The 71,589-nt window shown below is 44.2% G+C and overlaps 1 protein-coding gene and 1 long non-coding RNA gene across 4 annotated transcripts; one reads left to right on the top strand and one right to left on the bottom strand.

Moving 5' to 3' along the window:
* Positions 1 to 18,678: 18,678 nt before the first annotated feature.
* On the top strand, positions 18,679 to 23,319 carry LOC139075553 (uncharacterized). Its single transcript, XR_011526049.1, has 2 exons — positions 18,679 to 18,897; positions 22,656 to 23,319. It is a non-coding gene; the product is annotated as an uncharacterized lncRNA (long non-coding RNA).
* Positions 23,320 to 25,774: 2,455 nt separating this feature from the next.
* Positions 25,775 to 61,873, bottom strand: LOC139075552 (OTU domain-containing protein 6A-like). 3 transcript variants are annotated; one of them, XM_070572591.1, is made up of 4 exons: positions 59,525 to 61,873; positions 38,950 to 39,133; positions 37,045 to 37,138; positions 25,775 to 28,277 (listed from the first exon to the last, which is right to left on the bottom strand). In XM_070572591.1, exons 1-2 carry the CDS (start codon positions 60,348 to 60,350, stop codon positions 39,066 to 39,068), a joined length of 894 nt encoding a protein of 297 aa, XP_070428692.1. In that variant the 5' UTR covers positions 60,351 to 61,873; the 3' UTR covers positions 25,775 to 28,277; positions 37,045 to 37,138; positions 38,950 to 39,065. The 3 variants fall into 3 exon arrangements, with proteins under 3 accessions (XP_070428692.1, XP_070428691.1, XP_070428693.1); XM_070572590.1 differs by lacking the exon at positions 25,775 to 28,277 and having other exon boundaries at positions 36,010 to 37,138; XM_070572592.1 differs by lacking the exons at positions 25,775 to 28,277; positions 37,045 to 37,138; positions 38,950 to 39,133 and adding an exon at positions 57,880 to 59,177.
* Between the last annotated feature and the right edge of the window lie 9,716 nt (positions 61,874 to 71,589).

Genomic DNA, 71,589 nt, shown 5'->3' with positions numbered 1-71,589 from the left:
TGATGTTGAGCATCTTTTCATGTGCTTATTTATCTCAGTATAGTTTTAAATTGCGTATCACTTTTTATGAGTAAGGTTAGGCATAGTTACATATGTTTAAGAACCCTTCCTATGTTATTTTCTACGAATTATGTCATTTGTTTGCTTTTCTGTGGGGATGTTGTTTTTCTTGTTTTCTTTCTTTCTTCCTTTCTTGGCTTTTTCAAAGAACCAGCTAAAAGATTTATTTGTTAGTGCTACAATTTTTATGTTTTCTAATTCATTCATTTCTCCTTTATTAATTCCTTCCTCTTGCTTTCCTTAGGAACAATTTTCTTTTTTCCCCTTGACTTTCTTGAGTTTTATGTTTAATTAATTAATTTTTTTCTTTTTACTAAAGTATTTTGGAATATAATTTTTTTCTTCTGAGAACTGTTTTAGCTATATCTTATGGGTTTTGATGTATATACAGTTTTTAACATTATTGTCTAGATATTCTATTGTTCCTCCTTCTTTTTCCTTTTTGAACTTAGCATTAATTAACAGAGGGTTATAAATATCCAAGCAGTAAGGTCTTTTTATTTCCTGGTTCTATAATTAATTTCTAGTTTTATTACATTATGATTAGAGAATGGTGTCTATATTCTTTTTGGAAGTTACTGAAGTCTTCAATAAATTCTTATTGAAGAATTATGGAGGGTACCAGCATACGCCACCCCAAAATATGCCACTTTGGCACATAAGGATTATTTTGAGCTAAAGGCAATTGAGAACCAGGAGACTCAGGAAGAGCTCTTTACCTCCCTCACTTGCCTAAAAATAAAGTATAAATTTCCCCTTTTGTAAAGGAAATTTTCGTTCATAAAGATGTCTCCATCCCAAGAGGAGAGCTACCTTTGGGACAACTTTTATCACCTAAAAGACTCTTAAGCACATAACAAGACAACCTTATTTACCAAACCCCTCACCTTCCCATAACTTGCCTCCCCCAGTCCCAAACCCCAAAAGCCCTTTCCTTTGTTTAGCCTAAGATGGCATGTAAGCCTCAGTCATCTGGCCTCCTCTTTGAGTCTCACATCTTTGTGAAAACCCCGTGCATCGAACCTAGGAGGGTGAAAGGAAAGATTTTTTTCTCCCATACAACTGTATTACTTTTGGAATTTGCTGAAGCTTCTTTGTGAACTAATTACTGTAAAGTCAATTAATTTTGAAAATGTTCCATAGATACATGAAGATAAAATAAACTTTTAGTTTTCAGATTATAAATTTAATATATATCAAGCAGCTCTATTTTAAAAATTATGTTATTTAGGTTTTACCTTATGACCATGGCCTAAAAGAGAGGCAAATTATCTCCCTTATGATGTATTTCTATTTCTCCTTGTATTTTCTCTAGCTTTTGCTTTATTAGTGTAAGTTATTTGTTACATAGATGTTATTAAGAGTTATATCTTTTTTGTATGTGACTTTCACAATCTTATTATTAAATAACTCTTGTCTCATTTCATGATTTTTGCCCAGAATTCACCCAAGTCTGGTATTAAGATTATGAGCTCTGCTAAACTTTTACACTTGATTGGTAAAAGCACATTTTTTCATCCTGTCACTGCTGAAGGAGGATTGTCTGCTCGCCTCAAGACATGCCAATAGTCAGGAGGCAAGGTGGTAGGAGAGAAAGGGTTTCTTTATTACAGCTTACTAGCAAGAGGGAAGATAGCCGACTAATGTCCAAAAGAGTCATCTTACAGAACAAAGACTACAGGCTAGTTATATACAGGGCTGGTTTCCAGGTGGGGGAGGTGGCTGGTCTCTGGATGAGGCAGATATCTGGTCCCAGTTCCTGATAGTCCTTTGTGTTACTGGATATGCATCAGAGAATGGAGCCATCCCCTATCCCCTGATCTTTCAGTTGTCATTGATGATGGCTATCAGCATAGGCTCTCTGCTCAGGGGCCGTCACATTCCTAGAGAACTCAAAAGATCAAAGTTATCATCTTATCGCAGCTGGGAGGGGCCACAAAATCTACAGAGCATGTCTGGGCTAGTCAATCAGAGGTCATTCAAAGTTACAATATGGTTTCTTTTCTACAATATGGCTTCCCTTATGTCAACCTTGTATTGAGCAGGTATCAGTCCTTTTGTTTTCAATCTTTTTTAATCATTTTGTTTTATCATTAGGTTTCACTTTGTGATCTAATATGAGAATCTCTTTTAACAAGTGAGTTTGACCCAGTTACCCCTGACTCTTGCTCAAACAGATACAAGAATAAAGACATGTTAAAGATTTTATTTTACTCTTGAATTAGTGAGGGTACTTAGACAGATGTTATACTTGGTACAGAAGAAAAGTCCAAGGAACAGAAATTTAAATGGAAAAAAGAGATTATATTACAAATGGAGGCAAAATTGTTTGTCCACAGCTGGAAGTCAAAGGAAACTCTACCACACAATACAGATTTGCATATCTAATCATTTACCTATAGGTTACAAAGAGGTGTAAAATAGCCAGTGACAGGGCTAAAAAGACAATGAACAGGGCTAGAACTGGACAGCCTGGAGGGGTGTGCTATAGACAATGCACAGTTTTTTGTTTTTTGTTTTCTTGAGGAAGATCAGCCCTGAGCTAACTACTGCCAATCCTCCTCTTTTTGCTGAGGAAGGCTGGCCCTGAGCTAACATCCATGCCCATCTTCCTCTACTTTATATGTGGGACACCTATCACAGCATGTCTTGCCGCACAGTGCCATGTCCGCACCTGGGATCCGAACCCGAGAACCCCCGGCCGACAAAGCGGAACACGCAAACTTAACTGCTGCGCCACCAGGCCGGCCCCATGGGTTTTTTTTGTTATTTATTAATTTTTTTTAGGAAGATTAGCCCTGAGCTAACATCTGCTGCCAATCCTCCTCTTTTTGCTGAGGAAGCCTGGCCCTGAGCTAACATCCGTGCCCATCTTCCTCTGCTTTATATATGGGACGCCTGCCACAGCATGGCTTGCCAAGCGGTGTTTACGTTCGCATCCGGGATCCAACCGGCGAACCCTAGGCTGCCAAAGTGGAAGGTGTGAACTTAACTGCGCCACCAGGCGGGCCCAGTAATCACGTTTTTATCTGAAGGTAAGGCTTTTGCTCCACTGGAAGGAGTCAGCTTTGCCTTGCTGATGTGGGGGCTTTTGCTTTTCTTACTCTCTTCCTGTGCCATGTGGGATACCTTCTTCTTGCTCAAGAGGAAGCCCAACTGCTGAGGCGTCAAAATCAGCCCAGGTGCCTCACGGCAATGGCTGGGGCAGGGGCATGGCTGGGGCTGGGCAGCTGCTAGTGGACGCCCCCGCAAACTTAACTGATTGCTTCCCACACAATGGATGCTGTGCTAGGCCGCTTATGGGACAAAAGATCAGCAGTCAAGACTCTGCCAAAAAGGCCCTCCCTATCTGAGGTGGCGGCTAGGAAACGTGCACAGAAGCAGGCCTGTCTTAATATGTATGCGGCCAGGACAAAAGTATCAGTAGAGGCCTACATATTATATGTCTAAATATTTAAAAACTGTAACTCAAGCTAACATACTGTTGACTAAAATATTGTCCTCCTCCCTTAACACATATAACTTCAAATAACCTGAGAAGGCCAGGTTTGAGTGTAGAACTCCCTCTGATTCCTTGCAGTTCTGTGCTTGGATATTGCTGTGGCAGGCAGCTTCTAAGATGGCCCCCAGGGATCCCCACCTCTTGATATTTACACCCTGGTGCAGTCTCCTCCTCTTGAGTATAGATGAGACCTATGACTTGCTTCTAACCAATAGAATGTGTTAAATGGGATGGGATGTTACTACCATGGTTAGGTTACGTAAGATAATGACTTCTCTCTTGCTAGCAGACTCTCCCTTCCTAGCTTTGATGAAGCGAGTTGCCATGTTGGAGAGGCCAACATTACAAGTAAATGAGGGTCGCCTCTGGACAACAGCCGGCAAGGAGCTGAGGCCTGTAGTCCAACGATGCATGAGGAACTGAAATTCTGCCAACAGCTACATGAGCTTAGAAGCAGATTCTTCCCCATCAAGTCTTCAGATGAGACCCGAGCACTGGATAACACTTTGAGAGAGACCTTGAAACAGAGGACCCAGCTAAGCCCTGCCCAGATTCCTAGCTCACAGAAACCGTGAGATAATAAATATGTGCGTGCTTAAGTCACTAAGTTTGTGATAATTTGTTACATAACAATATAAAACTATGTAATAGCACTGCTGGAAGAGTTGGCCTTCGGCCATGGCCCCCAGTTAGTGGCCTACTCATCTTTTCTTTTCTTTTCTTTTTTTTTGAGGAAGATTAGCCCTGAGCTAACTGCTGCCAATCCTCCTCTTTTTGCTGAGGAAGCCTGGCCCTGAGCTAACACCCGTCCCCATCTTCCTCCACTTTATATGTGGGACGCCTACCACAGCATGGCGTGCCAAGCGGTGCCATGTCCCCACCTGGGATCCAAACCAGCAAACCCTGGGCCACCAAAGCGGAACATGTGCATTTACCCTCATCTTTTCTTCCTACCTCCTCTTCATCTTGAACCTTGAGGAGCCTCATGTTCATCTCTATAGACACTCCAGCTTTTGTGTCAGTCCTACCACCCCCACTCCCTACTCCTAGACATCCTTCAGGCCTAGGGGGTGCATGTACTCAGCTGGTGCTGCCCACGGAAGCAGTGCTGCCCTTGGGAGGACAGGCCAGGGGATGACTCCAAACAAGTGCTGGGAATGGCTCAGGGCCATTTATGTAGGGAATTCCAGGGTCCCAGGTACTCAGAACATTCCAGAAGAGGGGCTTCAGGTCCTTGCCCTGCCCCACCCACTGACTTTCCACCTCACTGGAAAGGACACGGCTAGAGCTGGGGCAGAGCAAGGTCCTCTAACACACAAGGCCAAGGCCAGAGGTCCCTTTTGCCCAGTCTAAGGCCAGCACTGCACTCATGAGAAGCACTGGTTGAGGGCTAGGCAGATTGGAACAGACCCAGAGAGCTGCCTGAGGAGCGTAAATAAGCAGATCTGCTGTATATCTGAGGGGAATCTTCAGAGGGAGCTGTGGGTTGAGCTGGGCCATAAAAGAGGGAGGGTTAGGGAGCAGGGCAATGGAAAGGCCTCCAGCAAGGCAGCCAGAATGGAGTTGTTACTTCCCAACAATGTCGTTTCTTTAGGGCAGACTAGTAAAGAGTTTGGGCTATGGAGTTAGAATGCATCTGTTAAAATCCTGCCTCTGTACACTGGTTGTGTGACTTTAGTCCAACTTCCTAAACTCTGAGCATGGTTTCCTCATATGTAAAATGGGGATAATAATACTACCTATTCCATAGGTTGGTGGAGAGGATCAATGCATGCAAAATGCCTGGTAAGTGTTTCATGAATATTGCTGATTACTAAGGAAACTGAGGCTCAAAGCAGATGAAGGGTGATCTTTCTGCTCCCTAGTGCTACTTGCCTTGCTCTATAAATCAGAGGGAGAAGTGAGGAGGGGTTCACTGAGCTGCTAGATTACGCATTTGCTCAACAAGCCCTTATGGAAACTTTCAGAGCATGGTCCTTCCTCATGCCCTCCTTCCTCAAACGCTGTGAGAGCCACAATGAAGCAAAGGGAAGGTGCTGAGTGTGGAGATCTGGGTTCTGTGATGCCTGTCCTTAATGAGTGTGTTCCATTGGGCAAGGCCCCTAGTATCTGCTGCCTCATCTGTGAAGTGAAGGGGTTATCAGTGTCCCTCAAAGAGTGAACCACAGTCCTGCAGCCTCAGCATCACCTGGAGCATGTTCAAAGCACAAGATCTCAGGCTCCACCCCAGACCTACTGAGTTGGAATCTCTAGGGCTGTGGCCTGAGGATCTGCACTTCTAACACACTCTCTCGATGATTCTTTGCTCACTAAAGTTTGAGGATCACTGGGGTGGACTGTCAGAGGTCTTCACAGACCTGGCTCCACTGATGCCCTCAGGCTGCTGTGGGAAGCCTAAGGGCTGGGTTTCCTGGGCCTCCACCCTGGCCCAGTGTGGGCCTCCACCAGAGCAGCTCCACTTTCATAGGCACCTGTGGGGTTTTGGGGAAACAGACACTCTGCTTCTACCCGTTAGAGTTTAGAAACTGCTTGCTATGGTCTGAGTGTTTGTGTCTCCCCAAATTCCTACGTTGAAATCCTAACCCCCAAAGGTGATGGTCTTAGGAGGTGGGGCTTTTGAGAGGGGCTTAAATCCGGAAGGTGGAGCCCTTGTAAATGGGATTAGTGATCTTATAAAACAGGCTCCAAAGAGCTCCCTACCCTCTTTGCCACAAGAGGATACAAGGAGAAGTCTGTAACTTGGAAGGGGGCCCTTACCCAACCATGTTAGCACCCTAATCTCGGACTTTTAGCCTCCAGAACTGTGAGATAAAAATTTCTGTTGTTCTCATGCCACTCAGTGTGTGCTATTTTGTCATAGCAGCCGGAGCAGACTAAGATACTGCTGAGCTGGGGTGTAGGACTGGCTATATATGAAAATATATAAAATGTTCAAAAAGCAGGAAAAGAAGCTTTTTGCTTTTTTCTGTGGTCTCCCTCTTGACTCGTCATGTGTTTTAATGTCATGACCTCTCAGGCATGGGGATACCTGCAGGGTGAGTACAGACCCTCACAGGCTTCTGGCACTCCACCCCAACCCCCACCCTCCCTGTGTTCGCACCCAGTCCCTGCCTAGGGTGCTGCAGCTTACAGGGAGACCTCTGAGCTCCGGCTGGAACAAAAGCAATTGCAGCTGGAAGCAAGCAGTGTAGCCAGCAGCAATCTGGTACTCAGAGTGATTAATGAATGCATTTGGAAATATCCTCCTGAGTTGGCCTCAGCCTGTACCTGAACTGTGGTTGACGCAGCAGTATATTTCTGTATAATCTCTTTTGACAGCTGGGAGGAGGGCAAACCCACAAGACTAACCCAATTACAATAAAAGAGAGATCTGACTGCTCCCTGTTGACAAGGTGAACACAAGGGCATCCCAATTCAGGGATATAGTGCTTCGGGAGCAGTGAGCTGCTGGCACAGAAAGTACTTTCCTGTCCAGCTCCCTGGCATATTTTTACTTCATGACAAGTGGTGGCTGTCACTCCTCGCCTGTGTCAGGTTGGGTGATACGAAGGGAGCCAAGTAGATTGGGCTCCCTGTGCACCCATAGCCGGGCCTCTGGTACATCAGCCCAGGAGGAGATGTGCAGACGTAAGAGCCCTGATCAGGGACTCGGAAATGCTGAGGTCTCCTCCGATTCTCCATCACACGGGGTGGCTTTGGGGAGACGTTCAGCTTCCCTGCGCCTCAGTATTCTCATCGTAACAGAAAGGTATTAAATTAGATTATCCTTTACCACCACCTGTCCCTTCCTGAACATTTCATATGGTTAAGGATTTATTTATTTATTTATTTTTTTTAAAAGATTTTTTTTTTTCCTTTTTCTCCCCAAAGCCCCCCAGTACATAGTTGTATATTCTTTGTTGTGGGCCCTTCTAGTTGTGGCATGTGGGATGCCGCCTCAGCGTGGTTTGATGAGCAGTGCCATGTCCATGCCCAGGATTCGAACCAATGAAACACTGGGTTGCCTGCAGCTGAACACGCGAACTTAACCACTCGGCCACAAGGCCAGCCCCTGGTTAAGGATTTAAAAGAGACATTTCAGCATGTGCAGTTAATTTTACTAGAGGAGCATTAAGAACATAGGGCAGAGTAGGACACAAATGGAGAGGTGGGTTGATTACATGACAAGGGCCTAAAATGTTCTTAAAGCATTTGAGGCTTCTTTCCCAGAGGAAAGGGATATGTTCAGAGCTGGACCTTAGAAAGATGAAGTAGGATGCCAAATTTCAGAAGAACTGAGGGTAAAAGAAGCCAGGTAAGGGCCTCACACACACATCTTTGCCCTTACAGGCAGCACCAAACGCTTTCCTGAGGCCGTCCTAGTTCACGCTCGCACCAGCAGACTGAGGGAGTTCCTACTTCCCCACAATCTCACCATCACTTGCCATTGTCAGGCCTCTACATTTTTGTAACCAAATGTGTGTGAAGTGGCATTTCACTGTGATTTTAACTTGTGTCTCCCTGGTTAGTCCTGCAGTTGAGCATATTTTTGTGTATTTATATTTCCTCTTCTGTGAGTTTCCTGTTCAGTCTTTTGTCTGTTTTTCTTATGTCCTTTTAAAATCTCTTTCCCCTCATATAGATTCTGGACGCTAATATTTTGTCAGTTTTATGCAGTGCAAATGTATTTTCCCAGTTTGTCGTGGGTCTTTTAACTTGGTTTATTGTGACTTTAAAAAAAGAATTCAGATAACTGTAACCTAGTTGAATTCATCAATATTTTTACTTATGATTTGTTCTTTAATATATTTTTAAGAAATCATTAGGGCCAGCCCTGTGGCGCAGCGGTTAGTACACACATTCCACTTCCTGGTGGCCTGGGGTTCACGGGTTTGGATCCTGGGTGAAGACATGGCACCGCTCGGCAAAAGCCATGCTGTGGTAGGCATCCCACATATAAAGTAGAGGAAGATGGGCATGGATGTGGGCTGAGGGTCAGTCTTCCTCAGCAAAAAGAGGAGGATTGGCAGTAGTTAGCTCAGGGCTAGTCTTCCTCAAAAAAAAAAAAAAAGAAATCCTTTTCTACTCTCAAGTCATAAAGCTATTTTTGATTTTTCCTATATTTTCTAAAACTTTTAATGTTTTCTTTTCATATTTAGGCCTTTGCACACTGAATTTATTTTGGTATATGGTGTAGGATAAGGAAGGATCAGATTGGCTCCAATTTTACCTTTTCCACATGGCTACCCAGTTGTCCCAGCACCACACATTGAATGGTTCATAGCTCAGCTCTGCCACCCAGGGCCAAGAAGAGGCTGAGACAAGCAAGATGCCCCCTCTTAGGGTGGTGAGGGTCTGCAGCCGAGAGTGAGCAGCTCCTTCGATTTTGTACCCGCGGCACTTTGCTTGCCTCACCCTATCCCGGTCCTGCTGTCTCTCTTGCCTTCCAGGGGCCCCAGCTCATGGCAGAAAGGCTTGTCCTGACAGCGACACACGAGACTTTGGGTCTCCTGCCCAGGAATGTTGGTTCCTAAGACAGAAGAGTCTTTGTGAAGAAGGAGGAAAAGGAGCCCTGGAATCTCCTGTTGGCTCTCGCCTGGGGAAGGACGGATGCCTGGGACTGAGGGGAGGGGAGGACCAGACTGGTGCCCCTGAGGTAGTGTGAGAGGCTTTATAGCTTTCTGAGGCTTCTGGGGACAAGGGGCTGGTGCATACAGGGCCTTTTCCCTCCATGCTGTCTTGAGCAGACCCTGCAGGATCTGGTACTTATTGGTTCTACCCGCTGCCTTCTCCATAGAATTTGGGAGGTGCTTAAGGGCCCCGAGAAAGTTTAAGCTACTGCATAGATGTGGAACAGATACCAGTAGAAGGAGAGAAAGATTTCCTTCTTTTAATTCTCTTTCAATCCTTCTAATTGTATCTGGGAGAAAGTTCTCCTTTGGTTTAAGGGGGTCAAGCCTCACTGACACTTGTTAATCCCTCCTTTAACTCCCAGAGGCTCAGGCTTTGAAGACGTGGAAGCTGCAGCATCTAACGAGACATTTCATCCCATTGCTTTGTTTTCATTGTATTTATTTGGGGGGATTGCCTTCTATTCTAGCAAGTGATGACAGTTTGCTATTAGTAATGCTAATAAAAGTTGCCTTTTTAATACGTGTTTGAGCAAAGAAGTTCACCTTATGTATATAAAATCACATTTATGTGTGCATTTGGATAAAGAGATGTAGGAAAGGAGGGTCACCAACATGTTGATGGTGGTTATCTCACGGTGATTTTTGTCTTCCTTATACTTCTTTGCGTTGTTTGCTTTTTTTTACGATGAGCATACATTATTTATATAATCAGAAAATAACGATTTTTGTTATGGAGAAAGGTATATATATTTAAGGGAACATATTAAGTACATAATAATACAAGGAATATATGGATTTGGCAACATGGTTGGTTCTACCCCCTCTGCCAGACAGGAAGAGGAGGAGCTGGCTGAACCCTTGCAAAGAGCAAGGACAGCCTTCCGGTCACGGGAAATTCGATTGCCTACTCCCCAGGGGTGGGCTTTGTCCTTTCAGCGTTGTTCAGAAGAGTCAGCTCAGTTACAACTTTTTTTTTTTAAAGATTTTATTTTTCCTTTTTCTCCCCAATGCCCACTGGTACATAGTTGTGTATTTTAGTTGTGGGTCCTTCTAGTTGTGGCATGTGGGATGCTACCTCAGCATGGCCTGATGAGCAGTGCCATGTCCGCACCCAGGATCTGAACCCCAAACCAGTGAAACCCTGGGCCACCAAAGCAGAGTGAGCAAACTGAACCACTTGGCCACAGGGCGGCCCCCAGTTACAACTTTTGAATCAGCTAAAGCATTGATCATTTGGCCAGATGGGCCCGAGCTTCTGTGGTGTGTTAGATCTTTGCCTGGCTGCATTCAGATGCCCCAGGTTGGGTTGGACAAAGGGAACCCGGCAGGGTCTTGAGGTCTGTTATTTGAGAGTGCTGTCCTGTGAATGGTCTGTTGTATCAGACCTGACAGGTGACAGCCTTCTCCCTGCTGGGTTGTTCCCTGTCTGTGGGGTGACCACTGTCCGGTTCTCTTCCCAAAGAGTCCTGGCAGCTGGCCAGTTCATGGTGCTGGCCATCCCCCAGGGAGGGCATGATTTCACGGGAGCCTGTGGGGCAAAGGGTTCCTGATGTGTAGCCCCAAGAATCCTCAGTTCACTGCCCTCAGGAGAAAGCTCCTTTCCAGATCACACCTCAAGTTATTGTTTAATCTTTAATGGGGCCAACACAGTCCAGATGCAACAAAGAGCAGGCAATTAATCATAGATCCTCCTTGGGGTTTTACCTGGCTTCATAGTCTGACTCCTGTTCTGGGCATCTGATTATGGGACAGGTGGGGGTTGGGCCAACAATGTCTGCCAATCACAAGACAATATAGACTACATAGTCACTAATCAGTAGGCTCTGTATAGGAGGCCCCGCCCTCCTGGAGGTGGCAGTCTGATGGAGAAGGCAGACAAATGATGGCAGATGTGAGAGGGTTTGCAGGAGAGGAGGGGGCTGCTGCAGCACACAACAGTCATCTCTGACAGGGGGACAGGGAGCGGAGTCTGAGCGGGAGACATTTAGACTGAGACACAAAGAAAGAGTTTGCCAGGTGAGGAGATGGGAGGAAAAGCGATCCAGGAAGAGGGAACAGTGTATGCAGAAATCCAGAGGCCAGAGGGACCCTACTGTGTTCAGCTGGGAGATGCCCTTCAGGTGGCTGAGGAAGGGAGACCAAGGTGGGGAGACAAGCAGGGCCCAGATCCTGTAGGACCTCCTAGGACAGGAGTTCTCAACCGAGAGCTATTTTGTCCTCCAGCGACATTTGGCAAGGTTGTCAGACCTTGGTTGTTTCAAGTATGCGGGGGGAGGTGCGGGTGGGGGGTGGGGCTGCTACTGGCATCTAGTGGGTAGAGGCCCTGGACGCTGCTAAACATTCTGCAACATCCTTGCACAAGATAGCTTCTGGCAACCAAGAATGATCCAGCCCAAGATGTCAGTAGTGCTGAAGTTGAGAAACACTTATTTAGGATCACTTTAAGGACTTTGGTTCCTTATTCTAAAGCCGAGGGGAAGCCATGACGGGGTTTTATACAGGAGAAGGACACGATCATATTTACGTTTTAAAGTCTGGCTGCTCTGAGGAAATTTTGAGATCTAACTGTTCCAGTTCGGGGCCAATCTCCTAGTGGTCTTGGACCCACTCTCCAGCTTGGGAATTTCCAGCCTCTGATTTTCTTTCCCCCCTGGGGCTTGCCTTTGAACCGCTCTGTGGCCAAAAGGTTTCTACCAGGTCAGGGAATCCAATTCAGATACTTAGTAAGAGCTAAGCAGGCCAGGGAGTTTCCACTGGGTATAATAGGCACAGCACTAGGCCTACAAGATGTTTAAGACCATGTGGCAGGCAGAAAATGGCCCCCCAAAGATGTCCATGTCCTAATCCCCAAAGCCTGTGAATATGTTACTATACACAGCAACGGGATTTTGCAGATGTGATTACGTTAAGGAACTTGAAATGGGAAGATTATCCTGGATTATCTGAGTTGGCCAATGTAATCACAAGGGTCCTCTTAAGAAGGAGACAGGAGGGTCAGATTCAGAGGAGCTATGGTGACAGAAACAAAGACCAGAGAGAGAGAAAGAGAGAGATTTGATGATGCTATGCTGCTGGCGTTGAAGATGGGGGATGGGGCCAGTCCTATAAAATAATAAATTTGAGTGCCACTAAATTTCTGGCAGTTTGCGAAAATAGCAACTGGAAACTCATATAGCCTGGTAAAAGTTTTAATTAACTCTGAAATAAAAAAGGAAAACTGCAAAATAGAAATTAATAAATGTCATGTATTTTAAAATTTGTTTTATAATATTTAATATATACAAAAAAGCCTAAAGACTAAAACAACACACAACCAGGCCCAGGTAATGTGGGTAACCACATTACTCACTCAACTCAAGAAATAAAGCAGTTCTAATTCAGCTGAAGTCCCTTGCAGACCCATCCCAGATCTCATTTCCCTCTCTTCCTTCCAGAGGTAACCAATATCCTAAATTTGGTATTTATTATTCTCGTGTACTTTTTTTTTTCCCAAGGAAGATTAGCCCTGAGCTAACATCTGCTGCCAATTCTCCTCTTTTTGCTGAGGAAGACTAGACCTGAGCTAACATCCGTGCCCATCTTCCTCTACTTTATATGTGGGATGCCTACCACAGCATGGCTTGGTGAGCAGTGCCATGTCCGCACTTGGGATCGGAACTGGCGAACCTCGGGCCCCTGAAGCGGAATGTGTGCACTTAACCACTGCACCACTGGGCCGGCCCCTCATGTGCTTTTTACACTTGTATCTCCAAACAATATGTAGCACTGCTTTGCATGCTATTTTACATACATGACATCATAGCATGTGTTTCCTTACGCAGCTTGGTTTTTGCATCTAACGTTTTGAGAATCACTATTGTTGATGGAGGTAGTGACTGCCTATTATCCTATTGTATGAATATATCATCCTTGATTTATCTATTCTGCTGATGAACATTTCAGTTGTTGTCAGTTTTGGCAATTACAAACAAAGAGGCCATAAACATCTTTGTGCCTGTCTCTTGGTATATCTCTACAAGATTTCTCTAGGGTTGATTCCTAGGAGTGAAACTACTGGGACCTTAGATAAATAGCTTTTCCAGAGATTTTCAAACTGCTCTTCAAAGAGGCCAGGCCAATCTACACTCAACCAGCAATGCACTGACCTGGTGGTGGTGGTGATATTGTTAGTCTATACGATTTTTGCTGATATGATATAAATATATATTTTTTTTGGGGGGGGGGGGAGATTAGCCCTGAGCTAACTGCTGCCAATCCTCCTCTTTTTGCTCAGCAAGACTGGTCCTGAACTAACATCTTCCTCTACTTTATATGTGGGACGCCTACCACAGCATGGCTTGCCAAGCTGTGCCATGTCTGCACCTGGGATCCAAACTGGTGAACCCTGGGCCGTCAAAGCGGAAAGTGCGAACTTAACCACTGCACCACCGGGCTGGCCCCTGCTGATATGATATTTTATTGTGGTGGTTTTAACTCTCATTTTCTGGATTACTATGGAATTGAGCATCTTTTCCTATGTTTATAGGTCATTGCTGTTTCTTCCTCTGTAAATTGCTTATTCATCTTTTTGTCCATTTTTCTATAGAGTTGATTGTTGTGTTCTTATTAGTTCATAGACGTTCTTTATATTATTTTGGATACTAATCCTCTGCAGCTATATGTGTTGTAAATGTCTTCTCCCATTTTGTGGTGTGTCTTTTCATGAACACGTGGCGTCTATTGAGGCAAAGATATCATCTTATTCCAAGGCAGCATTTGGGCAGGAATTCAGTTCCATGATCCACCCACGGTCCTGGTCTGCCACTTAGCTTCAAGGCTCAGCTGGTGCAGATAGTTAAGGCAGGGTTACATAAAATGATTTTCAAAGGTGAGGAGTGTCTTCTAGACATGCTCAGTGTTGTTAATAATTTGTTATGAAACGATATACATACATTTATTTAAACCAGAGAGCACAAACTCAGTGCCTACAGGGAGCCTGGTGGGTAACATAAAAGATTAAAGTGGGCTGGGTGGGACATGCAGCCTTCTCAGAGGCACTTACTTGAGGCTGCCCTAAATGGATACCAGTATTACTCTCATCTTACAGATAAGGAAATCTAGGCTTAGAGAGGTTAAGCAACTTGCCCAAAGTCAAATAACTGGAAAATAAAAGAACCAGAATTCAAAACTAGGCTGTCTGCCTCTTGGGCCCATACTCTTAACTAGGATGCTAAAATGCTGCTCAAGGAACAAGAAATATTTCACATTTCTCTTAACTCTACTATAAGGAATATAGCACTGCAGGTGAGATTAGAAATGACAACTGGCATTGGGCCTCAGTGTTGGGAATTATTAGGGCATGGTGAGGACTGTAGCAGGTTGGAGAGGAAATGCCTGCTACATGGGTCCTTGATTCCAGCTGCCTGATGTCAGCAGGAAACGCAGACCTAGTGTTGCCAAGATCTGCTTTTTTTTCAAGAGAAGCTGGAAATTCAGATTTTTATGGGAATGGCAACTGATTTTTAAGTACTGGCAATAAAATTAAATAATTTTACAATATTGCTCAGACCAAATATAACAATTTTTGTGGGCTGCCACTTTATGACACTTGATTTAGCCCAGAATGAATTATTGGTTTACAGCCTGAACTACCTTTCAGGGTAACCAATTCTGTAAAAATCATATGAAATAACATTTCCTTCCACTTGTACTAAAATAAGCTTTTTCAAGTAATCAGTATTCACCTGTATTATAGTGCCTAGGAATGTGAAGTCCCCAGTACAATCTCACAGACTTCAGTCATGGCTCGTAGTAATCGTCTTCTTTCCAGACAGGAGTTATGACGGATGAAACAGTCACAGATCCTGGGACCGATGTTCCTGGTTTGGACTAGCTTTCCACCGAACCTTAGGAAAATGATTATTTTTTTCTCCCAGGCCAAAGCAAGTATCTTGATGTCTGTAATTGAAAATACTGCAGCACTGATGGTGTAATGCTGTGTTCTTGCTAGTTAGATTAAGCTTCAATTCCAGGGGCAGTCTACACCCGGGGGGTAGCAGCTAGCATTATATCAGAAAGGCCATCTGCCGAGGTGGCCCCTATACGTGCTTGAGTAATCTATATTTTGGTCCACAGCAGACACCGCTAATCAGCACAAGGAATATCATAAATGGATGGATTTTATTTAATAAAATTAGTGGTGTGGTGATTAGCATGAGGAATGATAGAAAAGGGCTCTCATTGATGAAATTAAAGATAGTCAAGGTGTGTGAATAGTCTAAAATATATAGAAGCACTCCTCGCATTTACCTGAACAGGATATAAGGGTCTAGCAGCGCCTTTAGCATGAACCTGTAAGGACAGAGCCAGACACTTGATCCTGAACCACATCTGTCTCCAGACATAGCTTTAGGTGGGTTTCTGGTTGCCTGATGCTGATCACAAGTATAACGCAATCCTGCCTCTGAAATGTTGTTGGTTCTGCCTCCAGCGGACCATAAATGCCAAGTAGTGATTGGATCATTTAAAAAGATAAGAGCTCGGACTTCATGGAACCTGCAGAGCAGGTTGCATGAAATGTTCTGTGCCCAATTGCTCATGAATGTTTGTTTAATGAGTGTCTTTATAGGGGGTAAAATTTGGTCTGAGACTTGCTTTCATTATAACTTAATAGCATGGTAGTTGAGTACGCAGCTGACTCTCACCCACTTCTAAATGTCTTGGGTAACTTGTAGACTAAAATTAACTTAGGCTAGTTTCCAAGAAGAAAATGGAGGAGCCAGACCTCAGAGACGAGAGGCGGTAACTGAAGGCCCCAGAAGTATATGATCTTCCTTGCTTCCCATGCCCTCCCTGTTGCAAATGGGCCTCTGAGGCCAGGCTGGAGACGCCTCTCTTCTCTTCTCTTCCTTCCCCCAGCCTTGTGAGGCTGCCTGTGAGGTCTGTTGAGGATCCGAGTTTGCATAAGCCCTGGAATCAAGCAGCTCCTGAAAACCTGGCCCCTCCCACAATAGGAAACAAGCAGAAAAGCTGGGCTGCAGGGAACTGGCTCTGTGGAATGCTCACCAGCAAACATTTTAACCTAAAGTCTAAATTACTCAGAGAAGTGGTTTTTCAGTATGAATTTCTAAAAAAGTATCGCCCATGGCTACCCCGTGCTGGATTACAGAAGTCTATAGACACTTCCCTTGCCCTTGAAAGGTTAACAGACTTTCTCTTTCAATAAATAGATTGATAAATACGGTAAAGCTCTCCTTGAGGGATTACCACAGCACAAACCAGTTCTTCCCTTGGAGAAACTCCTATATTTTTCTTTTTTCTTTAAATTCATTCCTTTCTCTGTGGAATCTTGACCTCATAAATGCTTCTCTTTTCCCCTTTTATTATTCCTGCTATGGTCCCTGAAAAGCTTTCTGTCGTTCCCTTTCAAACTTTGGCTTCTATCTCCCCTTAAATTTCATTCATGCTCCTTGATCTGAATCCTTAACCTTCAAAATTACACTCAAGGCAGGGACTCTCCCCTGTTCTCTACAGAGATGAGTGTCACTGGATTTCCAAAGCATTTCTCTGTTTCGTGTATAGATTATCTTTTCTCCCCAACTACATCTTAGGCCTATCAAGGACAGGGTCTGTTTTTAACTTCTGTTGTACCTCCCTGCCCTACAGCACCTGCTCTACAAATAAATTCTCAATGAATAATCACTTCTCATCCCATCTAGAAGATTTACAATCCATAAATGTACACTTCTAATTAATGGAAATAGAAAGCTCTGGATTGGAGGTGGGGTCACCATTATTATAGCTAACGTTTTTTAACATTTCACTTAATCCTCATACAACAATGCTATGAAGTAGGTACTAATATTATCCCCAGTAACTAATGAAAAAATTGAGACACAAAGGAGTTTAGTAATTTGTCTAAGGTCAATGGGGGAGCCTTACTGGGGGCATCCAAGACACAGCAAAATAACCTGGTGGAAGAATGGGGAGGATTTTACAGGGGGAGAGAAATTTGCTTCTCAGTAAGACCTTGAAGTAAGACCTCTTTACTAGTTTGGTAGTTTAAACATATATCCACAAATTCTTTGATATTCCTCCCTTCAAAAAGTGGAGCCTAGGGGCCGGCCCCGTAGCCAAGTGGTAAAGTTCGCATGCTCTGTTTCGGCGGCCCAGAGTTTCACAGGTTTGGATCCTGGGCACAGACATGGCACCACTCATCAGGCCATGCTGAGGTGGCATCCCATATAGCACAACCAGAGGCACTCAAAACTAGGATATACAACTATGTACTGGGGGGCTTTGGGAAGAAGAAGAAGAAGGAGGAAGAGGAGGAGGAGGAGGAGGAGGAGGAGAGGAGGAGGAGAAGGAGGAGGAGAAGAAGGAGGAGGAGAAGGAGGAGGAGAAGAAGGAGGAGAAGGAGGAGGAGGAGGAGGAGGAGAAGAAGGAGGAGGAGGAGGAGGAAGAGGAGGAGGAGGAGAAGGAGAGGAGGAGGAGAAGAAGGAGGAGGAGGAGGAGGAGGAGAAGAAGAAGAAAAAAAAGAATGGCATGTGGCAGGAGTGACAATGTATGACTCCTGAGACTAAGTCATAAAAGCCATTGTGGCTTCTTCCTTGCTCCCTTGGTCACTCCTATGAGGGAATCCAGCTGCAATGTTGTGAGGACACTCAAGCAGCCCAATGGAGAGGTCCATGTGGTAAGGAATCGAGGCCTCTTGCTAAGAGCCAGCAAGGAACTGAGGCCTTCTGCCAACAGCCATGTGAGCAAACCATCTTGGAAGAGATTCTCCAGCCCTAGTCAAGCCTTCAGATGACAGCAACCGCAGCTGACTTCTTGACTGCATCACCACAAGAGATTCAGTCACCCAGCTAAATCACTCAATTCCTTACCCGCACAAGCTTTGAGTAATAAATGTTAGCTGTATTATACTGCTAAGTTTTGGGGTAATTTGTTATATGGCAATAGATAATCAATACAACTAAGGTGATCTCTAAATGAGTAGTTCTTACCCTTTTGGACATCAGGGACCCCTTTGAGAATCTGGTAAAAGCTATGGACCCTCTCTTCAGAAAAATGCACAGACACAAAAACACATAGCTCACATTTCTGGAGGATCATATATTCTAATAAAGCGCATTCATAGATCTCAGGTTAAAAATTCCTTCTCTAAATACTAGACTCTTTGCCACAAAATCGTTTTCCTGTGGATGACTAACTTAAAATATTTTTTATTCTTTCCTTCAGTTTATTTTTCCTTGAGATGGAAGAATCAGTTGAAGAAGAATCCGCCTCCTCCCGCCACCCCCACCCCATTCCCCCAGGCTCTCTCTACCCAGCACAATTCACAGAGCAAAGGGGTCAAACTGACTTTTCTCATGGTTCTATTTTTGTGACTTAAGTCTTTAGGAAGAGAGGGGCAGGGTGACTGGTGGGATTTCCAGAAAAGCCAGAAATAGTAATTACTAGAAGTACAGGAAGGAAGTGTGTTCTTGAAAGATTAAAGTTCCAGAGTTCAGAGAAAAATGAGTTGACTTGGTTTGTCTCAGGACACATTGGAGCATTTGGGGGAATCCTACTGAGCTCACTCTTCATCCACTTGAGCCCTTCCATCCTTGTTTTCACATCTACCGAACTCCAAGGCTGACATCGCTAATACAAAGGAGAAGCATAATTATTCCTGTCTCCTGGGGAGATAAAGACCTCGAAGGGAACACAAATACGGAAGGAAGGGGTATCAAACTTTCTGAGGTCAGTATCTGCTAAATCTCTCGAGCCCATGATTTCTGATCAAACCAAGGACACTAATTGTACCTCTCAGAGTCAACTTATGCTCTGGGGACCCCGGAATGGTTCTTACTTCTATTCACGAGCGCATTTCCCTGGGCTGCAGAAATGTAATGTAATGTAGTGCAGGAAATGTAACCCAGGAAGAGAGACAGAGCTTGGGGACACCATGGTGTGTTAATTTGGGGCAAATTAAGACATTCATTAAGGGTTGGATATATATGGGACTGGAACTCTGGAGAGGTCTGGGTTTGGAGACTTTTGGTAGTTAAAACACGAGGACAAAAGAGCTTGCTCTCTGAGAATGGAATCCTGAAAACTTATGGGTAGAGGAGGAAGACAAGCCCATTAAAGAGTGAGAAGAACTGGGAGAGAGAGAAGTGAGAGAAATCAGTGGATGAGGAGTTTAAAGATGGAAAGAATGTTAAGTAGTTTCACAAATGAACAGACGGATTAGGCAAATGACAGTTGAAACGTGTCAGTTGCATTTAGCATGAGTAGGGGCTCACTGGTGGTCTTGGAAAGAGCATTATCAGCGGAGTGGAGGAGGCAGAAGCCTGATTCGAGCAGGTTGAGGAGTGAATGAGCTGCAGAAGTGGCTCACAGAAAAATGGCTAAACACAGTCACCCAAGATTTTAAATTGGGCAAGGCAGAGACTTCTGTTAGCCCCTATTGTGGGCAGCAGTCTTAGAGGCAGCTGGAAGACTGTAGTGAAAGGATTTTATTCATTTTGCTGTTTGTTCATAATCTTTTATTTATTTTTTGTTTTTTTAATTTTTCCTTTTTCTCCCAAAGTCCCCCGGTACATAGTTGTGTATTTTTAGTTGTGGGTCCCTCTAGTTGTGGCATGCAGGATGCCGCCCCAGCATGGCTTGACAAATGGTGCCATGTCTACGCCCGGGATTTGAACTGGCGAAATCCTGGGCACCGAAGCAGAGCGTGCGAACTTAACCACTCGGCAACGGGGCTGGCCCCTCATAATCTATTTTTATTGAATGAGTAAAATTATATTTTTAATAAACCAAGGTAGCTCTCTAGAGATGTAAACTTTGATGTGGAGAAGATGCAACTAAGTGAGCACAAATAAGCAGATCAAAAGCCATCTGCCCAAACTAGAACTATCAGAGACGAAAAAGCCTTGCCAGGCATAGGGACAGACAAGAAGCTGATGAGGAATCAAAGAATTAAAGGGTAAAGGATTACAAGGGGAGACACATGGAATCCAAAGGTCAGGGCAGGTGATAAGACAGTCTGCTGCCTTGTCTAAATGGATATAACCTCTGAGACACTCAGCCTCTCTGAGTAATTAGCACCAGTCTTAGATGTACTAGAGAGTAAAGAGGAGATGGACAAATTCCACAGACAATTCTAGGACTTCGATTCAGAACACAGAGAACATAGGACTTATAGTATTATTTTATTAGAAATAAATTGATTTCCTATATGTTTTAACAAATAATTTTCTGTATGTTTAATAATAATCTTTCTGGTTTAAAAAAAAGTGAGCAAAGACAACATCTTTCAAGAAGGTTCTCCAGGCTGCCGGCAGGTGCTGCCCTCACAGCTCCTGCTGTGCTTTTCTGTGCTCAACATTCACTGAAGGCCTATCACCTGCCTCTACAACTATGTTACTATGCCTGTCTAGTGATTCTGTCCCTTGGAGACACTGGCTACAGGTGATCCCCAGCCCTTCAGCAGAGCCCAGTATGTGGGTCCAGGGGGCCACACTCCCTTAGGCTTTCATTCAGGTTTAGGTAACACCCCTGTGCCTCAGGCCTTATAGGAAGTGTTTGCCCACGCCAAGACCTCCCCACCCATTCCCACCCCCCCACACCCACTGCTGCTGAGCTAGTGTCTCCCGTTGGGACACCTGTTATGTTACATAGACTAGAAAGATCACGTGAGGGCCAGCATCAACTTTCAGGAAGCAAGGCTGAGAGCCCACAGTGCTTTCATGATGTGCTCAGCCTCAAAACCCCAATTGCCTGCTTGCTATATCCACAGAACGCTCCACCATTTCCATTAAAATACAGGAAGAGAAGCAACAAAAGACAAATTTCCTGCTAAACATTTGGTGGCAACCAGATATAAAAAGAGGAACAATAAAATGTGAATATGATGATGACCGTTATGTACCCAGATGGCTTTCCTGTTGAAAAAGTCCAGCTTGGAGGATGGGGTGGGGAACTTGGTCACACAGCTGTGAGCTCAGGATGGTCACACAGGCAGCTCTCTTGCTTGAGGGTCAAGAAGAATCTGGGAGCATTGGCTTCTTTGATGTCACAATAAAGCAAATGTTGGACTTTCTCAAAAGTTGGAAGCTCTGACTCTTTTTGCTAACCTTAGAGGCCAGCTGGCTTTTTTTTTTTTTTTTTTTTTGAGAAAGATGAGCCCTGAGCTAACTGCTGCCAATCCTCCTCTTTTTGCTGAGGAAGACTGGACCTGAGCTAACATCCATGCCCATCTTCCTCTACTTTATATGTGGGATGCCTACCACAGCATGGCATGGCAAGCGGTGCCATGTCTGCACCCAGGATGCAAACTGGTGAACCCCAGGCCGCCGAATCGGAACATGTGCACTTAACCCCACTAGGGGGCTTCTTGGGGGCTGGGTCTGACTGTGGAAAGTCCTTAATACATGTGGTAGCATTTGCAGCTGATGAATTTTCTGCCAGAGTGGCTGTGAAACGAGACCCCCAGTTGTGGACAGGCCTCCTAACATCCCAGACACCTTGTGTCAGCTGTCATGGAACCCTCAGATCCCACTTTCTGCCTCCAGGACCTACCTCCTCCTAGGACCTGAAGTTCAGTCCCACTCCCAATGCCTACAAAGAAAGCTTTTGGGAAAATAATATGAAACAATGATTTTATTACTTTTGTTCAAAATAACATATTCATTCTAAAAATTCAAGCAATATAGAAAAGTACAACAAAGAAAGTTTAAAAATTCACTATAAATCCTACTGCCCAGAGACAACCATTCCCAGTATCTGTAAAACACCATTAGAGACTCTATAGGTATGTGGATAAAAGGTAGAATGACTGATAGAATTTTATAAAAATAAGATGATACTCTGCATACTATTTTAAATGAAAAAAAATTTTTTTAAGATTTTATTTTTCCTTTTTCTCCCAAAGCCCCCCAGTACATAATTGTGTATTTTTAGTTGTGGGTCCTTCTAGTTGTGGCATGTGGGATGCTGCCTCAGCATGGCTTGATGAACAGTGCCATATCCGTGCCCAGGACTCGAACCGGCGAAACACTGGGCCACTGCAGCGGAGCGTGCAAACTTAACCACTTGGCCACGGGAGGGGGCTGGCCCCTGAAAAATTTTTAGTATTGTTTTACTTGAATTTAATGTTAGAAAAACTGAAGCAAAACTTAGAAATGACAAAATTGGTTATTTTTTTCAACACAAGTTCTTAAAAGATTAATTCTTTCAGAATTAAAGCATTAAGAGATTGAATTTGCTATGATTTTTTTTAAAAAAACAAGGCAAGCTTCAATTTTAAGTGGTATCTATTGATTTCCTGCTATGAATGAACCACGAGGAATTACCCATCCTTATACTTTATGCCATTGCCCAACTCTGTCTCTTGATTTTTATACATTGTTAATGTTTACCTCATTTCATTTTGTTCTCTAACCATACTATTGCCTTTATACTTGAAGGATAAGTTGGCATGTACACATCCTTGAATCACATTTTCTTTTCTTCAGATCTTTTTAGATGCTGATCCTCTGTCTTCTGGCATTGTGGAGAAGCCTGAAGAAATCCGATTTTTCTCTCTGTACATGGCTTATTAACCACATGGCCATCCACGTGAGATTTTCTTTATCTTTGGTGTTTCATAACCTCCAGGAGGATATACCCTGATTTGAAGAGTCTATATCAGTTTTTCTTGGAATATGTATGCCCTTTTCATCTACCGATTCAAGTCATCCTTATTTCAAGAAAGTTCTCTTCTGTTTTATTTTTGAAAATAATTTGATTAATTCCTTTTATGCTCCTTCTTCAGAAATGCCTATTCTCCTTCAGAAATGCCAAGGATCTCTATTATTGGTTTTCCATAACAATAGCAATTTTCTCTAGAATCATCAACAAATCTTGTTTTCTGTTATTGTTCATTTCCCGTGATTTCCCAGAGTTTTTCCACACTATGGTTCCAACTATATAGTCAGTTATTTGTATCCCATTTTCTCTCGCTTCTAATGTAGATTCCATCTGTATCATGGTTTACTCTTCCATTTTTATCCTGCATCTACCATCTTGCTTTTTATCTTCTTTCATTTTTTAATATTTCTTCTTTGAATTCTTATGTCTTTTCCTTGGGATCTTTTTCTAGAAAGATACTGTTTGAAGTTTCTTTGAGAATATAAAGAATTTATCTGAACATCTTTTCTGTTTCCTTGGGTAATTCTTCTTGCAGTGTTAATTTTTTTTTTTATCAGTCTTTTGTGTATAGTCCCTTCCTCTACAATTTCTATGCATAAATCCTGTTATAGTTTCCTTTTCGATTATGACTTATCATTGAATGGGGTCCACTGCTGGTTGAATAACAGAATGTCAAGTGGAAAAGTTGGTGGGGGGATTGGAGAACATCTAAGATCCTTAGCGTTAAACAGCCTTTCAGTTATTTACTTTTCCTTGGGGACTATCTCCCCTTAGCTTTTGGTATTCTGGAAATCCCTGTGGGTTAGACTCATAGGCTCCCTGTGGTGCCATCTGATGGTCCCTTCCTCCACTTCCTCCTTTCCCTTGCCATCATCCCATGCATCATACCTGCAAGTCTCCCTTCCTGGAGGCAAGGTCAGCAAGGTGGGTTCTGCAGACCTACCTAACCTGCCACTCTGCAGTGTGGATCCCACTCTATACGGGACATTCCCGTCTCTGGAGGCAACCTATGCTACCATATCTCGTAGATGGAGTAAAGGTGTCATCAGCCAATCTTCCACCATGGACCTTCGGAAAGATCTGGGTCCTGCCATGAGTTCAAGGAGGCACCTGGCATCTCTCTTTCCTGTTCCTGTTCTGATCCCACAGTAATGAGAAGGTTTGCTTCATGGTTTCTGGTATGTTGCTTCCTTGTCTCATTGAAAATGAAGGGTACCTCCCTCCCATTTTTAATTTCTTTCACTATGTTCAGTGGGGTTCATAAAAGGAGAGCGGAATAAATATTTTAATATGAAGTTTCTTGTTTGGAAATGCTAATTGGTATTATAATAAATCTATTTATAATTTGGAAAGATTTGTCTTCATTATATTTATATGTGAATACACTATAAATTATAAATAGGGACATGATCTATAGTTCTTTCTTTTTTTTGAGGACGATTAGCCCTAAGCTGACATCTGCTGCCGGTCCTCCTCTTTATGCTGAGGAAGACTGGCCCTGAGCTAACATCGGTGCCCATCTTCCTCTACTTTCTGTGTGGGACGCCTACCACAGCATGGCTTGCCAAGCGGTGCCGTGTCCGCACCCGGGATCCGAACCTGCGAACCCTGGGCCGCCAAAGCGGAACATGCACACTTAACTGCTGCGCCACCAGGCCGGCCCTAAAGACATTTTCTAAGTGTAAATAAATGTGTCTGCAATTTGACAAAATGGGGTCATATATCCTGTTTTGTAGTTTTTAAAATCATCTAAGCACTGTGTTAATACATTATCATTGGAAGAAATTCAAAGGATGCAGACAAGCCCTTCTCACCCTCTCTCTATCCTTTTCTTCCCCTCTTTTGGGAAGAGCACTTGTCTCAGGCTTCCAGGCCTTCTTCTATTCATTTACATACCTATATATAAACACATAAAACATACACGATTTTTGAAAACATAAATTAGATCATACCGAGTATGACGAAAATTCTTATTCAGTATTATATTTTTTGTTACTATTGAATAGGATCTTATTTTTAATTACAATTTCTAATCAGCTCAAAGGAATTATGTTGTGTTTTGAATATACACTGTATCTTATATTCATCCACTTTACCCAACTGTTTAATGAATTCATGTGAAGCCTCCTCATGCCTGCAGTAGCTGGACAATCATTTTCTGTGGTTAGGATAAAGGTGGGACCCGAAGGGCTTTCTGTTTTGTTCCTGTTTTTACTAACAATGCTTCTGCTTTGCATTAAAGATAAAACCAGCTCTGTTTTAAATAGCTCTGTATTTTGTTATTGCAATATGTTTCTATTCCTCTTTTTCTTTTTTTCCTCCCCAAAGCCCCAGTACAAGTGGCTATTGAATGTTATCAACTGCTGTTTAAGCATCTGTTGAAATCATTGTATTTTTCATTATTTAATCCAGTGATGTGGGTGGTATTTTATTGTTATTAATAATAGTTGCTTTTGTGTCAAACCCTTTGATCATCCTTGAGATAAAGCCTTTTTGGCCATGGTGTAGTGTTTCCCATAATATGTTGCTGTCATCTATTTTACGTATATTTTAATGTGAGATCTGTGGGTGGTTCATGGCAATAGGTGAAGATCCCCTAGAGCAGTGCTTCTTAGCCTGTTTCTCATTATTACCCACCCAAGGAGACTTTTTAGACCTTTTTTTCTTAATTGTCCCTCCATGTGATTTTAATCCCACAGATACACAATATCTGTATATGTACTGTACATATATCTTCACTTTCTACACAAAAAAGAGTAAGATTTTTGGCCCCCTTGAGAACCAAATTGCTCCACTGGAATGCATGGCACTATCGCCCCATTGAGAATATATGGCCTATAGTAGTCTTTATTTGTGCATCATCCTCATTAGATTTCAGGACTGAGACATGCATTTTAGAATGAACTATGCGTCGACGCAAAATAACCAATAACCATTCTATAGATAAGAGAGAGAGGTGAGTTTTACTTGAGCCAGAGTGAGGATTATAACTGCAAAGACCTTTTCCAGAAAGGAAGGCGTTCAGCCCTGGAGAACCATGGTTTTCAGTACAGTGTTATACCTTTTTAGAACAAAGAACATACATTAAACACACCCAGGATACATATTCATCAAAGTTTCAAAGAGGTATTCAATTGCACATTAGCAGTCAACATGACCCTGATGTTGGAAAAGGGACTAATATCAGCATTACCAATAGGGCAAAGGAGGGGAAGAATGTATTCTTATTTTAAGAGAGTGCTTTTTTTTTTTTTAAAGATTGTCACCTAAACTAACATCTGTTGCCAATACTCTTTTTATTTTTTTCTTCTTCCTCTTCTCCCCAAAGCCCCCCAGTACATAGTTGTATATTCTGGTTGTAGGTCCTTCTGCTTGTGCTATGTGGGACGCCACCTCAACATGGCTTGATGAACAGTGCCTTGGTCCACACCCAGGATCCGAACCTGCAAAACCTTGGGCTGCTGAAGCAGAGCGTGCGAACTCAACCACTTGGCCACGGGGCCAGCCACAAGAGAGTGCATGCTTAAGTGGTTAAAGCAGATGTACAGTGTATGTTTGATAGGCCAAAGTCACGCTTTTTTAGTTCAAGCCAAAACAGTAATCAGTTCTGAATCAGAATAGTTACCCCATAAACCCCAGTATGTGAAAATCTCTTGTCATATGCAATAGGCCACACTTTTCAAGGTTCAGAAACAAGGTATGGAATAGCAGAGATGCTTTAAGGTCAATACATTTTAGTAAAGGTCAAGTCTGTTCATCAGCTTCTCTCTGACCATCCTATAAAAACAGACCAAGAAATACATTGACCTTTGTCATCACTAATAAAATCAGCCCCACAGCCTTACAATTCAGTCCATCCCTAGAGAGCCTTTGCCAAGTAAGACTTTGTAAATTGTAGCCCACAGCCCCTTTCTTCACAGCATCAATCACAGATAGGCCCATCAGCAAGCATATGGATCAGAATATTTGAAATACCTGGTGGATAAAACAGGTTATAGAACAGGAGAGGAGATCAAGGGGTGAGGGCCTAGAATGTCGCTAGACACCTAAAGCTGTATGCATTGCATATATGGCCTTAGCAGGAGAACATGACAGCCACGGAGAGCAAGACTCCGTTAGGGCAGCTGCTTGTCAAATCAAGAAAGTGAAGTCAAGGATTGACAGCATAGGAGCTGGGTCTGAAGTCAGGGAGAAGAAGTGGAGGGCAGAGGTAGGAGTCACAATCTGAACTATAGATTGAGATGTAGCAATGGGTATCAAAGTGCATAAAGTGAGGGCCTAAGGCTCTGCACTCAGAGGCTTAATTTGCCTGCCACACACGCCTCTTTTGGCGCTTCAGTCTTGTCTTAAAGGGACAGAACTCCTTGATTGCCATTTTTCAAGGTAGATAGTTAGCCATTGAAAGTTTGGGAGGATTTCGCATTCACCCACATTGTGGTGGACACGACCTGACGTGACCCCCAATGAGTAACACTCCTATATAATCAATTCCTCCCCTTTAGATGTGAGTGGAACCTGTGACTTGCTTCTAACCAATATACTGTGGCAAATGTGATGGAATATCACTCCCTTGATTAGGTACGTCATATGGCTAAGGTGATGGAATGTCAGTCCTTGATTTGTTCATTATATAAGAGTCTGTATAAGCAGACTAGAGAGAGATTCTCCTGTTGGCCTTGAAGAAACTGTAGGGGAGGAAGACATTTCCTCTACCCACTCTAGGTCCTTCTGGCCAGACAACGAATTAAATTCACATGAGACAGAATAACAGGAGAAAATTAAACAAAGCTTTGTAACATGTATACATACATGGGAGAGACCCAGGAAAACTGAGCAACTCACCAAAATGGTGGAAGCTCTCACCTTAAATACCACCCTCAGCTAAAGACAAAGGAGGATGTTGGGGGTGGGGCAGTCAGTTATGGGAGATTACCAGAAAAGCACAGTAAACAAGAGTAAGGTTATTATGCAGATTTAAGTCCTGGCCTTCTGCATTGATTAAGAGTTTTTAGACATAAAGTCATCCTCCCTTCTTCCTGGTACAGAGAGGAAGACACCTTTATAGATGGAGATTTCCTTTACAAATGTAAATGTCTCTTTACAAAGGGTAACTTCTACTTCTCAGAGTTTCTCTTATGTCTGCAGTTTTTTAAAAGCAACCAGCCCAAAATAATCCTCATGCCAAAGAGATATATCTTGGAGTGGCCAATTCCTGTCCCCTAGAGTCTTGCCTTTGAAACTTTTAAGTTTCACAGTCCTTTGAAACTTTAAGGAGTTTCATAGTCCAGAAGCCGAGTGGGAGATTGTTTCATCTCACTGAACACATTTCTTAGTCCCGGTAATAGATCAGTCCAGTTAAATTTATTTTAGAAGGTGTTGATCCAGGTGGGTTCCCAAAGCTAGGCCTATATTTTGGAAGCATGCAGTCAGGTTAATAAGAAGTATTTCTATGGAAATAAAAAGGGAAACAAGGTTAATGGTTGGAGCAAATTGTAAACCAGTTCCTGAGCCTAGGGAGCAGCCAGTCAAGAAGATTTCTAGATGTCAGAGTTGAAGCATCTTTTGCAGCTTGAGATGTCTCTGATGATGTCATTGGGCATTCAGGTATCTTTCTGAGTGGCTTACAGCTTACACAGCAACAGTCAGGAATCTCCCTTAAGTTTATATCAAGTTGTTCAGCTTCAGTTTGCAAGGCTTCAGGAAAAAGGGCAGGTTCAATTCTCAATTATTCCAAATGAAAATGAGGGAAAAAATTGAAAATGTTACTTTGGAGATTTGCAGCCAGATATTTCAGGAGACTAGAAGAATTCAGGATCCTGTCCAGTTCACAGGTAGAAAAATCCTCAAAGACAACTAACAGAACTATGATCTAATATCCACAAATGAATATTATAGTTTTCACTGAAACATAATTTTTCTCTCTAAATCACCCTCATTTTTACCAAAGATAGCCAAATTAAGACTAACTGGTTTGAAAAATATTTAGTTTCAATAAACTTGGCCCAATTATTTACATAAGTACAGCAAGAATATCTATTGATCATATAGGATCTTTTAAATCTGCTTTGTTGGAACTTTTTATAAGGAATCTCAGATTGAACTTTAAAGGCCTCTCAAGGGGCCAAGCCTGGTGGCACAGTGGTTAAGTTTGCATGTTCCACTTCTCAGTGGCCCAGGATTCGCTGGTTTGGATCCCAGGGGCGGAAATGGCACCACTTGGCAAAAGCAATGCTGTGGTAGGCGTCCCACGTATAAAGTAGAGGAACATGGGCATGGATGTTAGCTCAGGGCCAGTCTTCCTCAGCAAAAAGAGGAGGATTGGCAGCAGTTAGCTCAGGGCTCATCTTCCTCAAAAAAAAAAAAAAAAAAAAAGGCCTCTCAAGGCCAGGAAAGCCAAGTCAAGGATTTGTCATCAGGCCTCACCTGCAATACCTACAGATTTGGGTAGACTCCTTTCTTCTGGAGGTCCCCCAAAATACTTTGAGGTTCCAGGCACTTGCCAGATGAATAAGCTTCCTTACTTACTAGGTAAGATTGCTGGAATCTCTGTAAATAAGCTGCCAGGCCCATATTTCAAAGAGGCTTTATTCCATAAAGTCCAATCCCTGTTTCTCAAAAGCTGTCTGGTCATATATGAGTCTATACCTGTTTCTCTCAAATATGACATTCCGGTCAAAGCTTTGGTAAGATAACTAATGTTTCCAATTGTGTCCTGTTATAAGGAGAACAGATGCTCATTGAACTTATGCAAATAACTATATTGCCATGAAAATAATAATACTCACTCACTAAGTTTCCAAATTCTGGAGGAATCAGGTAGGGAGAAAAAGATAAATGTTTCAGTTCTGCTCACAAAGGTATAATTTCACCAAATTATTCTAAGTCATAATTAGCAAAAGAGAAAAGAGGAAAAGATTTCCTTAAATCTGAGAAAACAAACTATCAAAAAATCAACATTATTTCAAACAAAAGTCATAAAAAATTATAATCATCCTCATCAGTTCATACAGTCCTGTGTAATCGATTTTTTTAATCTTAATCCTTTAGCAGTTTTATGGGATCATCAGTTTCTCCATTAGAATTCTGTACTTTTTTAACCAGTTCAGTTTTATGATCTGAAAGTTTATCAGAAACCTGCATTCCAGAGTAAGTGTCAGAGTCCCTTCCATGAATCTCTCTGAAGATGAACTATATTTGCAAAAGCAAAAAGCATCAGAGCAAAACCATAACTGTCTGTAAACAACAAAAGACTCAAAAATGGAAATCAACAATAAATTTCGTTAATTTTGTGAATACAACACCTTAAAATAAACAGAATTATGGCTGACAACCAGGAGAGATCAGAATTTTAGGAACGTTATATAATTTCAAAAATTTATATCAATAACATTTACCCACATAATACCAAAGGTCTCTTTGAAACAATGTTTAGTTATCCATGTAACCATAGTGACAATTAAAGATTTTTAGGCAAATTCAGAAGACTAAACAGCTGTAAGATCTTAGCACCTATGATTAACGACGTGATAAACAATACAGGAAATTTATTTTGATAAAACACAAAATCCCTACCCTTCCACTAGACTACTTAAAGAAAAACTTTCCATAATCTCTTTACCAAGAGAAGACTAGAAGTTCAGGAAAATTACCCTTTGAGAGGAAAACCAAATTTTAATTTCCGCACCGGCTTATTTTTATCATTAACACTCATTTACTTTAATATTAGTCAACTTGACCAGCATAAAACTCCTTTCAGAATTTCTCCTTCACAAACTTCTACAACTTTCTTTGTACCTTCAGAATTTGTCCCATGCTTGCTATCTTCCTTTCTAGTACTTCAGGACAAATTTATCTTTCTTAACCCAACAAACAAAAATACTTCCATTCTTTGTACCTTCTTTACCGAAAATATACATTTTACTTTCCTTGAAAACAGAGCTGTTTTCCTTATTAATTTCCAGTAGCTTTAATTACATTTATTAGTTAGAATTTTAACCCTTAACAGACCACAGTAAAAACTAAAAAGTAAGCAACTATGAACTGTCTTTTATATCACCATTCTAAACACATTTCATAATTTCTAGAAACATGCTACTTCACAGTAATAGACCCAAACACTTTTAGCCTCTCTTCAGTAAGAAGCCAAAAGTAGATAAACTTACACTTAATAATTAATGTCTAATATCTTATCTTATTTGGAAATGATCTAGATATTCAATGAATTTTATCATTTAAATTAACCTAGCAAAACTTCAAAGTTTCTAGTTACCAAAAATATTTTGGACATTACTTTAGATATGTATGCCATAAACTATAATTATTGCTAAAAGTTTATCAATAAACTCTTGATTCATTTATATCTAAATCATTTGTTCCCAATAATGATGTTTAGATTACCCACAAAAACTTTATGAGACATTAGACTATGGGGGAGTGGAACTGGCCACCCCAAGATATGTCTCTTTGGCATGAGGATTATTTTGGGCTGGTTACTTTTATTTATTTTGTTTATTTTTTTTTTGAGGAAGATTAGCCCTGAGCTAACTGCTACCAATCCTCCTCTTTTTGCTGAGGAAGACTGGCCCTGAGCTCACATCCATGCCCATGTTCCACTGCTTTATACATGGGATGCCTACCACAGCGTTGCTTTTGCCGAGTGGTGCCATATCCGCCCCCGGGATCTGAACCAGCGAACCCTAGGCTGCCGAAGTGGAACATGTGCACCTAACTGCTGTGGCACCGGGCCGGCCCCTGGGCTGGTTACTTTTAAAAAACTGCAGACATGAGAGAAACTCTGAGAAGTAGAAGTTACCCTTTGTAAAGAGACATTTACATTTGTAAAGGAAATCTCCATCTGTAAAGGTGTCTCCCTCTCTGTACCAAGAAGAAGGGAGGATGACCTTATCTCTGGAAACTCTCATCAATGCAGAAGGCCAGGACTTAAATCTGCATAATAACCTTACTCTTGTTTACTGTGCTTTTCTGGTAATCTCCCATAACTGACTTCCCCCACCCCCAACATCCTCCTTTGTCTTTAGCTGAGGCTGGTATTTAAGGTGAGAGCTTCCACCATTTTGGTGAGTTGCTCAGTTTTCCTGGGTCTCTCCCATGTATGTATACATGTTACAAAGCTTTGTTTAATTTTCTCCTGTTATTCTGTCTCATGTGAATTTAATTCGTTGTCTGGCCAGAAGGACCTAGAGTGGGTAAAGGAAATGTCTTCCTCCCCTACAGTTTGGTGACTTGGACAGGATAAAATTTCACTGGCTGGACACTGCTCACTCCTGGGCTGCTGCAGCTGAGAGATCCTGGACCCCTGACAAGAGCCAGCAGGAGGTAAGAGTTCTTACCACGTCAGTCTCCCCGATCTCTGCTGCAAGGTCCAATGGAAGCAAGAGTGGTGAGTTTTTTTTGAAATTTAGATTAGCGGGGAAAAATTTTGGTGAGGCTAGCTTCTTAGACTCAGTGACTCTAGGATTTGGTTGAGTACTCACTGGTAGATCCTTTCCTCCCAGAGATTGTATTTTTCCTTGTCTCTGTCTTTTTTTGTCATTTGTCATAAGACACAGGCTTCTCTATAAGCCTCATGTCTGGGAATATGCGCACAAGGTTGAAGTTGTTGCTAAGTGCATCTTGGAAGCCAAAAAAGCTGCAACTTTGGTGGGCGCCAGTCAAGCAGTTAAGAGCCACTAGGGTGCTCGCCACCTCAAGAAGTCTCCCGTGAAAGGATGACTTGGTCCCAAAACAGAGTAGATGACACAGGTCCCCTGCCAACTTCAAGAAAATGCCTGTGCAATGATGAGGTACTCTGTAAAGCACACATGACCCCTAACCCCACGGCACCTCCCTCCTGGGTATTATTCTGGCTCCAAGAGACCCAGAGCATAGCTAAAACTGTTAATGTGCATATTAGATGAGGTTTTTCTTTTGTCTTGTTCTATATCTTGAGAGCTTGACTTTGTGATCTTTCTGGTCTCCGCCATCTGGAGGATGCATGTATGGACATGCATCTTGGCGGCCTGTCGAGTAGACTGGGGTTCCAGGACACACTCTCTTTGTCCAGCTGTGTCAACTCTCAGGGGAATTTGTCATAAGGGGTCCAAATTGCTTTCATAAGGGGCCTTGTCGTCTCAATCTTCGTTGCAATGAAGGCCTTTACTTTCTTAGACTATTTTAGGGAGTGAACTTTCTGAATCTCTTTTGGGGACGCCTCTTGCATCCATGGTTAAGTTTATTGGTGTGAGTCACTGTTAAGATACTACTCATCAATGTGGCCAGATGATGGATCATTTAAATTGGAAAAACTTCTAAATTAGGGAAAAAATTTATGAGAGCTCTCATCATAATTTTTATTGGTACCTATGAAAAGGCCAACTTAAAAGGAAACACAAGAAAAAAATGACTAGCCTTAAGACCCTGACTCAGGCTACAACTGAATTGAGAAAATATAAAAATTTAAGTGTTAATAAGATTACAAAGGTTGGAATGCTTGAGCTAGTTTTTTTTTTTTTTATAAGGAGGGTATATCAACTTTGCCTGAGTATGTTTTAAAATGTCTGGCTGGGAATACTTCTCCTATCCAATATTATAAGACCAAGACCTATTGATAAAGTCCTGATGAAAGCTATGATTAGAGATATAAGAGTTGATGGAATTCAGATGAAATTTTTAGAAAACTGATATATTTATGGGCTTTATGTAAAGTGATTGTAAGTCTTTTTGCTTGATCGTATTATAGATTGTATTGTGCAGGTGGACACTGTCTCACTGGGGAGTGTTTACCCTGCCTGATTGTAAGACTTTTAAAGGTGTGACACATTGTCCTGAAAGTTTTAGAAAATACAAATCTTTGATTCACCTCTTAAGTTAAAAATTTCCCTGATAGAAAGAAATAATTGGAAGGGTGTAGCTGGAGGAGTGAGTCAGCCTCTTTTTTTGTCATTCAGGCTGTAATTCAATTCTTTGGGGAATTGGAAGCAACTGTCTTTGTCTTGCAAATCTCTGCAAGGCCAGAGGTGTGGCTCTAGAAGACAATTCAAAATTCACCTGTCTTTTGCCAAACCCAGGGCCTCTCCTGTTCCTTCCAAAATGCTCCTAGATATTGAGATAAAGATTCAGACATTAGAAACAGATAAGGCAAATATGTCCCTGAAACTCCATCTTAAAAAAAACTTGACTGCTTTCTCTCTGTCTTTATGACGTAAATTTTCTTCTCCCATCTTCTCTAGGACCTGAGAGCCATTCTTTGAAATGCAGATATTTCTCAGAAACTAGTGCATTTTGTATTGCACCTGATTCATGGCAAAAACTTAACGTCTCTGTGTCTACCTGTGTGTTTTAGTATGTCTATATGTATGTTATATATGTGTGATATTTTACCTCTGGATGATATGGCCAAAATTAAGAGCTCTGTTTAACTGGCTTAAAGTGAGTGGTTACATAAATTCTAAATGTAATAGAAATTAACCCAGTGTCTTTTAAGTTAACATGATATAGATTAATCTTTGGTTAATGAAAGTTTGTTTGTTGGCTTGATTGAAAAGTCCTCAGAGTTGTTGGTGTTTGAATATGATGCAGACATGCAGCCTGGGTTTACTAGTCAAACAAGCTCATGTTGTCTGTTAGAAATTCATCAGCAAACTAACAGCTTTAAGTGATACCTAATTTTGCCTTGTAGGGGAGAAAGACATTTCCTTTACCCACTCTAGGTCCTTCTGGCCAGACAACGAATTAAATTCACATGAGACAGAATAACAGAAGAAAATTAAACAAAGCTTTGTAACATGTATACATACATGGGAGAGACCCAGGAAAACTGAGCAACTCACCAAAATGGTGGAAGCTCTCACCTTAAATACCAGCCTCAGCTAAAGACAAAGGAGGATGTTGGGGGTGGGGGAAGTCAGTTATGGGAGATTACCAGAAAAGCACAGTAAACAAGAGTAAGGTTATTATGCAGATTTAAGTCCTGGCCTTCTGTATTGATTAAGAGTTTTTAGAGATAAGGTCATCCTCCCTTCTTCTTGGTACAGAGAGGTACACCTTTAGATGGAGATTTCCTTTACAAATGTAAATGTCTCTTTACAAAGGGTAACTTCTACTTCTCAGAGTTTCTCTCATGTCTGCAGTTTTTTCAAAGTAACCAGCCCTGGGGCTGGCCCTGTGGCCCAGTGGTTAAGTTCACGTGCTCTGCTGCAGGCAGCCCAGTGTTCTGTCAGTTCGAATCCTGGGCGCAGACATGGCACTGCTCATCAAACCACGCTGAAGCAGCGTCCCACATGCCACAACTAGAAGGGCCCACAACGAAGAATATACAACTATGTACCGGGGGGCTTTGGGGAGAAAAAGGAAAAAATTAAAAAAAAAACAAAACTTCTTTAAAAGAAAAAAAAATTAACCACCCCAAAATAATCCTCATGCCAAAGAGATGTATCTTGGGGTGGCCAATTCCAGTCCCCCACAAAGCAAACTGCTGTGTTGTGAATTGCCTATGGAGAGGGCCATATGGCAGAGAACTTCAGGTGGGCTCAGGGCCTGAAGATAGTCAACAGCCAATAGTTAGTAAGAAGTTGAGCCCGTAGTCATATAGCCACAAGGAAATGAATCCTGCCAACAACAAATGAGCTTGGAAGCAGATTTTTTTCCCCAATCAAGCTACTGGATGAGAACAGGGTGCAGCCAACACCTTGACTGCCACCTGTGAAACTCTGAGCCAAGGACCCAGCTAAGGTGATCTAGACTCCTGAGCTAGGGAAACTGTAAGATAGTAAACGTGTTATTTTAAGCCACTGAGTTTGTGGTAATTTGTTACACAGCAACAGAAAACTAATACATGTGTGTGTGTATATATATATATATCTGGTGACTTCTAGTTGAATTCTAAATTTCTGGACACTTCTAAATTTCTTCCCTCTTCCCAAATTATTAGTTTAATATTAATCAGGTTAAGTTTACACTTTCATATTGGAAAAAATTGTTTTTTATTTATATGTTCAAATCTTATTAGCATATGCTTTTGTGTTCTATTTTTTATTTAAAAAATTTTTATTTATTAGTTGGTATCTTATTTCTCAACACAAATTTTATTGAATTATGAGTTTACTTTTCAAATACTTAGTTTTTAGTTTTATTTATTGAACCCAGTGAAATTATTTTTCATTTCAAATTATCTCCTCCTGCTTTTCTTGTCATATTTTCTTCTTCCTCTTTCTCATTCCTTTTCTAATGTTTTCAGTTGAATTCTTTTTAAAACGTTCTCTTTTTATCAATCACCAAAAAAGAGAAAATTTTAAATCATAAAATTTCCTAAAAGTACTGTTTTGAATACATTCCACAGAGATTACTGTGGAACTATCCTTGTTTTCTGAATAAACTCTTTTTGTGTTCTTGATTTCCTTTCCAAGTCAATTGTTGACTCAGTAAGAAGTTTTAAATTCCCAAGTAGTTGGTTTGTTTTTATTTGTTTTGGTTGTTACTTTATATTTCATTCTATTTTGGCCACAATTCATAGCATGTACCATTCCTGTTATTTCTGAACTAGTTGAGATTATATTTGTGGCCTAGCATGTGATGTATGAGACCATATGGTCAATTGCCCTGGACAGTTGTAAATTATATATAGTACAAGATATCAATTAATTCTATCTCTAAGATACTTTTTCTCAGGGGCTAGGTCAGGCTTGGAGGCTGAAGTAAGAGCTGAAGAGTACCCATGAGTGTAGTTATAGGATTTTGAGTGGTGCTCTTCCTAGCTTAGCCTGGAACCAGGGTCCCCCTACTGAGTGTGTTGCTAAAATAGAGAGTGAGTTGTTGAGAGAATAGCTGATGTGACAGGCCAGAGAGTTGGGGAAATAGTGTGTCATCCTGCACAGTGAGGGAGGGGTCCAATAGTAAACAAGCAGAGAAGTCAAAGAGGGAATGAAGAGAGAGGTGTGGATCTTGCTGAAAATCCCCATCCGAGGCAGGATTTGGGTTGGCTGCATATAGCAGAAAGCTCAAATAACAGTAGCTTAAATATCTAAGGGCTTATTCTCTCATGTAAAAGACATCTAGAGAAGGTAGTCCAGGGCTAGAATGGTGACTTCACAGAGTTGTCAGGCACCTGTGTTCTTTCTCTTTCTCGTTTGCCTGTCTCAGAATTGACTATTTGGGCCTAGCCACTACATCTACATTTCTGGAACACGATGGAAAAGAGGAAAAGGACAGAAAGCTCACCTTCTAGCTGAATCAACTCCCTGTGGAAGTCTTCCTGGAAGCTCCACATTTCCATTTCCATCTCAGTGGCCAGAGGTCACATGACCAGTCATAGCTGAAAGGAAAGCTGGGAAAAGTCATCCTTCAGCTAGGTGCTTTACTACCCTGAAGAAAATCAAAATCCTCTGTTAGAAAGATGAAGGGGAGACTAGCTAGAGAGTGGGCAACTAGTGGTCTCTGCCACATTCCCTAAGGTGGAGACCATGCCTGGTCTACGAGGACATTCCTGATTCCAGGCACACTATGGGCTTTTCATGAATATTAATTGACTTAGACTGAAGTGGTTTAGAAAGCTAAGTCTGAATTCATTTCAAGCAGAGCAGGCACAGCTCTGGAGAGCCACACAAGTCCAAGTAGACATGCATAACAACTACTATTAACTGAGCTCGAACTCCATATCAGGCAGTGGACTGGGGCAACCAATACAGCCTTTGCAACAATCCTACAAAGTAGGCATCATCAGTGTTCCCCTTACATACTCTAGTTATATAAGGCTTGGAGTGTTGGGTAAACTTTCCCAGAGTCATACAGGGAGCAAGTGGTGGAGCTGGGGCTAGACTAGGTTTTTCGGCTTCCATATCCTCAATGTCTCCACTGGACTGCCTTTCCCTATTTGCTTCTTGCTGGTTGTCTTAGCTCAGGCTGCTATAACAAAATACCATAAACTGGCTGACATAAACAACAGACATTTATTTCTCACATTTCTGGAGGTTGAGAAGTCCAAGATCAAGGTGCCTGCAAATTTGGTGTCCAGTAGGGGGCCTGCTTCCTGCCTTGTAGACAGCTGCCCTCTCTCTGTGTGCTCACATGGCCTTTCCTTGGAGAGTGCTCAAGGAAAGCGAAATCTCTCTTCCTCTTCATACACTAATCCCAACATGAGGATCCCATCCTCATGACTTCATCTAAACCCAATAACCTCCCAAAGCACTACCTCCAAATATTATCCCACTGGGGGCTAGGGCCTCAACATATGAATTGGGTGCAGGGGGCACAAATGTTCAGCCCATAACATTCTTTATTGATATACGTGGGACAGATGCTGCTTCTTGATATATCATCTAATGTATGTTCTCTCCATTTTCCTTACTAAGATAACTCTAATTTTGTTCAGGATGGCAGTGTACCCAAGTAAAATTACTTACCTCACTTGCAACTAGTAGTAACCTAATTGAGGCCCAATGGGATCTAAAAGAGAGGCTACTGGGTGGAGTTTCCAGAAAAGCTGTTGTTTTCCTAATTAAGAGAGACTAATTCAGCTGGCACTTGACTTCCCCCTTCAACCCCTCCCATTCTTCCTGCATGAAATGTAGAGTCAATGCCTAGAGGCACAGCAGCCATCTTGTATGATGAGGTTGCAGGGGAGGAAAATTTTTCTTTTTCTTTCTACCTTCTAGGTTCTCCAGCTGGGGCTCTGTCAATTAGACTGACAAGATAGAGTAGCAAGAGAAAAACCATCAGAAGTTTATTAACCTGTGCATCATGTATATACATGGGAGCACTCAGAGTTGAGAAATTCAAAGGGATAGTTACAACTTGGGTTTATACAGCATCTTAACAAAATAACAATACATTTTTAGACAAGAATAAATTTTAGACAAGTGACAAGAGGAAGGAAAAGGACTTTCAGTTTCTTGGGTGGCAAACTGTAGGAGGGTAAATATATGAGGGCAACTAATGGAAGATAAGGGTTAGTTAGCAAGGTTTGTCATGTAGATTCCTCCAGTGCTGTCTCTGGGCTGATAAGAGTTTAGAGTTGTCTCCAGTGATTGACTCCTGTCCTTCCGGGTAGAGAAGGGCCAGCTTTACAAATTTCTGTCCTGTTTTTAAGTAAATAGGGGGAGGGCAGAGAGTTTTCCTAATACTTACTTATTCTCACTTGCCTTTAGCTCAAAATAATCTTCATGCCAAAATGGCATATGTTGGGGTGGCATATTCTGCCTCTCTTCAAAATCAAGAACAGCACACTGCAGCAGAGCATGAAGTTAGGAGGAGCCTGGTAACTTCCACAACCTCTGCACGTCCCTGGAGGCCTTCTGCAGACTTCTTGTTGCTTGGGAAAAATACTTCATTTGATTAAGCTGCCATATTTGCACTTCTATTATTATGCAGCTAAACTCAAGCCTGACTGAGGATAGGACAGTAAAATCTCTAACTATAATTATTTTTCAAAACCAACATTTCCTTGTATTTATACCCATTTTTGCTTTATGTTTTTTCTAATATACTTTGGAGTCATATATACTCAATGTTTTAAAAATCTTATTATTAAATATGTCTTTTACATCATACATGATCTTTTTCATTCTTTTGCATATTTTTGCCTTTATTTGGTAGGCAGTGAAAAGCAAAATTATTATTTTTTTCTCATAGAAGGGAGTTAGAAGTTCTTATTGTTGTTATGGCTAAATATAGAAAAGAAAATGTTTTTTATTTGTTTTAAGTTAATTGCCTGTTGCTGCTGAAAAAATATGACTTACAACACATACTTACTTACAAAATACAAATAAGCAAAACACATAATGGAAAAGAGACAAGGAAATATAAAAATTAAAATATGAACCCAGGAGGCCAGCCCTGTGGCCGAGTGGGTGGGTTCTCGCGCTCTGCTTTGGTGGCCCAGGGTTTTGTCGGTTTGGATCCTGGGCGCGGACATGGCACCGCTCACCAAGCCACGCTGAGGTGGCGTCCCACATGCCACAACTAGAAGGACCCACAACTAAAAATATACAACTATGTACTGGGGGGATTTGGGGAGAAAAAGGAAAAATAAAATCTGAAGAAAAAAAAAAAGAACCCAGGAAATGACTAAAAATAATAGTAAATGAATATAGTCAAAGTTATACTAAAAACAAAGAGCTCAGTTTAGATTGAAAAACAAAGTCTATTAGTAAATCAATCATGAGGTATACTCAAATTTTGCTTTTGTTTTGCTGGGAAAGATTTGCCCTGAGCTAACATCTGTTGCCAATCTTCCTCTCTCTTTTTTTTTTCTCCCTAAAGCCCCAGTACATAGTTGTATATTTAGTTGTAATTCCTTCTGGTTCTTCTATGTGAGTTGCTGCCAGAGCATGCCTACTGACGGATGAGTGATGTGGTTCTGGACCCAGGAACCGAACCCAGGCTGCTGAAGTGGAGTGCACCAGATGTTAACCACTAGGTCACCAGGGCTGGCTCTCAAATGTCTTTTTAAAATGACAAAATCCAGAAAGTTAGATGAATATTTCTATCAAAATAAATAGAAGGAAGGGAAAGGAGAATTTCCAGTATCATTAGTGGCTTCCAAGAGTCCCCCTCATCTCCTCTAGCCAGTTCTCCCACAGAGAAGGGACCACTGTGCCCAAATGCATCGGCTCTGAGGCGTGCTGCAAGGGGGTTCTTAGGGGTCCCTGGAGGCTCCTATGTATAGTGGGTACAAACCTCGGTCCACAAACTCAAGTGAGGAAGAAACCCAAGCTTCTGTTTTCAGATTCTAACTGAACTTCTAGTACAGGCTCCCATTCCATCAAGGTGTCCTTATCTTCATCCCAGCCACTCAGAATCCACCCCCTTTTCCCTGGGTTGTCTAGTTCTGGAGCACTTCCAGTGGCACGAGGGTCGGGGCAGGGCAGATGCTCCTTGGTTGCTATGGAGATGCAGGATCCTTGAGGACTGGGCATCTCTCTACTTCTGTGCTACTCTTGAGTGCTCATGAATTACCTAGCCAGGCCATACCAGACTGTCTGCCTCAACAAACTGCACACCCTTCTCCCTTCTCTGGGGTCTTTCGACCTCTTTGTCTGGAATTCTGTCTGGAAAGGGAGGCACAGGGTCTCCTGCTCTCAGATCCTACATGTTCATTTGGGATTTGGCTCTGTCCCTGGGGCTCAGCTCCGGATAGAGGTCCCTGAATCCTTTTGTCTATGATCCACTAACATCCAAGCCAAAGGCAGCAAATTAGTAGCATACAGGTCAAATCCAGTCCACAAGGTATTTTGTCTGACTCAGATAGTGTTTAAAGATTCTTTTGAAAAGATTATGAACATTTTTTTTAATGAGGGTTTTACCTTTTAAATCCAAATACCAATTTACAGGAAATGCAGAAAACAGAAGAGCATGTTAAATGACACCAGCAAAATCCAGACTGTGGGAAACTCTACATGACAAAGGACCTGTCTTCTTTAACAAATACATTGCAAAGGGACAAAAAGAGGGAGAACAAAATTAAAGGAAACTTAAAAACATCAATCACTTGCAATGTGTGGACTTTGTTTGGATCCTGTTTCAAACAAACTATAAAAAATAATATAAACATTTATGACTTTCATGAGAAAATTATAAATTTTAACACTGACAGGCTATTTCATGTGAAATTATTGGGGTTTATTTAGTTATAGTATTGTATTATATTGAGGAACATGAGTCCTTATCTTTACAAAGAAAATGATGAGTCTAAGATTTGCTTCCAAATAATTCAGGATGGATGCCAGCCCGGTGGTATACTGGTTATTTTTCTGGTTCACATATTCTGCTTTGGTGGCCCAGGGTTCACTGATTCAGATCCCAGGCAGGGACCTACACACTGCTCATCAAGTCATGCTGTGGCAGCGGTGTCCTACATAAAAAACAGAGGAAGATTGGTACAGACGTCAGCTCAGGGCCAATCTTTCTCACCCTCTAAACAAAAAAAAAAAAACAGGATTGGGGAAAGTGGGTGGGGTTACAGATGAAACAAAATTGGCCATGAGTCGATAATTGTTGAAACTTGGTGATGAGCACACAGAAGTTCATTATACTATTTTGCCTATTTTTAAATATGTTTAAAGTTTTCCCTAGTAACTTTTTTTTAAGCCTAGCTTTCACATAAAAATTCTGATTTTGGATTCTCCAGGAAAAATGGAAAGATCTGCTAACCCTAGGCCAGACCTCCACATTGCAACAACTAGCAGAGTTGAGAAATGTTACAGCAAGTTGCTGTCCAGGGAACCACAGTCCCCACCACTCCCTATTGCCCTTAAACCGGGCCTACCTTCTCTGTTTATGGTACATGCCTCAGCTCATCAGCATTCTGGTTTGCAATCCATGGGAATTTTCCTTTCCTTCCTTTTAACACTCTCCTTCAACCAGCCCAGCCACCAAGTGGGGCTGGGCCAAAGGGTTTGCCTGCTCTTCCTCTCCTTTTCAAGATATTTTTCTCCCAAATCTTTTTTCTGTCCTATGAATCCTTTTTGGTCCCCCTAGAGTCCAGGATTTTGAAACTCAGAGTCAGAAGGAGACACTTCTCCCTCCTCCATCCCCCTACTCCCAGATGGAGTGTGAAGGAAAAATTGGGGAAAATTTGGTTAAGATGTAGAGATAGATCTTATGCCTATCAGATTGGCAAATATTAAACAGTTGGATGATATCAAGTGCTGCCAAAGGTGAAGGGAAACAGGAACTCTCCCGGGAATGTTAACTGGTATAACCTTTCTGGGAAGCAGCTTAGAGGTGTTAAGTGAAACAGAATACAGACAAGATCCCACAACCCAGCCTCCTGGACACTGAGACCAGAGAAACTCTTGCCCAGGCCCCCAAAGAAACAAGTGTAAATATGTTCTTGTAGAATTGCTTGTAATAGCAAAGATTTGGAAACACCTAGAAGTTTATTAATAGGAAAGTAGATAAATAAAACGTGTTACACACAAATGATGAATACTATTCATCAGATGAAAGGAATGCTCTGGTCCATATTCACTTATATCAACTTGGAGCCATCTCAAAATCTCAACCTTGACTGGAAAAAAATGAGAAGAGAATGATATGCATACCAAAAGATCACTTAAGCATATTTTTTAAAATATGCACAAAATAATACCAATACTGGTCCTGGATACAATAAAAATATAGAAATATAGATTAGCAGAACATACAAAATCACAGGAACGGTGAGAGGAGGAAAATGAGATTGTTGATGGGGTGAAGGTATCAAAAAAATCAAGTAATTAAAGGAAAAGTGAGCCCAGTATATGCTAATAATATAGCTGATGTGCCTTGAACCAAGGAGTATGGCTAATTCATTCTGAGCACGTGAGCTTTCAGCAAACAAAAAACTAAACCAAAACAAAACATCAGTTAATATTTAAAATATTAACCTGATGCAGGTGGAAAGAGAACTTGAGCGAGGGGCTATGAATAACCGCAGGTCTAATGTGTGCCCAGGTGGCAGAGAGGGTTATCACTTGGGGGTCCAGGCGGAGTGGGGCAAGAGGGTGGCCTCAGGCAGCTCCAGGGGAAGTCTGGCGTCCCAGAACCTTCAGGCCTCTGTGATTTTCTCTGATGGCTGATCTCATTCTGGGGTCACCCCATGTTGTGGCCTAGAGTCAGTTTGATCACAGACATTCAGCCTCCTTCCAGCACTGCTGACTGATCTCAGGGAACCTGCCGGATCATGAGATTTTCCCACAGAGATTGTCACCATGGGGTGGTTTCATCCTGTTATTGGCCTCAAGCTCCTCCAGCAAAGTCAGGAAATCCTAGGAACAAATACTCCTCCAGCCCTCCTTTTTATGTGCATTCAGTGTCAAAAGCTATTTACCAACGGAGTGTTATATGATCGAGGCTAGAACTGTCCAGCTTAGTTTTGGGGGGATGTGGAGGGGCAGAAGAGAGTGGTTCTGGCCAATTGCTCTGATTTTGCTTGAAGCCCCACTCTTGGGGAATTAAGGGAAGAAAGAAAGATGATGAGTTATATGTTGTCTCCTGAGCCCATCTTTCTTCTCTCCCTTCCTCTTCGCCTCCCTCCTTTCCTTTTACAAACACATATTCAGTGCTGAGTATGCACCAGGTACTGTGCTAGGCCCCACAGGACTTGAATCTGACTTTGTCACCTGCCCTTAAGGAGATTCAAGTCTAGAGGGGAGCAAGCAGTCAGTGTGGTCAAGCATGGCAGAGATTTGTGAGGGGTGAGGGTGCAGGCAGCTACTTCAGATGGGAGGGTATCAGGGATGGCTTCTTGGAGGTGGTGTTCCTTGAGCTGAGTCTGAAAGGATCACTGGAGTTAACAAGAAGGGGAATAATGGGGAAAGATATTTCTGCTGGAGGGAAGAGTATGTGCAATGGCTGGGAGGTACAACAGTAGGAAGCAGTGGGAAGCTGTCAGTAGTTCACCATATCTGGACTTGGGGCTCAGGAAGGGCCTTAGGTGCTAGGACTAACTCATGTCCTATCTCCTCCCTGAAGCCTGCAGAAATACCCAAGCCCCATCATGTCCCTCTCCTCTGCCAACCTTTTACAACTGCATGTTTCCTTACTGTTATCTTGTCTTTTTGGCATGAAGGCTTTATCTCCCAGGCTTGACTCAAAGAGGGGCTCAGGAGCCCAGTGCTTCTCCTACCCATGCCTTGCATGTAGCCTTCGCTCCGCCATGGGGATGACTCACCCTATTCTGAGTGGGTATGCTGTTCAGTGAGGAGGCAGAGAGACACTGAGTAGCAGCAGCAAATCTCACCCCAGTGCATTGGGTTTGCTGTCTGAGAGGCTTCTGCAAGGGTGTGCTGACGTCTGGCCCAGTGCCCAGGTGAACATTCTTCTGGGAGGGAGAACTGAAAGCTGAGGTAGCCAGCCTCTAAGGTGGTGCCCAGTGAGGCCCACCTCCTGGTTTTCACGGCCTGGTGTATCCCCCATTGAGGCCTTGTGTAGCTCCCACATTCTATCAGGATTGATCTGCATGACCAACAGAATACAGCAGAAGTGATGGCATATGCCTTTGAAGCTAGCTCAGTAAAGACATTATAACTTCTGCACTAGTTTCTGTCTTCGATTACTCACTCTGAAAGAAGCCAGCTGCCATGTTGTAAGGACACACAAGCAGCCCTATCAGAGGTCCATGTGGTGAAGAACTCCTGCCAACAGCCATGAGAGGAGCCATCTTGGATGCGGATCCTCCAGCTCTAGTCGAGCCTTTAGATGGCAGCAGCCTGTTCAACATCTTGACCACAACCTCCTGAGAGACCTTGAGCTAGAACCATCCAGCTTAGCTGCTTCCAAATTCCTGGCTCTTAGATACCGTTACAGATGCTAAATGTTTGTTGTTTAAGCTGTGAAGTTTTAGGGTAATTTCCTACATAGAACTAACACAAAGCACTTGGCAACTCCGAGTGGTTTTTCCCGCTGTGTGTTTGGGGAGGCTTCCTGGCTGGAGTTTTGCCTCCTCTGAAAGGCAGAAATATTAGGGCTTCCAGAAGGTCACAGCCACTCACCCCTGTTCCTTCCCTCACAGGTACTTCCCTTGAAGGGACCAATAATCCAACAGCAGATGCAGAAGGAATCTCCTTTGAACTTCCCTATCTGACTAGCACCGAGCTTTAGGAGAGTCAGCTGTCACAACCCCACCCCCACTCCCTGGGGGAAGTCTCCAGTCAGGGAGGCACTGACCTTGGGCACCCGGACATTCCCAAAGAAATTGTGTAAACAAGCTTCATCAAAACCCTCCACCCTTTGAAGCCCTAACCTTCCCTTTTGTTAAGTTGGTATTTAAACCTTTACCTCTGGTTATTCAGAGAAGCTACTGTACTCAAAATGTGCACAAACTTTGTCTTTTCTCCTGTTAATCTGGCCCCTACCCTCACCCCTCGAACCTAAATTGGTAGAGGAAAAGTTTTTCCTCCCAACGCTCTCAAATCAAAGAAATCCCCAGGGGCTGTCAAGTGGGAAGTTCTGGAGGCCTTTGCACCGGGTTTTCTCTCTGGTCAAATGAACTTTCCCTGAGAACAACCACCTCTGCAGGGGCGATGCCCCAGGGATTCACATCCTCAATCCCCAGGGGCAGACAGCCAGGGCCCCACAGAAACACAACTGCTAGACCTGAGGTCACAGCAGGGGCAACCTCTGACTTACAGAAGGCTGCATCTCCTGCTCTGTAGCAGCTTCTTCTCGGGTTTTGACTTATTTAAGAAACACTTAGTGCTTGCTATGTGCCAGGCTCTGTTCTAAGTACTTTACAAATATGAAATCATTTAATCCTCATAACAACCCTGTTTGAGGTAAATGCTGTTTCTGTCTTCATTTTATAGATAAGGATCGTAAAGCATAGAAGGATTAAGCAATTTGCCCAAGGTCACACAGGGAGAGAGTAGCAGAGTAGGAATTCACACCCAGGCGCCCTGGCCCCTCACTCTGCCCTGAGCTTAGAACTGACCCATGTCCATTCAGTAAGCATTCTGTGCCACTGGGGCACTGCTGCTTGGCCAGGCTCCTGGGGCTGGACAGGGTTATGTATTTGAGTTCTGGCTACAAGGAATCCAGAGGTCCACATCCAACCAGGGCATTGCCTCCTGAGGAAGCCAGGCCACATCCTGACTGGAGAAAACCATGGGGGGTGGGGGAGGGGGGCAGACACGTTCATCTTCCAAGGCCAACATCTGTTCTCAATCCAGAGAGTTGGCCTGAACCCTGCCTGGGCAGGAGGGTCTCCTCTCTGATCATGCTCATTCCTGCCTCCTCACCATGGCTCAGCCAGGTTCCCCGAGGGATGCCCCCCAGTCCCCCATCTGCCTAGACCTGTGGTTCTCAACCAAGGGTAATTCTGGCCCCCCAGGGGACATGTAGTGATGTATAGAGACATCTTTTATTGTCATGACTAAAAGGCTGCTACTGGCACCTAGTGAGTAGAGGCCAGAGATGCTGCTAAACATTCTAAAATGCACGGGATGATGCCGCACAGTGAGGTTGAAAAACTGACCTGGGCCCATCTCACAGCCCACTTAAGGCTGAGGACCACCCCCACTCCTCCCACCCCCACACATGATCCGATTCCTGTTACGGTGGTGGTCTGGGATGCTGGTGGGGCCCCATGCATCCCACTTCAGCATCTCTGAGAGGTGCTGAAATAGAGCATGAAAGAGACATGAAAGGACTCAGTTTGCATTCCAACTACAAGTTCTTCGAAATAAAATGAGAATTTTGAGGTACTGACAAAAGTAACTGGCATTGTTTTGTATCAGGCTCTGTACTAAGCATTTTACGTATTTGATCTTTTATAATTCTCATAATCCAGCCTTAGATGCTATTATTATCCCTATTTCACAGACGAAACTAAGGCTTTTTTAAAAAGGTAAGGTAACTCACCCAAGGTCACACAGCTAATAAATGACAGGGCCAGGTTTCTAGCCAGCCCAAGCAGTCTGACTCTGGCACTGTTCTACATACCTAGCCAAAAGTAAAGATGATAAATTCCCAGGGAGCACCTGCCTAATGCCCATCCTGGGCCTGCTTGAGGTCAGGGGGCCTCATGCCCTCCCCAGGGACAGAGGGATCAGCACCACTCACTCCATAGCACAGTTGCAGCTGTTGACGAAAATAATCCATAACCAATCTATAAATGAAAATTTGGGGGAGCTTATTCTGAGCTGAAATCTGAGGACCATGGCCCGGGGCCTTTCTTCCTGAAGGAAGAAAGGGCACCAAAGAAGTGGGGTGCACAGAGTGGTTATATACCCCCACACAGGATGTTTCACATATGATTGAAATGTCCCTACCACAATAGTCACAAGATTGCCCTGTCAGCACAGCGCTTGATGGACACAGCAGGTAGTGGTCTGCTATCTCGGAGGGCGTAGCAGGAGGCAAGTCTATTGTCTCGAGCTGGGTGGTGACAGGTGAGGCAGCAATCAGTTTCTAGCCTAAGGAAAGATGCTTAATCCTTAAGGGAATGCCAACTTTGGGAGGAGGAGGGAAGTTTCACCTTTATCTCAAGGGCCTTTGTTCTTGCCATAGGGAATATCTAAAGCAGATATACAGTGCATGCTCAACGCCTGGGTCAGGCCCTTTTGGAAAGACAAGGTCAGGCCGAATTAGGTTTACACCAAATGGCTTCCTCATATTCTCCAATATATCCTATTGCTTGCCATTTTTATTTGTCACAGCCAAGACTCTCCGAGATGGGCAGAGAGCAGCTTGACCTGCAGTGGTTCTTAAAAAGGGAAAAGGAATAGTAGAAGGAAGAGGAGGGTTGGTTTTTGTGCAGGGACAAGTAAGACAGAGAGGATGGGCAGGAAAGAGACAGGTGAGGAAGGAGGCCTGCGAGCTGTCAACCTGCAAAAACAGAAAGCAGATTAAGAGGCAAAGCGTTTATTTGGGATCAAAGAATTGCAATTTTGGGAGCACAGATTCAGGTAGAAACCCAAATAGTGTCCCGCTAGGGAGTAGAGTCAGGGGCATTCATTCATTCGTTCACTCACTCACTCACTCATTCATTTTTGAGGAAGATTAGCCCTGAGCTAACATCTGGGGCCAATCCTCCTCTTTTTTTTTTTTTCCCTGAGGAAGACTGGCCCTGAGCTAACATCCGTGCCCATCTTCCTCTACTTTTTTTTTAATATGTGGGATACATATAAAAAGCCATGGCATTGATGAGGATTTTAGGCTGGTTAATTTTAAAACTGCAGATGAGAAGCAGGCTCCGAGGAGTGGAATTAGCTTGCCCTTTGAGGAGAGACATTTGCATTGGTGAAGGAAATCTCCATACCTCCCCCTCTGCACCAGGAGGAAGGCAGGATGGCCTTATCTCTGGAAACTCTTAATGGGGAAGGCAAGGACTTAAGCTGGTTACTGTCTGGCAACTTCATGTAACTGATTTAGGGTGGTGGCTTCTGGCTTTACTTAATCCGATTTGATTCTTATCTAAAAGTTGTGGGACCACCCAATGGCCAGACCCCACCTGCACTGATACCATTTTACCTTTTTTACACGTTCTTTCCTTTGTCTTGTAAAGAGATGGCTCGCATACCTATGCCTTGAATTTAGCCTTACTCTCCACCCGGGTTTGCAGCAGTAGCGGGGGCAGCAGCAGCGGCTCCTCCTGCCCGTGGGCCCTGTCCCCACGCAGCAGCCTGCCTGCCCATGGGTCCTGTCCCCATGCTATTCCACACTATTCTCTAAATAAAAGAGCACTACTGCCAGATCTTGAGAGTCCAAGAAATCTTTCTTTCAACTCCTTGGCTCACTGACCCCATATCAGCATGGCTTGACAAGCGGTGTGTCAGTCTGCACCAGGCATCTGAACCAAGGAACGCCAGGCCACCGAAGCAGAATGTGCAAACTTAACCACGGCGCCACCGGGCCAGGCCAAGTTGGGGGCTTTTAAAGGCAAAGAAGAGAGATTGTAGTACAAAGAATTTTAATTGAGTTGGAGGCAGAGAGCTAGTCTTGGCTAAACATTGATTGACTGTTGACTCTTTCTTCAGAAAGTCCACAATCCTCAGTCTTTCTAATCAGGATGTCTGTTCTCCTGCTACTTCTCAAACAATTGCTTGTAAAACAATTGCTGTTTTGGCCCAGTCCAAAGGTTTGGCCCAGTCTAAGGTTCAAGACGGCAAAGCAGTTTCTCTGGAAAGGCAGCTCTGAATCCATTTAAAAACGGTTCCACTATAGTCAATTTTGACAGAGCTTTTTATTATATATTACAGCAGGGGAAAGAATGGGAGGTTTGTTTCTAAACTATAAATACCCTTCTTTGATCCCTGTATATATCAGAGATAAATGAGTCACTTAATCCTTAGAAATTAATATTGTCGTAATTATGACCTTAAGTGACCTTCCAGCATTAGTAATTCTCACCACTCCCTGCAAAACAGCTGTGTCAGTGTTTGACCAGGTTTGGGGAGGAGGTGGACGGGAGCAGGGTCAGCTCCTGCCATGATCACTCAGTTTGCAGAGATGAAATCGGCCTCAGCTCTTAAGGCCAGTTAGAACCAGACCCCAACTTCTGGGCTCTGCCCTCCCTGTCTTTGTCCTCCAGGCCCTGTCGAATCCTGACTTCACTGAGAGGGGATGGTCCCTAGGGGTGTGCAGAGCTGCAGGGCCATCTGACAGCAAGAGGGCCTTTGGTGCAAAGTTAACATCTGAGCTTCCACAGGCCCCTTCCCATGCAGATTCGTGCAGGAGCTTTGAAGTCACCTTTGTGATGTTTTCATAGCCCTTATCCTACAGTCCTGGAATTAGCCTGGGGCCCTGCCCCATCTCTGGAGATTTATTCCTCCACTACAAAAATCTTAGGAAAATACTGCAAGCTCCACCCACCATCCCCTAGCCACTGACTGCTTTTTCCTTAGGCTAAAACACAGAGACCTCAGAACCCTCACCAGGAGACATTCTCTATGTGTTTATAGTTTCTCTAGAGACATTCTGATGAGCCCTAGAACCGGATCTAAGGGCAGGAGCTGCCAAGATAAGTGTTTTTGTGAGGTGGGGAGAACATGGTAAGAGGAAGAGTGAGTGAACAAGATGGTCCCTGAAGGCCTCCCAAGCCCCAGGGCCAGATCCAGGGCAGTAACTGCAGGGCCCAGAGAAAAGAAAAAGCAGGTGGACTCAGCCGTTCCAGTCACACCCAATGAGCCAACCGCTGTGCTTCATGTAGCCAAATACCAATCTCAGGGATCTTTGTTGCTCTCAGCTTCACAAGAGGGCCTCTGCTATCATATCGGTGAATCCAACAGAAAGTGAGTAACTCAGGATTGAAAAAGAAGGGAGGGAGAGGGGGAGGAAGGGGAGATGGGGAGGGGAAGAAGATAGACGATGGAAAGGAAGGGAGATAGAGAGGGAGGGGAGCCAGGAATACCAAACCAGCCGAAGAGGATATACCAGCCCCATTTGCTTTTCAGAGTACAGACTCTGAGCAATGGTGCCATCTTGTGGCTATGAGGAGGAATTACAACCAGGTCCCGCACCGTTCACTTGCTTTCTCCCTCTCCTCCTCTCCTCCCCATATTCGAGAGTAAGATTTCTATATACATGTTTCTAGAATGACATTGTCCAAAGCAGTAGTCACTAGCCACATACAGCTATTTGTACTTCAATGTAAATTAGTTAAATTAAGTAAAATTTAAAATTCACTTCCTCAGTACATTAGCCACATTTCAAGTGCTCAACAGCTCCATATGTGGCTACTGTACTGGACAGCACAGAAATAGAATATTTCTGTTGTTGCAGAAAGTTCTATTGAACAATGCTGTTGTAGAAATTTCAGAGTTGTCATTTGATGGAGCAATATAAAAAGTCAGAAGAAATATAGTGTAAAGCCTGCTTTCTACCTTCAGAGTGGCCACTGGTTAAAGATTTTTTTTTTTTTGAGGAAGATCAGCCCTGAGCTAACATCTGCCGCCAATTCTCCTCTTTTTGCTGAGGAAGACTGGCCCTGAGCTAACATCCGTGCCCATCTTCCTCTACTTTATATGTGGGACGCCTGCCACAGCATGGCTTGACAAGTGGTGCATAGGTCTGCACCCAGGATAAACATCGGCAAACCCCAGGACGCCGAAGTGGAGCAGGTGACCTTAACCACTGTGCCACGGAGCCAGCCCCTGGTTAAAGATTTAAAGAGCAATTTTCACGAAATTATTTCCTCCCACTAGAGAGGGCTTCAGGAATTTCTGAGGGCAGTGTTGTATTTTGGAAAGAACAGTAGACTGGGAGTCAGACAGACCTGGGTTCTGGCCCAAGCTCTGCACTTAAGCCTCTCTGGGCTTCAGTTTCCTCATCAGTCAAAAGATTTCTCTAGACTTTTCCAGTTCTACCAGGCTGTGATCTGCCAGGGGTTGATGAGAGCTGATGTCAACCAGGAAGGAGGCATGGAACAAACAGAATGAACAAGCCCCTGGGCTGTGTCCACCCATGGTGTCTGCAACCGCAGGGGCACAAGCCGTGGATCTTAGCTATCCGCACCTCCCACCAACATATCCCCAAGGCCACTCCAAACTCTGCACCTCTTCCATATACCCCTCGGGTGAGGCCATATTCGCCTGGTGAAATGCCTGCTGATTGGTCTTTGACTCAACACTAACTTTAAGATTCATTCACTCATTCAACAAATATTTATTGTACTCTTATTATGTGTCAGGCACTGACCTAAGACTTGGGGACTTGGGTGTAAATAAAAACATCGCTATTCATGCACCTTACATTTCAAATAGGGAGAGAGAGATTAGGCACGCAAATAATCACATAATGGGAAGTAGTACAGGTGTCCCTTGGAATCCACAGGTGATTAGGTCCAGGACCCCCTGGGGGATACTAAAATCCAAGGATGTCCAAGTTCCTTAGTTGGCCTGAGTTTGGTTGACTCTGCAGATGCAGAATCCGTGGATATGGAGGATCAACTATAACAGGTGTAATGAAGGAAAATCAAGCAGGGGAATTGTAAGGCTATTTCAGACAGGATAATTGATCAGGCACAACGTTTATAAGCAGGTGACATTTGTGCAGAGCCCTGAACGAGGTGAGGGAATAGGCCAAGTGGGTATCTGAGCAAAGAAGAAATTGCAAATGCAAAGGCTGCAAAGGCCTGAGGCTGTCTGTGTGGCTCTTCTTGGGGTTGTGGCTCCAGGGTAAGCAGCTATAGGGGATAACACACATGAGATAATCTAGGGTTCTAGAGTCTAGGGTCTAAGAATAGATCTGACATTTATCCCTGTCTTTAGCATTCAAAGATATTTTATAGAAATCTACCTGCTGAGGGCCCAGAGAGCATGTGTAGAGGCCTTGCTCTAGGTTTGAATTCAGGACCTTCTGGCTCCTATCCTTCTGGATACAGAAGCTGACCTTTTTTTTTTTTTTTTTTTTTTGAGGAAGATTAGACCTGAGCTAACATCTGTGCCCACCTTCCTCTATTTTATACATTGGATGCCTGCCACAGCATGGCTTGATGAGTGGTGCACAGGTCTGTGCCTGGGATTTGAACTGGCAAACCCCAGGCCGCTGAAGCAGAGTGTGCCAACTTAACCACTATGCTACCAGGCTGGCCCCAGAAGCTGACTTTTTTTTTTTTTTTTGAGGAAGACTAGCCCTGAGCTAACTGCTGCCAGTCCTCTTCTTTTTGCTGAGGAAGACCGGCCCTGAGCTAACATCCATGCCCATCTTCCTCCACTTTATATGTGGGACACCTACATACATCTGACAGCAAGAGGGCCTTTCGTACAAAGTTAACATCTGAGCTTCCACAGGCCCCTTCCCATGCAGATTCGTGCAGGAGCTTTGAAGTCACCTTTGTGATGTTTTCATAGCCCTTATCCTACAGTCCTGGAATTAGCCTGGGGCCCTGCCCCATCTCTGGAGATTTATTCCTCCACTACAAAAATCTTAGAAAAATACTGCAAGCTCCACCCACCATCCGCTAGCCACTGACTGCTTTTTCCTTAGGCTAAAACACAAAGGAGACCTCAGAACCCTCACTTACCACAGCATGGAGTACCAAGTGGTGCCATGTCTACACCCGGGATCCGAACTGGCGAACCCCGGGCCACAGAAGCAGAACGTGGGAACTTAACTGCTGTGCCACCGGGCTGGCCCCAGAAGCTGACTTTTGATGTGAGAAATCCAACACACTTCACTGTCTGGGCCAGTGTTTTCTTTCCCCAAATTGTCAGGCTCCCTTCTCTGGCCAATAGTGATGCCGCAACTCTGCCTTTGCTTATATCAAATAGCCCAGATCTCCAAATGAACATTTCCACTAAGACATCACAGTTGAAATTTTTAAAAAAAGCAATTCTTTCAGAGAGCACACCCAAATTTTAGAGATCTGGTTATTAGCCAGTTCATATTCCAGGAGCGCCTGCTCTGCCCCTTGCTCACTTAATAAACAGAGTACAGTTCCCAGGTGTGTTTTGCTCATTTTCCAGGTTAACAAACAGCACAGTTTGCAGGTGTGCTGCCAAAATATCACCTGGAACATTATTTGGGGCGGGGAGAGGGGTGCTAAGCTTTTTTCTTTATTTCGGCAGGCTTATATTCTCTATAGGCAGGGAGCCAGTTGCTTACAAGTAAAACTGCTCCAAACTAGATTGCTATCAGGGCCCATTCGCTTTGCTTTTTCAGCATATGAGTCAGTGAGAATGAGTCAAATGTTTCTTGAGTGGCCTCCAGGTGGACAAGGTGACTGGCTTCATCAGGTTACTTGTCTGGGAAGGTCAGAAATGGCTGCGGCAAGAAGCCTGAGGACTTGATACCTTTTTTTCAGTGTTTGTATTCACAATGTCCATTTATATCTCCAGAAGCTGAGCAAGGCAGCCTGGTGCAGGGGCCCGGGTCTTCTCCCAGACAGCGTTTTGTACAGTCAGTGGCCAAATTCAAACGATCTCTACCAAAATAAAAAAACAAACAAATACCAAAAAAACCCTCCCCAATCGAATGTTAGAAAACATCTTCACAATGAGTTTAGTCTTTTAGTTTCTGTGGTTTCAGCAACTGCTTTATTTGGGTGTATTGTTGACAGTCAATGGTTTCAGAGGGTTCTAGCCAAGAGGAAGTCCTCTGATGAGACAGTGTAACCTTTTCCTTGTACCATTCTGCCTGTTAGGAAACCGGCTGACTGCAGCTCCAAGCTCTTGCCCTTGGCTCTTCGGGTTTAGTGTCTCCTGCTCAGGTAAGTTTGTTGGGTAAGTGTGTCAGGTAAGTTTGCTCAGGTAATATGTCTTGTTACAGGGTTCTCCGGGCACACCTGCCTGGGCCTGGGAAAGGCCTTGTGGAAAGGTTCCTGTTCTGGCTGAGCCTGTCCCTGGGCCTGTGGATAGAGACGGCAGGTCAGTCACTGCTGCCCTGAAGCTAATCCAGCCTATACCTGGATCAGAAGCCACAACAGACTCACTCAGAGTCAAGTCATTGGCAACCAGGGCAAAGAATGACTTAGCTGTCCTCTCCCTGACATAAGAAACAGGCCTGCCACTGCCACCTCTCCAGTGAGAGTTAGAATGGCATTTGCCTCGGTGTGGTTTTCAGTTTTAGGAAGAGATGGGCTTGGTGCTGGGGGTGGGGGAAGACTGGCAATCTTGGTAAGGGCTTCAAGCAAGGATACCTGGAGCCTGCTGTTGAGTGTGAATCATTGCAACATTTCAGGAGGCCAGTTTGGCAATCTGTATCATGCCCAGGTCAGTCCTGGCTTATTGTTAGTTATTAGTTACTGTTAATTTTTAAGATTTCCCTTCTTCATTCTCAAAAATGTCCTGCTTGGGAGGATAAATGATGTGGTCACCCAATCTTTGGGGTACCTTTAGGGAATGTGTCCTAAGAATTTGTACAAAGATGTAGATTTAGGGACATTTACCCACAGGGCTACTAGACATAAAGAAAAGGTAGAGATGAGCCAGCCCTGATGGCCTAGTGGTTAAAATTCAGCTTGCTCCACTTTGGCAGCCCAAGTTTGGTTCCTGGGCACAGAACCACACCACTTGTGTGTCAGTAGCCATGCTGTGGCAGTGGCTCACACAGAAGAACCAGAAGAACTTACAACTATACACAACTATATACTGGGGCTTTGTGGGAGAAAAAGAAGACAAAAGGAGAAAGATTGGCAATAGATGTTAGCTTAGGGCAAATCTTCCCTTGCAAAAAAACAGAAAAGGCAGAGATAAATTATGTGTCTTACAATAGAGAATTAACTAAGTTAGTTAAATGAATTATAGTATATCCACATAGTAGAATGCTAGATAGCCATTAGAAAATGAAACACAGCAAAAACATTCAATAGCATGAAAATATATGCATATTATTAAGGAAAATTACTAAACTCTATATATATATAATATTATTCAAACCTAGTTTACAAAGGAAAAAAACACATAAGCACCGAACAAAGGATTGGATGAATAGTCACTAAACTGTTGGTAGTGATCTCTGGGAAGAGGGATTGGAAGTGGCTTAAATATTCTCATTTATGCTTTTTCTGTATTTCTAAATTTTCTACAATGAACATATACATTGTAGACAGACTAATGACCTCTCAAAGATGTCCACATCCTAATCCTCAGAGTCAGTGAATATGTTAGGTTACAGAGCAAAATACATTAAGTTTGCTGATGGAATTGATGTTGCTAATCAGCTGACATGCAGAAGGGGAGATCATCTTGGATAATCTGGATATCCTGGATAACCTGACCCAGTGTAATCACAGGGGCCTTTAAATGTGGAAGAGGGAGGCAGAAGAGAGATGCCCTGTGAGAAGGACTCTATCAGCTGTTGAAGATGGAAGGGGGCCATGAGCCCAGAAATGCCGGCGACCCCTAGAAGCTGGCAAACGCAGGAGAATAGGTTCTTTCCCAGAGCCTCCAGAAAAGGAACACAGCCCTGCTGACTCCTTAATTTTAGCTCAATGAGAACCATTTTGGACTTCTGACTCCAGAACTATAAGATAATAAACTTGTATTGTTTCAGGCCACTAAGTTTGTGGTACTTTGTTACAGCAACAATAGGAAACTAATACAATGAATTTCTTTTTTAGTCAGAAAAAACGAGCTGATGATAATAAACGTCATTTTAAAAGAAAGGATTAAAAATCACTCCTTGTAATTTAACTCAATAGTCATCCAAGGAGGAGGTGCTAGGAGGAGGCCTGGCACAGTCTTCGTCCTATAAAACATCTGGATGAGGAGCCCACAGGAAGAGCTGGCTGTTTTGTCATTAGCAGAAAATAATAATGCAAGGGATAAGTAAATAACCAGGCCAGCCAGCAGCCTGAGAACTGTCCTACAGTAGTGCACAATTAACTGCACAAAGCGGGGCAAGAGCAATCAGTACTATGGGTCCAGAAGAGGGGGAACCAGAGATCTGCTGCTTTCAAAGATTCTGGGACCAGGAAAGGAAACTGAACTTGAAAGGAAACTCTTTTCAAGTAGTGGAAACTGCCAGGTTGTTCTGCTGGTTTGTGCTGGCAAATCCCATTCTTTTACCAACGAACAGAAGAGGGATGATGGGCACGGCCCATGGGAAGCTCTTCCAACCTCAACGAGGGGCAGGGAGCTGAGCATGTTTGCAGTCTTGCCCATTCCGGACTGTTCAGTGAAGCAACAGGCCTGAGTTGGAGAGTTGCAGAGGATTTTCTCTTAAATAAAATCCTTTCCTGTTTGCTTTGAAGGAGCTCTAAGGGAAACCTCAGACCCTTAGTGAAGGCTGCCGTGAATAAGGTATCTGCAAACGGAAGCAGTATTTTTTTTCTTTGCTAGTGGGTCCCAAACCACCTCCTTTTTGGTTTTTTATTTTTTTTTAAAGATTGGCACCTGACCGAACAACTGTTGCCAATCTTCTTTTGTTCTTTTCTTTTCTGCTTTATCTCCCCAAATCCCCCCAGTACTTAGTTGTATATCTTAGTTGTGGGTCCTTCTAGTTGTGGCATGTGGGATGCTGCCTCAGCATGGCCTGACGAGTGGTGCCATATCCATGCCCAGGATCCGAACCGGTGCAACCCTGGGCCGCCGCAGCAGAGCGTGCAAACTTAACCACTCAGCCACAGGGCCGGCCCCTCCTCTTTGGTTTAATCTGTTGTCAAGTCTCCCCTTCTGTAGCAGATAGGGCTCTCTGGAAGCAGGTGCTGAGCTGGAACTTGGCAAGCAGGACATTTGTTATGGATAAATCCTGTGAAGGTCAGGAAATCGAAGCAAGGTTGGGCAGAGGGAGTGATCACGCTGAGATGCAAGCCTGACAAAGTGGACCCCACAAACCTATATGGCCCATATGTAGGTGGGTAGGCTGCAGTGGCCAGCGTTTAGACATCCTTCTTGTGATCAGTTGTCGGATGTGGGCCTGGTCTTGATGATGAGGCAGCTCTTGGCCAACCCCAGAGGAGCTGGAGGCTGTCTGCTGACTGCAGCATGTCCTTCTCTGAGGGGAAGTCAAGTTGGCACATCTCTGTGTTCACTATACCATCCCCCTAGTGGCTCTGCTTACTGGCTTGGACCTACAGTCCTATTAATCTGGTGAGTCCAAGAGTCACTTGGCTCATTTTCCTGAGAGCAGAGGTGACCGCATCAGGGAAATTTGCAGAGAAGGCTCACAACAAAGAACGTGATAAAAAAGCATGACTTTTTTTTTACCTTTTAAAATCTCTTTTTTAATACTTTTCTATCTCTAAGAATTAAGGAAAATTACTAAATTCACACCTTTCACACGTCATACCAGTTGTAGATATAATAAAGGCGATCAACAACTTGAATAAAATCTTACCCTTTTATGCCTCTGAGAATAAAGGGAACTTACTAGTTCAGATCTGACCCCCTATAGTAAGTTAAGCTACATATCAGTTTTTCTTTTTGCTTCATACCAGTTGCAGATATAATTAAATGGATCAACTACTTGAATAAAGTCATATCCCTTCCTATCTTTAATAAAAGAAATTGAGATCTTTCACATCTTAAACTTTATCTAGCCTATCAGTCTATATAAATTTACTTCCTATATTTAACACTTACATTAAATGTCTAAATTTAACAAATGCTATTACTTAGAATTTTGCAAACAACTAAAATTAATTTGGAACCACACAAGTTTTTATGAAAAGAAAAAACAAAGCAGCAGGGGAGCTCTTGTTTGTAACTTGAGACATCTCCTGAGTAACCCAGTTTAAGAAAAAGCAAACCGAGAAACAGTCCACGACACATATTTTTTTCAAAGAACTAAGCAAAAGGCACTCATAAAGCACTTCGATCACATAAACTCCAACTCCATCTAAGGAATCCAATATATTCATGGTGATAGCCGACCTCTTAATCTCAAGTTCACGCGCCCCACGCACAGTAAGCCAAAGCCTGAGACATCAGGGCTTGAAGGCGGAGAAAGATTTGTTCCCATTGGCCCAAACGGGTAGGTGGGAGCCTGGGTTCCCTCAAAGCCGCCTCCGGGAGACCAGAAGGCAGCGGGGTTTTATGGAGCTAGGGGCTGGCCGGGAGGAGCTTCCGGCAAACACAGGGGTCACTTCCCATAAGCCCCTGGGAAAGCTGACTCCCGGGGCAAGGCTGCTGAGGGCCGGCCAGCGGAATGAACCTCCCTGAGGGCGTTCTCTTTCTTCCGCAGAAGGAGCTCACAAATCCTCAAGACACCAAGTCACCCCTCAAGTTAACAGGAAAAAACAGCAAATTGCTTTACTATCTGCAGTACCCCTCAGGCACCCGGCTTCAATGGCACAACCTGAAGATTCCGAGCTAAACTGATTTTCCTCAAGTTAAGAATGCATCAGGGGCCGCCCGGGCCGAGTGGTTGAGTTCGAGCGCTCCAATGCAGTGGCCAAGGGCGTCACGGGTTCGGATCCTGGGCGCGGACATGACGCTGATCGTCAGGCCACGGTGAGGCGGCGTCCCACATGCCTCAACTAGAAGGACCTGCAACTAAGATAGACAACTATGTACTGGGGGGATTTGGGGAGAAAAAGGAAAAGAAAAAAAAGAATGCATCAAACCAAGTTTGAATTTTTACCCCCCAGTTATTTGCAACATGACCAATTCTCATGGATGAGGGAGGCAAAGGCCCTTCAGGGTAAGAAGTGGTGAGAACTTATCAAACCTACTGTCCTCAGAGAGCACAGTACAGGGATTTTCCTCGTGAGGGGCCCCGGGTCCCTCACCGCGAAAGCAGTGAGGAAGGAGCGAGAGGCGGCTACACGGCGACGACGCAGAAAGACGGGGCGGGAAGGAAGAAAAAACAGAAAACCAAAGGGGGAAAAAATGGAGCCTACTGAGGAGACGCAGGGGCGGCTTCAGCTCCAGCGGCGGCGGCGGCGACGGCGACAGCACTGGCGGCGGGCTGCGCAGCACCATGGGGCCTAGAAGGGCCTGGAAGAGGCGCGGGGCGGCGCTCCCCGGGTCGGGAGAAGCGCAGGGCGCGGAGGAGCCGCGGCGTGTTGGCGTGCTCCTGCCCGGCACGGGGACGGGAGAGTGGGCCTGGATCCCCTCGATGGGGGCCCGCAGGACGCGCGACAGGCCCTCGGCGGAGCGGGCCTCCCCACGACGCGCTCGCACGATGTCGCAGGAACCCAGGAAGTCGTCGCGACTGTCGGCGTCGCCGTTTTCGGAGTCGCTGAAGAAGGGCCGGAAGTCGCCGCCGCCGTGCTTCCTCAGGCCGTCGGCGGGCGGCGCCGCGGGCTCCCCGTTCCCAAGGACACCAGCTGGTCTTGGACGGCGCGGCACGTGCAGTGGCCGCCAGCTGGATCTCCTCCATCTCTCGAGTCGTGGCCTCCAGGATGGCGGTAAGCTTCTTTCCCTGGTCACGGCGAAGCTGGGCCCGGATCCTCTCACGCCGCCCCGTCTTTCGCGCCTTCTTTGTGCCCTTGAGAGGCGGGGCGGCTGGGCCTCGAGATCCATCTTGGCAAGATCTTCAGTGACAGAATCGAGGTTGCTGTCATCAGGAAAATTCTTTTGGAGCTTCTCTAGTTCCTGCTGGTGCCTGGGCTCCGTTGTGGCCTCAAGACCGGCCACGTCGAGGAGCAGCTGCTTCCTTCCTTTCCGGTCGCTCCTGGGTCGGGCCTGCAGCTCTTTCTTCTCGAGGTGGTGGCGTCGTACCATCCGCTGGTGCTCCTTCTGCCGATCTTTCCTGATATTTAACGGCAGGCCAGAATGGAAGTTTGGCGGCAGCTAAAGTACCGGCTGCTGTTCAGGCTAACGGCGCAAACCGCGATCAGGCCACGGGTCCTCAGCCTCCCCTGGCCGCTGCAGTCTGTAAAGCGTGACTTTTGCAATGGGACAGGATCCTTCAAGAGGTCCTGAGCCACTGGAATACTCAGAGCCTGGGGACCTGTGTGACAGGATGGAGGAGGGATTTCTACGTTGAGCCGGAGGGTGGACGGTTTCTTTCTAGGGCCCTTATGTCTCTGAGGGCGTGTGGCTACTGGGACCACCTTAGACTCTGCCCCAGGGGGGCTGTTATTGGCCATCTAGGGCTCCTCGGGTGTCACCTTTGGGGCTGATGTCTGCTTCATGTCAGGTCTACCCCCAGCACTTTGCCACAGACCTGATCCGCGTTACTCCCAGAAAGGGCCCAACTTCAGCTCAGAGAATTCCTACAGTCTGGCCCCTTCAGATCACCCCCTTTCTCTTTGCCCCACTTGCTTGGCTCCCAGTCTTGGTTCCCCCTTCCCATTTTGCCCCTTTTGGATTTGCTGACCCTAGCATGGGCCACACATCCACAGGACCCTGCTTCTGCTACAGGACTCTCAGCCGCCGGCCCTGCAGCCCTGGGCACGAGACACTGCGCTTCCTCTCCTAGTCAGATGTCTAAGACTTCACTGCCCATCCCTGTCCTGGAGGTGAGATCAGTGAGTAGCAAGTACTGAACATTCATAGTCCCCTTGGTAAATGAGACTTCCTTTTATTTGATCAAACCATACCTGCCGCAAGTTCCAGCAGGTGCCACCTTTTCCTAGTACTTCAGAATTTGATGAACAAGTCATGTTTATTTTATTCGTGCTGCTCATTGTTTCATATATATGTTTAAAAGCTTGGGGCTGGCCCCATGGCCTAGTGGTTAAGCTTGGTGCACTCTGCTTTGGTGGCCCGGGTTCAGTTCCCCAGTGCAGACCTACACCATTTGGTGGCCGCCATGCAGTTTCAGTGACCCACATACAAAATAGAGGAAGATTGGCACAATGTTAGCTCAGGGCAAATCTTCCTCAAGCAAAAAGAGGAAGATTGGCAATGAATGTTAGCTCAGGGTGAATCCTCCTCAGTAAAAAAAAACAAAAAACAACCTCAGTATATCTTACATGCAAAATGATATGTATTATATACTTGTAACCACACTTGAGTACCCACTACCTGCTTAAGAAGTGGAAACTTATTGGTACCTTTGAGGTCCCCTGTGGTCCCCTCTCTCCAAAACATCTCCTTGCCTCTCTCCCAGAGGCAGCCCAGGGGACTGCCGTCTTGAATTTCAGTGTGTCATTTCTTTGTTTCCTTCACAGTGTTACCACCTAGGTATGCATTCCTGTACAATATATTTGCTTTTGGTACTTAAAAAGAAATTCATGTAAATGGAATCTACTGTGTTATTCTTCTGTGATGCTTTCTTTTCACTCAATATTATGTTTTTGAGATCCAGCCCTGCTGTGGCGTGTGATTTATATTTCAGTGAGGCCCCTCCTCAGTCTTTATCTTTCCCATGACCCTGCAGGCTGAGGGGTTGTGGGCTTTCAGTTTGCCTTTCGGCAACAGTCCACTGGAGACCCCCTGTCTTCCCCATTATCCTCTTCTATTCTCCTCCTTTGCATCTTCCACTATCACCTCCTTCAAGTGCAAAGACCATCCCCCACTCACATACCAAAGCATGTGCATCCATGCACTGGGTTTCTGGAGATAAATACACAACCATGGCACTCACATGGAGGTAGTTTAATGATTGTGACTCTTTTACTTTGTTGAAATCTGGACCCTGGGACAGAAATGAGTTTCCTGCTTTAGGAAAATGAAGCATGTTGATTTTATTGCTATTGGACCAGGCAGGTAATGCTTTGCAAACTTCAGTGAGCACAAGAATTACCTGGAGGTAGGGGATGAGGAGCTTGTTAATTAGGCAGATTTCTGGACCCCCATTCCCTAGAGGTTCAGAACTAGAAGATCTGGGGGTGGGGCCCAGGAATCTGCATGTTAGCAAACATTCCCCTCTCCACCCAGATATCTTTGGTGACTCTTTTGGCAAACTTTGGACACTTGACCTGAAATGCTGTCAACCTCTAAGCATTTCTCTTAGCTAGGTGTTAAATGAAGTCCTGTCTCCTGAGCTTTCCACACTGGACCTGCATAGAAATCAGTCTTCACTGAGGTTTGAAGTTCTGGCAAAGACTGTTCCCTCAGAGAGAAAGGTTAGGCAGACTCCAGAGCTGGTACTCTGAAACCTGCCCCCTCTGTGCAGTGTTGAGTTTCATGGGGATTGCTGCATTTTCCACACAGAAAGCTGGAAGAAGGAGCTCATGCTTGCTGCAGACACATGAAATCGCTCAGCCACCAGCTTGACAGCAGCAGTCCGCAGGCCTGGGTCCTGACCAGGATAGCAGTAGCAATAGCAAGCAGCAGCAATTGCAGGAGGAAGAGTCTACCCACAGGGCACCCCGGAACCAGCCGGTGTGGGCAGACCAGAGTTGCTGTAGGCCTAGCTCAGGCATTTTGCATGCTCTCTGACTTGGCCAGGCTGGGGAGAGGCAATTAGCACTGGACATCTTTGGCAGGATCTGTTGATCATGGGCACCTGTCTGCACTTCCCCTGTGGGACAAGGATCTTGGCCAGTGGTCACCAGTCACACTTGTTGGGGACGAAGCTGTCTAGGCCACTGAGGCATGTGGCAGGAGTCCCCAGGGAGGCAGCTAGACTGTTCTTTTCCAACCTAATGAAATGAAAAACAAAGGCTTTGAGTCCAGGGCAGTAGAGAGGTCCTGGGTGGTAGGGAGGCCCAGGACATCTGTTTGTCTTTGACCAATGGAGCTGAGGGAGAGTTGGGGGCACGGTTCAGATAATGAGCCTGGCTCTGCATGGTGCTGAGGCCTCAGCAATGAACAAAAGACACAGGGTCCCTGGCTTCACAGAGCTCTGGCTATGTAAGTAAATAATTGCAGATTGTGCAAACTGAAGAATTTGCTGAGTCAGTGGGGAACGCCAAGTTGGGGGCAAGGGGTATGAACTTGATTTTGTAGTCAAAGAACACTTTAGAGGAGGAGACACTTACAATGGATCTTAAAGGATGAGCAGGAATCTGAAAGTCAGGAGGCAGTATTGCAGGCAAAGGAAACGTCAAGGGCAAAGGCCTGAGATGAGTCCAGCAGGCTTCAGATGATTCCACTGCTGCTAGGTACCTAGAGTAGTCAAACTCAGAGAGACAGAAAGTAGAAGGGTGGTTGCCAGGGGTTGAGGGGCAGGGGGAATAGGGAATTACTATTTAATGGGTACAGTTTCATTTTTGCAAGATGAACAGAGTTCTGTGGATGGATGGTGGTGATGGTTGCATAATGACAGATGTACTTAATGCCACTGAATGAACAATGTGCCCGTAAAAATGGTTAAGATGGAATATCAGTCATGTGCTGCATAATGACATTTCAGTCAATGACAGGCCACATATACGACAGTGGTCCCATAGAATTAGTACCACATAGACTAGGTGTGTAGTAGGCTATACTATCCAGGTTTGTGTAAGTACACATTGTATGCACAATGATGAAATCACCTAGCAAGCATTTCTCAGAACGCATCCCCATTGTTAAGCAACACTTGACTGTATAAATGATGCCTGAAGTGCTCAGCCCTTAGCTTTTAAAAGCTCTACTTGCTGAGAATGTCACCCAATAGAGCATCCTAGAATGATAATTATTGGTGATACAGTCAGCAAATTTATACCTAGTTAATAATTCTTTATATTAAATTCTTTATGTTAAAAAAAGCTAAAGGAAGGTTTTTGAATTGATAATGCTAAAAAGTTGTAGTGACTTTTGAAAACCAAAGTGATTTTTGAATAATCTTTTCTATGCAGAAAAGCTGCCCACAAGGACTCCCCAAAGTCACCATGAAACATAAAATATTGTCATAGGTAAGTGAGGGTTCTAGGGCTTTAATTAAGGCAGTAGTGGAATGGATGGAGAGGTGAGGGTGTATACAGCAAGTGTCATCCAAGGTAGAACAGCTATGGAAAGCAAGGCAGAGAGACCCAGGAGGCCAGGATTGGCTCTTGGTGTTAGACTTGAGTGCCAGGGTGGATGGAGAGACTGTTGATGGAGCTATGGAAGAAGGAGCAGACGTATGGGGAGGGGGCTCTATGAGTCTGGGTGGAAACTGAGCATTCAGCAGCCAGCCTGACACTCAGCCATGGCACTCAGGAACATCAGGGTGGAAGTAAGGATTTGAGAGCATCAGGGCATAAACAGTGGTGGAAGTGCTGTATGCCACAGAGATGACCCTGAGAGAAATGTGGGTGGAGGAGCGACCTTGACCAAGGACATAACCCCGAGGAGTGCCAGCACTTTCAGGGTGGTGAAGCCTGAGCTGACAAGATTCACTTAGATGGGATAATTTCAGGGCCTCAGAATTCCTCTGCCACCTTCACCCCGTTCTCTGCCCCCATATCTCCTGTAGGGCTTTGCCATGCCTGGAGTTCTTCAACTCAGGAAAAGTGTGGCAATGAGGCATCAATGTCCCAATCAGAGGCCCAGGGATTATGGTGGGAGAGATGACATAAGAACTGAAATCACACAAAGGTGCCAATGACTGATGCCTGCTGGTTTCCAGCAAGCAGTTTCCTTTGGGAGAGGAGGGTACACGAGATGTCTCAAAGAGGGAAGCCTGTTGGCCTGGTATTTGATCTCTACTTAAATGTTCCTTGTCTCCGTATAGAGTCATTTCTCAGAGCTGAGAAACATGAGACAGGCAAACACCAGGACTGTCCTAAGGGCCCACATGAATGATCCAAGAAAGATGGAGAACTCTGCAATGTCTACACTGACATTTCTGAGTTAGGAAAGACTGCAGCAGCTTTTCTCAATTTTGGCTGGACATGGGAATTACTTAGGGAGCCTTAAAAATACCAAAGCCTAGGTCCCATACTCAGAGATTCTGACTTAATTGATTTGGGGTGGGGCCTGGGTATCTGGATGTTTACAAGTTTCCCAGGTGATTCTTTTTTAAAAAATTGTTTATTTTATTTAGGAAGATTAGCCCTGAGCTAACATCTGCCGCCAATCCTCTTCTTTTTGCTGAGGAAGACTGGCCCTGAGCTAATATCTGCGCCCATCTTCCTCTACTTTATATGTGGGACGCCTACCACAGCATGGCTTGCCAAGTGGCACCATGTCTGCACCCGGGCTTCAGAACCGGCGAACCCCAGGCCGCCTAAGTGGAACGTGCGCACTTAACCACTGCACCACTGCGCCGGTCCCCAGGTGATTCTAATGTGCGGCCAGCTCTGAGAACCACCTCAGTAACACCTGATTGGCCACCTGGTATCTCCATCGGGGGTTGAACTCCATCCGCTCGGCTTTTGATACATGCTGTGCCTTTGACGTATATTGTGTTGGCCCTAGGAGAAGGGACAAAGGAGAAGGCTGCTCTTGGTATGTTTCCGTGTGGTGTATTTCTGGCAGGCCCAGATTTAGAAGCTTTGGGGGTGAAGAATGAATTTTCTACTGTCATTTCCTTCTTCTGTCCCCAGCTGCATCTGGGCTCTTGATGACCTAGAATGAAGTCATGTCCTGAGGTTCCCTAGATATCCCCAAGGGCTGTTCAGAAGCAGTAAGTGCCAGAGGCTGGGTATTATCTCCAGGTAGTAGGGACATACAGCAGCAGACTGTGTGGAATCTTGTTCCAGCCATGGTTCTGAGCCCTCCTAGAGGATGTTCATAACTTGGACTGCCCTTCTGCTTGTGGTCTGAGTTGAAGTGAGACAAGCATGTAAAGTGATTAGGAAAATTAGTGATTGGAAAGATGATCTAGTGTCTAAACCGTGAAAGTAGTTCCACAGGTGGGAAGAGCGGTGAGGGCATTGTGGGCCAGTGTCGTCACAGAAAGCTCTACAGAAGAGGTGAGACTCGAGTTTGGAAGAGTTTAGCTAAAAGGATAAGGATGCCTTTCAGTGAAGATGTTGAAAGGGAGGATGACATGTTATGAGCAAAGATCACCTATTAGGATCCATATGGTATAAGGAGGTGCAGGCATGTTGGCTTTCTTCAAATAAATCTCAACCTGGGCTTCTCCGGGTGGAAATAAACCAAGGTGATTATATAGTCCAATCAGCATGAATGGTTCTCAGAGTGAGGTGGCCAGACTAGAATCATCAGCATCACTTGGAAACTAGTTAGACATGCAAATACTCAGGCCCCACCCCAGACCTATTGAATCAAACTCTGGAGGCAGGGCCCAGTAAACTCTTTTACAAGTCTTCCTTGTGTTTCTGATGCTCAGTTCAAGTTTGAAAGCCACTGTCCTGTTCTGCATCCATGTCTGCTATGTGGACTCTGGTTATTATCATCAGAAACAAGGGACAAGTTTGGTCTGGGATTTATGAAACTTACCTTGGGTTGAAACCTCTCCCTATAGCTCTCTCCCTTCACCTGGTCTTATGGTCTTATGATTACTGACCTTATGTCCTGTCCAAGTGACACAGTGTCGGATACTTTACAGACTCATTCATGTATTCAGCCAACTTTTATTGAGCAGCTGCTATTTGCTAGGCACTGTTTTATTCTAACCCCTGGGATTGTGGCAATAAACAAAATCAAAAGATGCTGTTCCATGCAGCTTATGCTCTAGTGGGGGTGATGATCCATTGATTAAACATAAAAATATCTAGTAGTTCTAAGTTCTGGGAAGAAAAACATAAGAATGTGAAGGAGAGGGAGCTATTTTTGACTGTAGTTAGAGAAGATTTCTCTGAGGTGATATTTGAGCAGAAACCTGGTTGAAATGACGGAGAAAGCCACATGAAGAACTTGAGGGAGAATGCTCTAGGAAGAGGGAACAGAGGTGTGGAGACCCTGACGTAGGCACAAGCTTCATATGCATTACGAACAGAAAGGGAAGACAGTACAGCTGCAAAGGAATGAGCAAGCTGGACACATGCATTTCCAGGAGGCAACTGCCACATCACAAAAGGCCTTACAGATCCTGTTCAGGTATCAGGATTTCATTTTGAGTGAGAGCAGGCTACTGGAGGGTTTTGAGGGTGCAAACGATGTGGTATCTCTTTGAACAAAAATCACTCTGAAGAATGGCCCATTCCATAAGAGAAGCAGGGAGATGAGTTAGGAGGGTGCTAGAACAATCCAAGTGAGAGATGTGGTATAGAAGTGGGAGTGAAAAATAGTTGGATTCTAGCTATTTTGGAGGAGCCAACAGGACATGATGATGGATTAGTTTGGGGTGGAGAAGAATCAACAGTGAATTCTGAGTATAGGCAACTGGAGCTTTAATGTTTTCTCTAGGCTAAAGGCCTTTGTCCTTCTCATAGTTCCATACCTGTAGAAGAGGTAGGGACAACCTGGAGGGATTTAGAAGATCTCTCCCTTCCTCTAAACTCTGACATTGGCCATCATAGGCTGTCTTGTGTGCTTCTTTCCTTTTAAATGCCATTATCATTTTTGCCCATTACTGGACTGTTCTCAATGGCCATATCTTAAGCATCTCTGAATCCTCCCACCCTATCCACTCCCAATAGCATAAAGACAGTTGTGAGAACATAGAAAAACATGCTATGGACTAAACCTTGGCTAAAACTCTTTGAGGTAGAAAGGACAGGCTTAAAGATAAGGAAACTGAGATTCAGGGAGTAGAACTACTTCCCTGATAATAGCTACTCCTTAAGAGAGCTTCCTACCTGCTAGGGAGCTTTGGGTGGTCCAATATGTGTGTTCTTTCAACACCACCAAGCAAGTCTCCAACATCAGCTGGGTGTCCTACAACTTAACTCCATTCTGACACTATCTACCTGGAGATAGCATCAGATCCCACAGGTTAAGGGTTTAGTCCCAGAAGACGGCCCTTTACTTCAGATGCTGATCCCAAGTCCATGTTGTCACCTGTATTTCTGACTGACTGGTTATAAATTGGAGGTTCCCAAGACCCCTGCCCCCTCTGCCTTGGGTTAGATTAATTTGCTACAGTGGCTCACAGAACTCAGGAAAACAGTTTGCTTACTAGATTATTGGTTATATTGGTTATTCAGAAACAGCCAGATAGAAGAGGCATCTACAGCAAGGAATGGGGAAAGGGCATGGAGCTTCCATGCCCTCTCTAGGTGCACACTCTCCCAACACCTCCAGATGTTCACCAACTGGGAAGCTTTCTGAACTCTGTCTTTTTGGTTTATTACGGAGGCTTCATTACGGAGGCTTCATTACATGATTGATTGAATCACTGGCTGTTGGTGATTGAACTCAATCTCCAGTTCCTCTTTCCTCCCTGGAGGTTGGGGAGTGAGACTGAAAGTCCCAACCCTCTAATCACTTGGTTCCCTGGCAAACAGCCCCCATCCTTAGGCAACCTAGGGACTTTCCAAGGGTACCTCATTAATGTAACAAGACAGCTTTATCACTCTCATCGCTTAGGAAATTCCAAGGGTTTTAGTACCCTTGTACTCTGTGCCAGGAACAGGGAAGAAGACCAAAATACACAAACATATATTTCTTATTGTAAGTTACACTATCACAGGTGACAAATGGCTGTAGTATCTACAACCTCTCAATTTCTTTTCCTGTTGAACAGTGCTGTCCCCCTGCAGTCCATCTATGCTCAGCAAGTGCCAGACCTGCCTTTTCAGTGTCTTCTATGATGATGATTTCCCTCTGTGAGTGACTTCAGGCCCCACTCCCACCCCACTGCCCCTTCTTTGAGGGACTCAGTCCTAAATACCAGCTGAAGGGAGCACCATCTCCTACAAGTTGGATGTGGTGTCCCTTTTGCTCTTATTTTTTAAACTGCTCTCCTCAGACTTTCCCCTCAACAACTTGAACACATTTGTTTCCTGGACCAGTCAAAGGAAAGGTGTGCAAAACGAAAAAATGTGAACTTTGCTATTTGAAGCACTCACTTGAACAAGGTTCCTTCCAGTGCCTCTGCCTTGTTCTTTTTCTCTTGTAGGACTCAGACTCTCTTGGACAGAAATCTACGTCCCCGTGAAATGCTGCCGTGTCTTTCTGAAAGACAAGGTGGGAGAGTTCTCCATCCCAATGATGCAAAGTCGGTTTCCTAAGAACATCTGTTGCAACTGGACCATCTGGACCAGCCCCTAAAACCACATTACTGTCTGTGTCAGTGGGTTTAGGGTCATGGGAAACGATGAGTGTGGGGCAAAATTGTGTTTTAGGGGCTGTCCTCTGTGGTAGAAAGCAGCATGATCTATGCCTGTTGGAAGAAGAGGGTGCACATTCATGCCACCCAAGCTCTCGCTGTGCAAGTGGTCTTGCTATCTAAGAATTATGCTGGAGGCAGGAGATATAGGCATTTCAGGCGGAAGTATTATATCTCCCAAGACCCCAGAGCAGATTCAGGGGAAAAGATCATGAATCTTCAGGTTACAAGAATCCCATCCCATGTCAAAGAACTTCCTCCAAACCCACTGTTAGCACCACTGGGCCAAAGACCCAAGCTGAGAAGAAGCTTGGAGTCTCCAGAATTTCTGTGCTCCATTTGATTAAGCTAAGCTCTCTCATGTTATTTATTAAGCCGGCATCAGACAACATCCTGGCTGCCAGATTGCTAGAAATAAGTGAGAAAGATCTTTGGAAAACAGCCTCTGCCCCAGCCCAAGTAGAAATAGCAGTCTTTGATACCAGGTGGCCAGAAATCCCAGAAAAAAGAAGCCTTTCCTGGCCCTCAGGCAACAGATAAGCCCTTTCCAACCTCTGTGGTGGCCTCTGAACAAGCAGTTTGGAAGCAGTTTAGTCTTCTCTTGTAGAGTAAGGAAGGCTGGAGAGCTCTTCAGAGGATGGGCCAGCCACAAGACCAACCCCTGTGTACTTGTGAGGATCAGTTAACCACTCGTATTTGGGATTATGGGAAAAGGCTACACTCTGGGAGAAGCAGCATTTTCTCTCAGCCCTTCTCAGGTGGTGGAGAGCATTCCTAGAGGAAACAAGCAACTACCTGAACAAACAAGTCTTACCTGGTGAAACCTCATTCCTATGGGACAAGTCTGGGGCAGGCTTGGCCACTGAGGTCCAACTGTCCCTGGAAGGCAGGCCATATCCTGTCCCTGTCGTCACACAGTTTTCTCATATCTCTAGGTTCTTTCTTCCTGTGTTCCAAGCTGAGAGCTCTCTGGCTGACTTGCTTTGGGGAATTTTGCTGCTCCTGCAGATACCCTAACTTCTGCCATCAAGGGGTTACTCGGCTAAGTAGTGGGCTCATCTCCAGTGAGTCAAGAGTCATCTTGGTGGCTCAATCTCTGGGTGGTGAGGTGTTGTCACCACCAACTGTCTCCCATGGGCTTCAAGTGACTTCCTCTAGTGTGGAGTCATATCTTGTCCCTTGGACAGCCTTGTCCTTACCCCTTCCAGAGCCGGCACAGACAGACAGCCTGTCCCAGAGTGTGACCTCTGAGGGTGTCTCTTTGTGGTACCATGAGGATCTTGCAAAAAGAGACCTGTCACACTTCTTGGAGTCCAGAGGGGCTGGCCACAGAACCACTGGAAAGCCTGGCCAGAGTGACACTGACAACAGCCCCTTACCAAGCTCTTCTAGCCATAACTGCCCCTGAGTATGTTCCCCAACCCGCGTTGGTATTTCCACCCTCATCCTACCACAGAGGTTCTGGGACACCAGAGGGGACCATGGGGATGTCTACACTAATTCATAGCTGATATCAGGTTTACAGCTGTCTTTGGATGCCCTGTCTGAGATTGGAGGGGAGATGGACCCCTCCCTCAGTCCCTAAGTCCAGCCATGCCCCAGGGCTTGTCCAGTCAAAGAGCAGAGTGACTGCTGAGCTCCATGCGAGCTGCAATCCAAGCTTTCTGCAGACTAATGTGGAGTGCCTTCTGCAGAGCTCACTGGCTTTTCTGGCTCACTCTCCAAGCCTGGCTGTAGAAGAGCTAGCATCTAGAAGTTTTGTGAGTACTTTCTGGACTGAGCCCAAGGACACAGCTCCTAGTGGGGTGATAGCTTGTCCCTACTACTTAAGCTAGACTGGGAACTTGCTTCCAGCTACCTCCTGCAGCAGACAGCACACAGAAGTAACAGGCCTCCTTGAAGGAAGAAGACTGATGTGCTCTGCATCCTTTTGCTACAGAGTTAGTTCCCAGGTTCTGGTATTCACACTCTCTGGGTTCCTTCCCT

This window comes from Equus przewalskii, chromosome 14 (genome assembly GCF_037783145.1).
Source record: "Equus przewalskii isolate Varuska chromosome 14, EquPr2, whole genome shotgun sequence".
In the NCBI taxonomy this organism is placed as follows: domain Eukaryota; kingdom Metazoa; phylum Chordata; class Mammalia; order Perissodactyla; family Equidae; genus Equus; species Equus przewalskii.
This window is presented reverse-complemented; position numbering and strand designations above follow the sequence as displayed.

What these genes read in the sequence shown, in the direction of transcription:
- LOC139075552 (XM_070572591.1), bottom strand. Translation starts at nt 60,350, where the DNA reads ATGGTACGACGCCACCACCTCGAGAAGAAAGAGCTGCAGGCCCGACCC. An exon ending in GCCGCCCCTGCGTCTCCTCA is followed by an intron (nt 39,134 to 59,524) that starts GTAGGCTCCATT and finishes ATTTTTCCCAAG; the next exon opens with CAACAAGAAGTCTGCAGAAG.